The sequence below is a fragment of the Phyllostomus hastatus genome, unplaced genomic scaffold (assembly GCF_019186645.2).
Source record: "Phyllostomus hastatus isolate PE091 unplaced genomic scaffold, TTU_PhHast_1.1 phas_scaffold_28, whole genome shotgun sequence".
Lineage (NCBI taxonomy): Eukaryota > Metazoa > Chordata > Mammalia > Chiroptera > Phyllostomidae > Phyllostomus > Phyllostomus hastatus.
In genome coordinates this window covers 11,209,596-11,281,684 of record NW_025334022.1, presented here as the reverse complement: position 1 = coordinate 11,281,684, position 72,089 = coordinate 11,209,596, and the positions used below count along the sequence as shown (strand labels likewise).

General features: G+C 38.6%; 2 protein-coding genes and 1 pseudogene across 6 annotated transcripts; all 3 read left to right on the top strand.

The window, feature by feature from the left end:
- The first annotated feature begins 4,145 nt into the window (after positions 1-4,145).
- On the top strand, positions 4,146-5,108 carry LOC123805041 (annotated as a pseudogene).
- An 11,776-nt stretch (positions 5,109-16,884) lies between these two features.
- TCEAL9 (transcription elongation factor A like 9) lies at positions 16,885-18,799 on the top strand. Of its 4 annotated transcripts, none has more exons than XM_045817611.1 (3): positions 16,885-17,018; positions 17,483-17,553; positions 17,939-18,799. In XM_045817611.1, exon 3 carries the CDS (start codon positions 18,022-18,024, stop codon positions 18,334-18,336), a length of 315 nt encoding a protein of 104 aa, XP_045673567.1. In that variant the 5' UTR covers positions 16,885-17,018; positions 17,483-17,553; positions 17,939-18,021; the 3' UTR covers positions 18,337-18,799. The 4 variants fall into 4 exon arrangements, with proteins under 4 accessions (XP_045673567.1, XP_045673566.1, XP_045673569.1 ...); XM_045817610.1 differs by having other exon boundaries at positions 17,936-18,799; XM_045817613.1 differs by having other exon boundaries at positions 17,483-17,557.
- Positions 18,800-29,179: 10,380 nt separating this feature from the next.
- Positions 29,180-30,673, top strand: BEX3 (brain expressed X-linked 3). Of its 2 annotated transcripts, none has more exons than XM_045817579.1 (3): positions 29,180-29,307; positions 29,627-29,704; positions 30,063-30,673. In XM_045817579.1, the coding sequence occupies exon 3, from the start codon at positions 30,090-30,092 to the stop codon at positions 30,426-30,428; it is 339 nt and encodes a 112-aa protein (XP_045673535.1). In that variant the 5' UTR covers positions 29,180-29,307; positions 29,627-29,704; positions 30,063-30,089; the 3' UTR covers positions 30,429-30,673. The 2 variants fall into 2 exon arrangements, with proteins under 2 accessions (XP_045673535.1, XP_045673536.1); XM_045817580.1 differs by lacking the exon at positions 29,180-29,307 and adding an exon at positions 29,390-29,516.
- The last annotated feature ends 41,416 nt before the right edge of the window (positions 30,674-72,089 follow it).

Below are 72,089 nucleotides of genomic sequence, written 5' to 3'. Positions count from 1 at the left end.
TCTGTTTTTGTTTGTTTTGGTTGTTTGCTCTTTAGATTCCACATACAAGTGAAACCATAATGTATTTGTCTTTAACTTATTTTACTATTATTATTTATATTGACTTTATTGGGGTGACATTGGTTAATAAAATTATATAGGTTTCAGGGGTACAATTCTATAATACATCATCTGTATATTGTATTGTGTGTTCACCACCCCAAGTCAAGTCTCCTTTCATGACCATTTATTCTCCCTTTACCCCCTCTAACTTCCCCTCACTCCCCTTTACCTCTGTTAATCACCATACTCTTGTCTGTCTGTGAGGTTTTTCTTGCTTAATCCCTTCACCTTTCTACCCAGTGCCCCAACCTCAGACACTCTGACAGCTGTCAGTCTTTTCTCTATATCTATGAGTCTGTTTCTACTTTGTCAGTTTATTTTGTTTATTTGATTCTACATATAAGTGAAATCTTACAGCATTTGTCTTTTTCTGACTGGTTTATTCACTTAGGATGTTGCTCTTCAGGTCCATCCAAGCTGTCACAAAAGGTAAGATTTTCTTCTTTTACAGCTAAGTAGTATTTCATCATATAAATAAATGTACAACAGCTTTTTTTATCCACTCATCTATTGATGAGCACTTCAGCTGCTTCCGAATCTCCACTATTGGAAATAACAAAACAATAAACATAGAGGTACAGATATTATTTCAAATTACTGTTTCGGGTTTCTTTAGATATATTCCCAGAAGTGGATTCTCTGGGTTGTAAGGCAGTTCCGTTTTTAATTTTTTGAGGTAATACCATACTGCTTTCCACAATGGCTGCATCAGTCTGCATGCCCACCAACAGTGCACTAATGTTCTCTTTCTCCACATGCTCATGAACACTTTTGATTTATTGATGATAGCTGCTCTGACAGGTATGATATGAAATCTCATTGTGGTTTTGATTTTAGTTTCTCTGATAATTAGTGATGCTGAGCATATTTTCACATGTCTATTAGTCATCTATTTGTTCTCTTTGGAGAAGTGTCTATAAAAGTTCTTTGCACATTTTTCCATTTTTATAACTTATATCTTATTGCCATTTTTTACGTTTTTAACATTTTTTTCATTGTTGTTCAAAAAATTTTCTGCCTTTTCCCCCCACTCCTCCCCCACACCCCAGCCCTCCCCACCTCCCTTCCCTGTTTTCACTGTCACCCCTTGTTATTGTCCATGTGTCCTTTATAATTGTTCCTGTAAACCCTTCACCCTTTTCCCCCATTATCCCCTCCCCTCTTATCTCTGGTCACTGTCAGACTGTATTCAATTTCAACATCTTCAGGTATACTTTGCTTGCTTGTTCACTTTGTTGATTAGGTCCCACTGCTACATAAGATCATATGATATTTGTCCCTCACTGCCTGGCTTATTTCAGTTAGCATAATGCTTTCCAGTTCCATCCATTCTGTCACAAAGGGTAGGAACTCCTTGTCTCTTTCTGCTATGTAGAATTCCATTGTGTAAACGTACCATAGTTTTTTGATCCATTCATTTACTGATGGGCACTTAGGTTGCCTCAATCACTGGGCTATTGTAAATTGTGCTGCTATGAACATTGGTGTGCTAAGTTTCCCTTGGATTGGTATTTCAGGGTTCTTAGGATATAATCCTAGCAGTGTAATTGTTGGGTCAAAAGGAAGTTCTATTTTTAGTTTTCTGAGCAAAATCCATACTGTTATCCACAGTGGCTACACCAGTCTGCAATCCCACCAACAGTGCACTAGGGTTCCCTTTTCTCCACAGCCTCTCCAACACTTGTTGTTTGTTGCTCTGTTTATGATGGCCATTCTGACCACTGTGAAATGGTATCTCATTGTGGTTTTAATTTGCATCTCTCTGATGCCTAGCAATACTGAGCATCTTTTCATATGTCTCTGGACCTTCTGCATGTCCTCCTTGAAGAAGTGACTGTTCAAGTCCTTTGTCCATTTTTTAAATTGGGTTTCTTGTCTTCTTAGAGTGGAGTCGGGTGAGTTCTTTATATATTTTGGAGATCAAACCCTTGTCTGAATTATCATTGGAAAATATGTTTTCTCATACGGTTGGTTCTCTTTTCATTTTCATGCTGTTTTCTTTAGCCATGCAGAAGCTTTTTAATTTGATGAGGTCCCATTTGTTTATTTTTTCCTTTATATCCCTTGCTCTAGCAGACATATCAGTAAAGATGTTGCTGCATGGAATATCTGAGATTTTCCTGCCTATGTTCTCCTCTAGGACTTTAATGGTGTCACAACTTATATTTAAATCTTTTATGCACCTTGAATTTATTTTTGTGTATTGTGTAAGTTGGTGATGGCGTTTCATTTTTTTGCATGTAGCTGTCCAGCTCTCTCAACACCATTTGTTGAAGAGGCTATTTTTGCTCCATTTTATGCTTCTTTCCCTTTTTTCAAATATTAATTGACCATAGAGACTTGGGTTTATTTCTAGACTCTCTATTCTGTTACACTTTTCCATTTGTCTGTTCATATGCCAGTAGCAGGCTGTTTTGATTACAGTGGCCTTGTAATATAGGCCATATATAGTATGGGCCACTTGTAATACAGTGACACTTGTAATAAAGTGATCATACACTTTCAAGACTATTCTTTATTGTAGAAATTGCATGTATGTACTGAGAAAATGTAGAAAAGTGTATAAAGAAGTATATAAAAGAATACATAAATCACTCATAAGCCCACCAAACATCCAATAATATACATTTCTGATATTTTGGTGTATATTATCCCATAATATTTTCTATGCATGCACACATATAAATTTCCACACATATATATTACTTGAAAAAATTGACTCATCAGCAGTTTAACATTTATAACCTTCTTTTTCCTTCTTTTTAAGATTTTTAAAAGATTTAGTTTATTTTTAGAGAGAGGGGAAGGAAAGGAGAAAGAGAGGGAGAGAAACTACAATGTGTTGTTGCCTCTCATGTGCCCCCTACTGGGGACCTGGCTGGCAACCCAGGCACGTGCCCTAGATTGGGAATCGAACCCGTGACCCTTTGGCTCACAGGCCTGTGCTCAATCCACTGAGCTACACCAGCGAGGGCTGTAACCTGCTCTTTTCATGTGCTGATATATTACAAAAACATTTTTAGTTCAATAAAGATATGATTGTCCTATATTTGTTAAATATTTTATTTTTTCTGCACTTTCAAAGTTTTATCTCAAATTTTTATGATTATTATAAATTAAGACTATTAATTATGATTATTATAAATTAATGAAATTTATAATATATAAATTATATTTGTATATTATAAATATAATTAATAATCTTATTAAGGATGAAATTTAAATATATAAATGCAACACAGAAAAAACCCTTTATATTGGATATTCATTTCAAATATATCATATGGAAACAGTTAAGCATGTGTTCATTCAAATTTCTAGTATGATATAGAAATTCAGGAAAACACAGTAACTTGACATTGGATATAACATGACTGGTGATAGGGCTTGGAGACAGGGAAAAATGGAAGGATGATAATTAAAATCAAATGCTGAATAAAAAATATTACAAAATGGCATTAAAACACAGCTGACACCCTGATGGATTTGGGTTTTGCAGCGAGGTAACTAAATATGCTCACATCAGTTATTTCATTCATATAACAAAAAATTTTACAGAGATAAAGTGTCAACTTCACTTATCCTGTTAGAATTTTACTATATTCTCATATTTTAAATACACAAAAATAAATATATGTATGCTGTGACAGAAATGTTCTGCCACAGGTGTTAACTTTCAATTTGCCTTTTTTCTTAACAATATATATTGAACACTTTTTCATGTGAGTAAATATAACTTCCACATCATTATTTTTTCATCACTGCATAGTATTGCATTGTATGATCAAACTTTTCTTAAACCAACTCCCTTTTAGGAATACTTAGGGATTTTCCTCCTTCTCCTTCCAATCTATTACCACAGTTACTACAATGAATATATTTGGTTTGGGAGTGTTTCTGTATAAGTCACTAAAAGAGGAAATGGGCTGTCGCCTGAGTGCCCAGGCACGTTGGGGGTAGCAGGGACATTTTCTGACTCCTGGTCACTTGTCCCACCTGCTCTCCCCACACTATCACGGGGCCAGTGCAATTCCCACCCCAGGATGCAGAATGTGATAAACACAGTTAAGGAAAAGGCACTGGAAGTGGCTGAGTACCTGACCCTGGACCTCAAGGAATCAAAGTTTAAGGAAACAGGTGTTATCACCCCAGAAGGGTTTGTGGGAGTTGGAAATCACTTAGTTCACCACTGTCCAACATGGCAATGGGCTCCAGGGTAAGAACTGAAAATGAAGGCATACTTTCCCACAGGCAAACAATTTTTGGTCACAAAAAATTTACCATGCTACAAGTGGTGCAAATAGATGGAATATTCAAATGAGTTGGAAGCTATCATTGAAGAAGATGATGATGGAGGATGGGTGGGTAGTTATCATAACACAGGTATTACAAGAAAAACCAAAGCAGTTAAGGATATCATGCTAAAAGCAAGGACAGTATAAAACTCCAAGATCACACAGCATTATGTGAGGAGAAGGAAGAGGAAGATGAAGGAGAAGCTGCAGATATGGAAGAATATGAAGAGAGTGGATTGTTGGAAACAGATGAGGATACCCAAGACACAAGGAAAATAACAGAAGCTTATAAAACTAAAACTGATGCTAGAGGTGAAGATGCTATTTTGCAAACCAAAACTTGTGGCCTTTACATCACTTATAATAAGTATTACAGACACCATGACTATGGTTGTTTGGCTATGATGAGCAATGGCAGTCTTTAAAAGTTGAGCACATATATGAAGCTATCAGTCAAGATCATGAGAAGAAAAGTGACATGGAAAATAACCCTCATCTCCCATCACCTCCTATGTGTTCAGTTCACCCATGCAGGTATGCTCAAGGGATGAAAAAATCACTGAGACTGTTGCAGAAGGAAAGGGAGAACTTGGTATTCATATGTATCTTCTAATTTTCTTGAAATTTGTAAAAGCTGTCATTCCAACAATAGAATATGACTACACAAGACTCCACAATGTAACAAAGAGAGCATACAATCTATCTACCTAATTACTGGTTCTGATTTGTAAAGAATTAATCCATAGATATGACTATTGACCATATTGACCAAGATGTACAATTTGTCTAGTAAAGGAATTTATATGTTTATGCATTAAAAAGGAGGAATTGATGTGTCCAAAATCACATATATTTTAAAGTTCGATATTGCCAAAATGACTTCCAAAAATGTAATATTTTATTCTATTTTTGCATTTTTCTTGACATTTATTTGTTTATTATTATTATTGAGGTATAATTCACACATACTATGTTAGTTTCACATATAAAACAATGATTCATATTTGTATATATTGTGAAATGATCACCAACACTAAGTCTAGTCAACATCTATCAAGTACTTTATGTTCTCAAAGAGCATGTGAATGAATGCTTGTTTATCTATACCCTCACAAACTCTGAGCATAATCAATATTTTTAATCTTTTCTAATTATGTAGGTGAAAAATTAACTCTCACTTCTATCCTCAATAGATATTATTTTAATGTTTTGTGAAAAATCTATGATATGATTGTTACATAATTTATTTAACTTATTCCCTATTGTAAGACTTTAAAGTTTCTTCTTAATTGTTCCTATTATAAAGAATTGTGTTCAATATCCTAGTAGTCATTTTCCATTTGTAAATGATACATATCATTAGTTCAATTCAAATAGCTTTAACAGAATTATAAGTTTGTTTTTTTTATCCTGTAGCAAAATTATCCAGGAGAATCCTCAGTTTATGAGAATGTGTACCCACATGCGTGAAAGTGTATATGTTTATGTACATGCTTGGGTGCATATCTGCGAATACCTAGAACAATTGTTTCTTTCCTTCTCCTTCATTGCTACTTTTCATTTGTGACTTCTCTTTGTATATTCAGGTCCAAGTCAAAGGAGTGATACTAGGAATTCAGGTCTATGAACTTTTTTGTAGTAAATCTTTATGACTGCCATTAAGTATTTTTCTAGCATGTATACCTAAGAATGCATTTACAAACTCAAAAAGAATGCATATTTCAAGTATTTAGCAATTAGCTAGTACTATCCAGAAAGGTTGATTGATTCTTTTTTGTGTGTGTGTTCTTTTTTTTTTGGTATATATTTTTTACTAATGTTAGAATACAATTCTCTCCATTTTCCCATCACCACTTACCACTACCCTACACCACCACCTCCCACCTTTAGTCCTAACCCCCTTCGGCATTGTCAATGGGTCCTTTGTACATGTTCATTTACAACCCGTTCCCTTCTTTTCCACATTATTTCCTTCCGCACCCTCTTCTAGTTTCTGTCAGTTTGTTCTTTATTTCAATGTCTCTGGTTATATTTTGCCTGCTTGTTTGTCTTGTTAATTAGGTTCCACTTATAGGTGAGATCATATGGTATTTGTATTTCACAGCCTGGCTTATGTAACTTAGCATAATGTTCTCCAGTTCCATCCATGGTGTCATGAAAGGTAGGAGCTCTGTGAGTTCTTTATATATTTTAGAGATCAAACCCTTGTCCCAGATATCAGTGGCAAATATATTTTCCCATACAGTTGATTCCCTTTTCGTTTTGCTAATGTTTTCTTTAGCCAAGTAGAAGCATTTTTTTTTTGTTAAAATCTCATTTGACAATTCTTTCCTTTATGTCCCTTGACCTAGGGGACATATTGGTGAAAATATTGCTGCGTGGAATATCTGAGATTTCCTTGCCTATGTTCTCCTCTAAGACTTTTATGGTATCATGACTTATATTTATAAGTCCTTTATCCATCCTGAGTTTATTTTTGTGAATGGTGTAAGTTGGTGATTGAGTTTCATTTTTTTGCATCTAGCAGTCCAGATGTCCAAACACATTTATTTGAAGTGGCTACTTTTACTCCATTTTATGCTGCTGCCCCCTTTGTGGAATATCAATTGACCATAGAGACTTGGGTTTATTTCTGGGCTCTCTATTCTGTTCCATTGATCTATGTGTTTGTTCTTATGCCAATACCAGACTGTTTTGATTACTGTGTCTTGTAATATAGTTTGATGTCAGGTATGGTGATACCACCTACTTTGCTCTTCTTTCTCAAAATTGCTGAGGCTTTTCAGGATCATTTATGGTTCCATATACATTTTTGAATTGTTTGTTCTTTCTCTGTGAATTATGCCATTGGTATTTTAATAGGGCTTTCATTGAATCTGTAAATTGTTTTGGGTAATAGGGACATTTTGATATGTTATTTCTTCCAATCCATGAGTATGGTATATGCTTCCATTTGTTTGTGTCTTCCTTAATTTTTTTCTTCAGTGTTGTGTAGTTTTCTGAGTACAGGTCTCTCACCTCCTTGGATAGGTTTATTCCTAGGCACCTTATTTTTCTTGTTACTATATCAAATTGGATTTTTTTCCTGATTTCTGATTCTTATATTTCCTTGCTGGTGTACAAAAATGCCTTCAATTTCTGAATATTGACTTTGTATCCTGTTGTTTTGCCAAATACACTTATTAGGTCAAGTAGTTTTTTTGGTGGAGTCTGTAGGATTCTCTATGTATGCTACCATGTCATCTGCAAACAATGACAGTGTTACTTCCTCTTTTCCAATTTGTAGGCCATTTATTTCTTCTTCTTGTCTGATTGCTGTGGCTAGGACTTCCAATATTATGTTGAATAGAACCAGTGAAAGCAGGCATTTTTGTCTTTTTCCTGGTCTTAGTGGTAAAGTTTTTAGTTTTTGGCCATTGACTATGATGTTGTGTTTAGATTTGTCATATATGGCCTTTATTATGTTGAGAAATGCTCCCTCTATTCCCAGTTTGCTGAGCATTTTTATCATGAATAAGTGCTGTACATTATCAAATGCTTTCCACATATATTGATACAATTGTGTGATTTTGTTTTTTGTTTGTTTGTTTATGTGATGTATTACATTTATTGATTTGCAAATATTATACCATCCTTGAGATGAATCCCACTTCATCATGGTGTATGATATTTTTAATGTATTCCTGGCTTTGGTTTGCCAGTACTTTGTTGAGGATTTTAGCATCTGTGTTCATCAGCAATATTGGCCTGTAGTTTCCTTTCTTTGTAGTGTCTTTGTCTGGTTTGGGGATTAGGATGATGCTGGCTTCAAAAAAGTTTGGGAGTCTTCCCTATTCTTGAATGTTTTGGAATAGTGTAAGAAGGATAGGGGTTAAATCTTCCTTAAATGTTTTGTAAAATTCTCCTGTGAAACTGTCTGGTCCAGGGCTTTTGTGTGACTGGAGTTTTTTTATTACTGCTTCAATTTCATCAGCTGTTATTGGTCTCTTTAGGTTTTCTGCTTCTTGTTCATTCAGTTTTGAAAATTATATTTTTCTAGGTGTTTGTCTATTTCACCTACATTTTCAAATTTCCAGGCGTACAGTTCTTCATAGTAATTTCTTACAATCCTTTTTATGTGTGTGGTATCAGTTGCAATCTCTCCTCTTTCATTTCTGATTTTGTTTATTTGGGTTCTCTCCCTCTCTCTCTCTCTCTCTCTCTCTCTCTCTCTCTCTCTCTCTCTCTCTCTCTCTCTCTCTTTCTAGAGTCTTTTTAAAGACTTCTCCATTTTGTTTATCTTTTCAAAGAACCAGTTCCTGGATTTATTGATCCTCAGATTTGTTCTTTTAGTCTCTATGTCATTCAATTCTGCTCTAATGTTGGTAATTTCCTTCCTTCTGCTTGCTCTGGGCTGTCTTTTTTGTTTTTCCTCCAGTTCTGTACATGTAAAGTAAGGTTATTTATTTGAAATTTTTCTGTCTTTTCTAGGTAGGCCTGTATTGCTATGAACTTCCCTCTCAGGACTGCCTTCACTGTGTCCCATTATTTTCAGACTGTTGTGTGTTCATAATCATTTGTGTGCAGAATTTTTTTTTTACTTCTTCCTTGATCTCACTCTTGACCCATTCATTGCTTAATAGCATGCTATTCAATCTCCATGAATTTGAGTGTTTTTGAGTTTTTTTCCTTGAGGATGGTTTGTAGTTTCAGGCCCTTGTTGTCCAAGTAGATGCTTGATATGATTTCAATATTCTTTATTTTGTTGAGGCTTGTTTTGTGTCCTATCATGTGCCCTATCTTTGAAAATATTCCATGCACATTAGAAAAGAATGTGCATTTTGCTTCTTTAGGATGAAAGTTTCTACATATACCAGTGAAGTCCATTTGATCTAGGATATTGTTCAATGCCACAATATCTTTGTTGATATTTTCTTTGGAAGATCTATGCATTTTTGACAGTGGGGTGTTAAAATCCCCTAGTATAAGTGTGCTGCTGCCTATTCTTTCTGGAAGTCCTTCAAGAGTTTATTTATATATTTCAGTGCTTCTGTGTTGGGTGAATATATGTTTATAATGTTTATGTCTTCTTGATGGATTCTTCCCTTGAGTATTATGAAATGACCTTCTGGGTCTCTTTTTATGGCTCTTTTTTTGAAGTCTATTTTGTCTGATATCAGTATTGCTACCCTGGCTTTTTTTTTTCCTGTCTGTTTGCTTGGAATATTTTTTCCAACCCTTCAATTTCTATCTGTGTAGGTCTTTTGTTCTGAGGTGTGTCTCTTGTAGGCAACATATGTGTGGGTCATTTTTCTTGTTCATTCAGTTACCCTATATCTTTTGTTTATAGCATTTAATCCATTTATTTTTGAAGTTATTATAAATAGATACTTATCCATTGCCATTTTACTTCCTTTCTACCTGTGTTCCTCTCTCTCTTATGGTTTTTCTTCTTTTTCTTAAAGCAGTCCCTTTAGCATATCTTTTAATGCTGGGTTGGTGGAAGTGCATTCTGTTACCCTTCTTTTGTCTGGAAAACTCCCTATTTTGCCTTCCATTTTAGTTGACAGTCTTAATTGAAATCTGAATAGACTACTCATTGTTGCAGGCCTTTCTTTTTCATTTCTTGGAATATTTCTTGCCATTCCCTTCTGGCTTGTAATGTGCTGTGGAGAAGTCAGCTGCTAAACTTATCGGGGCTCCCTTTTCTGTTACTTCCTGTTTCTCCATTCCTGCCTTTAGCATTCTCTCTTTGTCTTTAAATTTTGCCATTTCGATTATGATGTGTCTTGAAGTGGGCCTCTTTGGGTTCCTCTTGATTGGGACTCTCTGTGTTTCCTCAATTTGTATGACTTTTATTCTCATCAAATTAGGGAAGTTTTCCATCATTACATTTTCATACAGGTTTTCTATTCCTTGCTCCTCTCCTCCTTCTGGTATCCCTATTATATGGATATTATTATGTTTCATGTTGTCCTGCATTTCCCTTAACCCCTCTTCATTCTTTTTCAGTCTTTTTTCCTTTTCTTGCTCTTTTGGGCAATTTTTTTCTACCTTGTCCTCCAACTCACTGATTCAATCTTCTGCTTCATTAATCCTGCTTTCGATTCCTTCCACTGTGTTCTTTAATTCAGAAATTGTATTCATCATTTCCTCTTGGCCCTTGTTCATTGTTTCTATGTTCTTTTTTATGCTGATATAGTTTTCAGTAGTTCCCTGTAGTTTCCCTGTAGGTTTTGGTAATTCACACTGAGTTGACTGAGCTTCCCTATAACAAATGTTTTGAACTCGATATCTGATAGTTGATTTGCCTCTATTTCATTTAGCATTCTTTCTGAGGATTCCTCCTTTCCTTTTGATTTGGGTGTGTTTTATTTTGTTTTGTTTTGTTTTGTTTTTGTCTTCACATTATTTCTGGGACCCTTGCAGTTTGCTTCTGCTTCTTAAATTGATCTGTTTTTACTTTCTGACTTTGTGGTGTGAACTTCTATGGTATGAGACCTGGAGGTTCAGTGGTGTAGTCTCCTTGATCACTTGAACTTGATGCTCTTGGGATGCCCTTCATGACTTTTATGTTGGTTTTATGGATATATTTGGAATTTGATTGTTCTTCGGTCTTTCTTTGGTGGTTATTTACATCCAGCTGTGGGTCACTTCACTGACTACGTTTTGTGCCCTGTTGTGCACATGCTTCTAGAACAAGACTACCAAGCCCAGGAAACAAACCCATACCTGCAAATATAACTCCCCACCACAATCCCACTATCAATATCAAATGCATCAGTATTAATATAAGGGTGTAATGAGACTAAGACTATTATAAGAAAGGAGAGTGGATACGAGATGACTTACTGAAAAAGAAATGATTTTGAGAGGGTAGAGGGAGGAATACTAATAAGAGTTTGGTTTTGTAGCAGTAGAAAGAGAGAAGGTAAAATTTACCTCTTGAATTAAAAAGGGAATGAAGAATGTGGAGTGGAGTATGAGAAGGGAAGTGCATAAATTTTGGTTTAAACAGAAATTTTAATAATATAAAATAAAATAAAGTGAGAAAAAGAAATAAAAGGAGGTAAAATAGCAAATAATTAATAAAAATATAGGAGCCAAATTGAAGAGAAACATCTACCACAGTACTATCTACAACAAATGAGCTAAAATTAATATAGGTGGTATGGGAATAAGAGGGGAAAATGTAAGAAAAGTCTAAGAGATGTTTAGAGGAATGGGAAGTGATTTTGAAATGATATAGGGAAAAGGAATACTAAGAGTGAGGAACAAAAACCAGACTAAGAGAAAGAAAAATTAAAATTTGGGTTGTACAGAAAAAGAAAAAAAAAAGATTAAAAGGAGGATAAAGAAAAAATAAAAGGGAAGGATGAAAGAGAACTAGAAGAAAGACAAAAAAGAAAAAGAAAAAATAGGCAAAGATGGCAAAACTAAAATTTGAAGTGAAAAAAGAGTAGGAGAGGGGACTGGTAAAATTTGATATTCGAAATAGTCTTAGTGAAGCTCTAGATATAATATTGAAAAAATAATGCAATCAGAACTACCCTATCCACAACCAACTAGCAAAGATTGTTAAAGGTATAGAGAGAGTGTGGTTATTTTAAGAGCTGGGCAAATGGATGTGAAATGACCCTTGATAAGAAAATTTATTTTGAGTGTCTGGACAGGAGAGAAATAGTAAGAGTGTGGAATGCAAACAAGTTGTAGCATGAGAGAAAACAAAATTTGAAATGAAATAATGCAAAGAAAAAAGAAAGTAAAATGGGCCAAGAGAAGGGAGGGAAAATATATGAATTGAAATACATTATAGTGTAAAATCTTGTGACTTAGTATGTACAAACTTGCTGATCAAGAAATGAATGTTAAAAAGCTATGCAGGAGGTGAAATATTACAAATCATGGAGAAGACCACAGTGGATTTTGTTTCAGTAGCCTCTTGTATTTACCACTTTTTTTTTTCTTTCTGGATCGGCCTCTGGTGATATCAGATGTTGACCCTGTCTGAACTTAGGCAGCCTTTTGGATACTTCCAGGGATCTGCTTTCCCTGGCTGTCTCCTCCTGTTGTTAATCTACTCACTCTGCACTCAGCAGTCAGGTTTAAGCACCATAGGGTGGGTCAAATCCCTCCTGAGTTAGGGGCTATTATTTCCCCTCAGGCTGCTGCTGCCCAAAGGGGAGTGGTCTGCTTAAGCAGGATGGTTGCTGCCTTATGGGGGTTGGCTCAGCACCAAGATCCAGGCAGCTACTCTCAGTTCTCTTTCCAAGGCCTCTGTCCCCAGTCTCTCCTCAAGTCTCTCTAGTCCACTCTGCCCCTGCCTTTGGCAGTGATCTACTGTCTCTGGTTCTCTCCTTTGGTTTTTATTCTAGTCACTAGCACTCAGCAGTCAGGCTTAAGCACCAAAGGGCCAGGACAGAGACCCTCCTGGTTTCAGGGCTACTGTTTCCCCTCAGGCTGCTACTGCACAGAGGGGAGTGGTCTGCCTGAGCCCAAAGGCTGCTACTGTCTAGGGGATGACTCAGCACCAGGGTCCCAGCAGCTACTCTCTCAATTCTCTCCCCCAAGGCTTCCATCCCTAGTCTCTCCTCAGGCGTCTCCAGCCCACTCTGCCCCTGCCTTTGCCAGAGCCCATAGTAAGTGGCTGAAAATGAAAATTTGTATGTTGGCCCTTTAAACAGCCCTTGCATCTCCAGCAGTCTGTCTCTGGCAGAGAGCAACCTTACCACTTTACACTGCTGGTTGTTATCTGTGTACATTTTGGGACTTTGTCACTCTAGACTGGGTATCCTAGCTTAGGGTTTAGACCCCGTTCTTCTCAGAGAGATCTAACCAGTGCTTAATTATCTCTCTGATATTGATGTCCATGGGCACCCAGGCAGCCCTCTCAAATCTCTAACACAATCCTTGTCAGACAGGTAGTGCCAAAGCTGGTTCTTCAGTCTGTCCAAATTTATATGGCTTCTCTCTGGCTATTGCTTAGTTGTTTGTTCCAGGTGGTTTCGCCACAATTGAGTTGTAATTCCAGATTGGCCCTGGGAGGTGGTCAGTGTGACTTCCATTCACTCCTCTGCCATCTTCCCTCTGTTGGTTGACTGAATCTTGTTTCATGACTTGTAAATAAGTCATGACTTTCTCAAGTCCTTGGGGATAGCACAGGACATGTCCAAAAATGTTTGCATCGAGTCTGCTTTTAGATGGCAGCCATCGTCAATAGACTTAAGCACCCCTAAGAAGGAGCAAGTGGACTTTTACCCAGCAAAGCAGCACAAAACAGGACAGGGTAATGGTAAGGGCACAGGGCCTAGATTCAGTCAAACTGGTCTCCTCTTTTCTTCCCACCCTCCCTCTACATCCTACCCACACTCTGATGTCCAGGTCAAGGTCTTTTTCCTCCTTGAGGTTGTCTCGGGCTAATTAGCTAACTGGCTGTCTTTTCTGAGATCCTACTGGCTTGGAAGTCCACCCTTTCCTCTAGTCATTTCTCCAAATGGTTTCATGTTATGGAGTTCTGCCTTTGAAGTTATATCTTCTATTTCATCCATAGAGCCCATTCTCAGGAGGATAGACCTGGAGAAGAGGCACAAGCAGGCCTTGGATTTGGGTTCCACACCCCTTGCACAGGATATTCTAGGGTACTAGGTATCTAGAGTATGGTTTAGAAGGAAAGAAGTGAAGGCTCCAAGAAGGCACATCCTGCCCCACTGACTCTTCACTATTGAAGGAAGAGAGCCTCGAGAGGAGGGCCAGATACTGACCTTCCAAAAGCGGGGCCTCAGGTGGAGGCCTTTTCTGCTCAGATCTAAGGAGATAATGTCTTTAGACATAGTGCTTAACTTCTCTGTTTAATTTCTTCATATACAAAATGGAAATAAAAATACCTTCTTTTCAGTTGTTATTAGGAGCATAAAATGAGATAATGGCTGTGAAACACCTTTCACTTTTCAGATATTCTAAAGATTTCTGGAACCATTTCCATCAAGCTGGAGAAAAATAGCTTCCATTCAGGATGTTTCAATCTTCTCAAACACAATATATCCAAATGTTTTACCCATTGCATGCTTCTTTCTAAGGTTTTCAGAGCTTGCCAGTGATATATTTTAGAGATGCAAGGACAATAGCTTACTAAGGTCACTCAGTTAGTTTATAACGAGTGAAATGCTCTGCCTCTCTGACTCCATCTTGTTCAAGCCGGGTTTGTTCCCATGATTGATAGCTTCTTGTATATAGATATGCTAAGCATTGGAGACATTCTGCTTGAGTTTTGAGGTTTAAAAAAAAGAGACTATTGCCAGAGGGTGACTCTCCCCAAGGAGATAAAGAAAGTATGTATTGTTCATCAAAGACTTACAGAAACCTTGTGACTTGGACCCACATCAGCTAGGGTCAACAGACTACGCACAATCTTCCTCGGAGCTCTGCTGACACCCAGATTGCTGTGGTCATCAATCACCTTTTGGCCTCTCATCTCCCCTTCCACTGACATAAAAGAAGCCTTAAATCTGTACTTTAGGATGGATTTAAGGATTAGGTCTCCCATTTTCTCAGTTGGAGAGTTTTTGATTAATAAACCTTTCCTTACTCCAAACTCTGATGTTTTGAGTTTGGGCCTTTTGAAGCATTGGACACACAGACCTTGGACCAGTAACACATTCTAGGTCTGGCACTGGGCCTAACATCTCATGCCCCTCCCTCAAAGTGTTCTCTCCAGGAGACCCAATTATATTTTGGGTTTTCTGGTGCTCAAATACACATGCTTATGAGAAGATAGAATAATGTGACAGAAGAGCAAGTGAAATAAAATGAGATGCAGTGAGGGTTTTAATTCTTTCCTCATAATCCAGCGAGGTCTTTATTCTGCCTCACAAAAGGTCATCAAAATTTATAGAAAACAAAAATACATATTCATGTCTCCTTGTTATTTTTCAATTGGTACCTCTGAGAGCTATGCAATTTTTATTGGCAAAGTTACAACTTTTACCAAAGATTGAACTGAGGTTGAAAGATAATCAATATCTGTTGAAGACTTTATGTAAGTGAAGTGCTTCTTGTCAAATGTTATCATTTAGAATTCCCAGTAGTCAATTATATGAAGTGTATGTTATTATTCCCTTCTTACAGATGAAGAAACAATTGAGGAGTCTGCAGCAGTGCAGCTTCTTGGCAAATACCACTAGGAGGGCTCTGGAATCAAACATTATTTTTCCCCATTTTGAATTCTTTTCCCCAAATGAAATCCTAACAATGATAATAATTGCTTGTACTTTTAAAGCCCTTACTATATGCCAGCCAATATTTTCAAGACTGCACATGCATTAACTCATTTTTTAATATTTGAAACCTGTTTATTAGTCTCATTGATTTCTACCAATAAAAGAGCCCAAGCACCCAAAGTAGAAAAATGATTTGGCTAGGCAATACAGGGACATGTGTCTGCTGTCACCAATCCCATCATTTGCAAATGTGATAAAAATATTGAATTCCAAACGATAGAGCTTAAGAGAATGTGTCCTTTGATAAAGTTTACAAGTATGGATTCTTTCCCTTAAATGTCATAAGTTGATTTGTTCCTGAGTATGCTTTAGTGAGCTTTTCTCCAAGTTTCTTGATTCCTGCTAACACCAAGATCAAAACTTCAAGTCCCCACATTATGTGACCCTTTCCAAGTAAGTAGGAATACCCTTCTATTGTTGTTTCTCTGGTAAACCTGATTCTGAAAATGTAGTCTGGGTGGCTTGAGGTTTTATTCTGAGATGACCATAGCGTCTTCTTTTTAAATATATTTTTTATTTTTTCAATTACTGTAGGGATTCAATACTATATTAGTTTAAGGTGTACATCATACTGGTTATATATGTATGTAACTTACAAAGTTAGCCCCCCCCCCATAAGTCTAGTACCCACTTGGCACCACACATGGTTATTACAATATTATTGACTGTATTCCCTTATGTTACACTTTACGTTCCTTGACTATTTTGTAACAGCCAATTTGTACTAGTTAACTAAAGTAATTTTATCTTTGCCTTTTCTGACTAAAAGAGATGTGTATGTGTGTGTGTGTGTGTGTGTGTGTGTGTGTGTTTTAAGAACAAAGTAAAAACTAGAATAAAAAATCTCATTCCTGTCCCAGGATTTTTATTTTTACAACCCAATTCCAAACCTACACACCCCCACAACAGCAACAACCAAGGACCGGATTGCAGATGAAATGGAGGCTGGGGGTGGGGCGACAGCTGTAGGAATTCTTAATGGTAGCAGCAGAAGGCAGGAAGAGAATTCTGGAAAGAAGTAGAAAAGTTTAGTAGCTCCAGAAAAAGATGCAGCCCCTTCTTGTAACCAGAGAAAGACAAATGAAAAATTTCCCCTTGGGATACTCAAAAACAAAAAAGCCTGACAGGACCCACAAGGGGGAGGGACCGAGAGCAGGCTTACTTGTGTCGCGCTTTTGGTGAGAGTGGAAATTAGGGACCTGAGCTCACTGGTGACGTACATCTCACATGACCAAGAGTCGACGTGTACAAAAGTCCTGCTAGTCTGCTTCTTGTTCCTGCCTGGGTACCAGCTTCCTTCTGTAGCTTGATGGCCGATGCCTGAGGCCAGGGAAGGCAAAGAAGTCAATTGGCCAGAATTTTGCAGGTTGGTGTCAAAATATCCAGGATGGGGGTGGCCTAGGGCAGGGACCTGGTCCAATCACCTCTCCACTTCCCACCTCCGCGTCTGCAGGAAATTATGACCTTTTGGAAATGGGGGCACTAAGGGTCTGGGAAGAAAGACAGGGAGATGTGTGGTAATTTTAAAATAATCATCCTCTGACTTCCCAGACCACATACCCAAAACCCACCCTTTCCCCAACCCCTGCTTAAGTCTTAACGATAGTTCAGAAATAACCTGCTTTTCCTACTACCTATCTGATGGGAAATTCAAGCTCACTTACACTGTGGAGAGGGGAATAACTGGGGAGAACAGAGGTGAGAAAGTTTCCATAACCAAAACCTTAATGAGGGAAAAAGTGCGTGTTGCTGGTCACCAAGCATTTGCCCCACCTCCACTCCCTCCTCCCTCTCCCATCCCTTCCCCTCCCGCTTCCCATTTGTCCGCAGATCTGCAGATCTGTTGTCCACTATACTACACAACCAGTAGAAAAGACAAGAAACTGACCGGATCAGTCCTGGTAGGTGAGGGTAATATAAAGAAGCCTAGGGTGGAGGTGGGCAAGGGCGAGACTGAGGTGTGGGCCCCACTCTTCCTCACCCCCCCCAGCCCTGCTTTCAGACTACTCTGTTCTTGGAGGGTCTTGTGTTATGTCCTGTGCAGTAAGTGGTTGAGGAGGGCCTTGGAAATGGCTGGAGGGAGTAGCAACAGAGAGGTGAGGCGATGGGAAATGCAGGTAAGAGGGGTGGGCTCAGGGAAGCCCTGATTGCTAAATGAGTCTCCTGGGTGGAAGATATTGGATGACAGCTCATAAACAAACAGAAAAAGCAAATACTGAGATCTCTGCCCAGAGCACGGGCCCAGTCACCAAGCTTTTGACCTACTATCTCCTTGCTTCCTAGAAGCAATTATATTCAAAGAAAAATAAGCAGGAGAAAAAGAAAGGAAGAGAAAAAAAGAGGAAAGGAAGGAAGAGGACAGACACAAGATGAAACCCTGTCAAAAAACTGAAGGAAAACCAGAAAATGAAAGTGAACCAAAGCCTGAGGAAGAGCCAAAATCTGAGGAAAAGCCAGAGGAGGAGGAAGAGCCAAAGGAGGAGGAAAAAACAGAAGGAACACTTAGAGAAAAGCTGATTCAGTCTCTCCAGGAATTTAAAGAAGATATACACAATAGGCATTTAAGCAAGGATGATATGGTTAGAGAAGTAAATGAATTAGATGAGATAAGGAGAGTAAGAAACAAACTTACAGTGATGCGTTGGAAGATTAATCGAAACCACCCTTACCCCTATTTAATGTAGGTTACTTTGATTTTTATTTTTTCTAATATTAACATTGCCATATAGCTTTCTTTGGATTTGCATTTTCCTGATAAACCTTTGTTCATTTTTCTACTTTTAAGGTGTTGCTATAATAGTGGTTTTTAGATGCATCTCTTGCTTCTACATCTCATTGTTTATCATATTTTGAACAAATCTTTAAGTGTCTGCATTTTAATAGGAGAGAGAGCTTTACTCGTTTGTACAAAAAGAGGTTCCTGACAGGATATAAAATGGAAAAAAAATGTTACTAAGGAATATGTGAATATCATATTTTTAAAAGGAAAGGGTACATTTGTATATGAAATATATGCACAGAAAAACATGTGAAGGATAAAAGACAGAAATGTATGTTAAGTGGCAAGATTATGAGTGTTTTTTAAAATTCTGCTTACTTGTATTTTTCCTTATTCTTAGAATGTATGTGCATTGTTAAAATAATAAAAGTTTTATAACAAAAATAAATAATCACTAGCACTTATCAATTTATTTCTAAAGGCACTGGGATGTTTTATATCTGTTGATAGGATACTTGTGAAATAGAGAAAATAATGATCTCTAAGGGGCCTTGTGAGGACCAAATATGATAATCACTAAGCTTTATCTGACAGGTTTTTTAACCCATCTGCCCATGCAGGATCCCAACTCCCAAAAGATTTGTTTCAACTATTTGGGAAGGTAGAGAAAGTCCTCACCTATGCTTAAGAACAAATCCAGGCCAACTGTTAAAGTTGTACCACTTTTATGTTCCTCTCCTGCTGTACCTGCCTAACTGCCCATCCTCCCCACCTTGATACTACCATATATATTGGCTATTACTGCCCTTTCATCCAGGTTCTGTACTTTTCAGGCCTCTACTGCTGATGATACTATGGGATTCTCAAATAATGAAACACAATACATTTATTCAGTAGGCTGAACCAGACTGACCTCTGCAGATGTGGAAGAATGCCCATCTTTTCAATTTAGACAGACATGCAGGACCACTTGGGTCATGATATAGATACCTTGACACCTGGGATTTTAATCATGGACCCCTTCTTGCCCATCAGTCAGACATAATGGGTCTGTTTGGGGTTTGGACCAGATGAGAAGTCTGAGTAACAGACATTATGCTTTCTCTGAGTCTAAATATTATGGTTTTATCTTCTTGACTCTTATTTCCTTAAGGTGAATGATATCTTCCAGAAAACTGGTGGCAAGCCCACTTCACCAGTTCAACAGGTACCCTTAGATATGTGTAAATTGTAAAGGAATATTAAAGTCAGATTTGGAGATATTCCCATCCTTACCTGGAAACATGAAAGTACTATGTAGAATGGTATAACTATATCTATATCTTAATCTGCATATCTATATATGTATCTGGCTCACAGTTATGTTATTTTCTTTTTCCTCTGTGATGCTTTTTTGAGGGTCAATTTATGTCTCCAGAGTGTTCTTCAAATTTGCAACAGCCTGATGGTTGCTGCTCTGGCTGCATTCCAGCTGGAGTGAAATGAGGGTCCAGGGGCTCACTGTGGCAGTTTTTCAGACAGAATGAACCCATCCTGTCTATAAATGTCTGAAAACATTTTTTCATTGCTTTTAGAGAGAGAGAGAGAAAGAGAGACAGACAAACACTGATTGTTGATCTAACTCACAAACTAGATATGTGCCCTGACCAGGAATTGAACCCATGACCTTTTGGTGTATGGGACAACATTCCAACCAACTAAGCCACACTGGCCAGGGCTACAAATATTAAGTTGTAATATCCTTGTATTTATTTGAATGTGTATTAGCGAACACTCTCTGTGTAAGGCAAATAATGATAGTTTAGAGTTAGGGTAGTATTGTAAATGTTCCTTTTCAAAAAAGTATTTATATTAAATAAGTGAGTGACTTTAAAGACAATAATAAAGTAGAACACAATATTAATAGCATAGGTGGTATACCGATATGGCAAAAATCATCCTGGTTGGAAACATTGCCTTAGCATAATTTATTTAGGGATAATATCTGGAAACACCTGTCAAAAACTGTGCAGTCTAAGATGTTACCCTACGTATACTTTAACAGGTTAACTGCTACCGGTTAATAGATAATGGCAGAAGACACTAGAATCCCAGTCAGAGACAAAGGACATTATTACTCATGGCAAAAGTACTAGCTAGTGTTTCATACTAGTTTGTATCACTTATCCATGGTCTGCAGGTTCCACAGTAACACAGGGCCCATTATAGATGCATGCACATACAGTGCATTATGTTGCAGAAAGAAACCCTGAGTTTGGAGAATTCACCACTTTTTTGGTAAACAGAAGCAAGTTTGTTCTTTGTCCAGTGAAAAACATTACCTCATCCCTCAAGTTGCTTGTTGAAAACAACTGTGAGAAATGGCTTACCTGTATAAAGAGATATCAGGGTTTACCCCTTGGTGCACTTAATTATAACATGCACGGATATTCAGGACCCAAGGCAAATTGCCTCTGGCAATAAGTCTCTCTGTGCAATAAACCTTAATGTGAATGGCAAACCTTTCTTAATATTACAAATTTTGACTTCCAGTTCCAAGTTAAATAAAGTAAATAATTCATTACACTGTAGAGTGTAGGGCATGTGTAACTCTCTCCAGTTTTTACTTAAATACATAGGATTTTGAATGAATCCTAAATAACTGAATGAAAACATCAACCAAAAGTAAATAGTCTATGAAGAACTTTAAAGTTACAGAAACACATAGCTACCCTGATGCATAAAATAAAAGAAGTAGAGGAGCAATACCAATGAATTTACTATGATGCTAAAGACAGGAGTAATCTTATGCAAAATTTTGCACAATAAACTGACAGGAAAGTGTGTGCATTTGAAAGTAAGCCTAGATCCCCTATATCACTGCTCCTTCTACAGAACGAAAAGACAAAAGCTATGAGAAAAGCTGGTCTGTTCCGTCTGCAAGAAAAGTTCAAGGTTAGGGTAAAGTTTGAGGAGGATCACTCACAGGTAACAGTATCCAAAAGCAGATAGATACGTATCTGATATTCTGACAACAGCATTTTGCAAAAGCCTTAGCAAAAACAGTTGCATCATTTGATGGATAATTTGGTTGGATATGGAGCATATTTTTGTGTACTTATTGGCCATTTTTATGTCTTTCTTTGAGAAATGTCTATTTAAATATTTTTCCTGAATCTCCTTTAATATTTTTGGTATAGTGTGAGTTAAGAATCTGCTTAAAGGAATGAGTTAGATCCATATGTACAATATGTTTACCATGTGTCAATAAAGGAAAAATGAAGGACAGGAGGTACAGTGCAATATATACACACCCATGCATACACATACCTACAAATAACATGAAGCCTTTTAGCTCACTAAGAGAAAGAATCACATTTTCTTAAGTGGCATTTTGATATCTTACTTTGATATCCAGGCCTCCTGCTATCTGATTAAGAAATAACTATTTTTTAAAATTTTTATCCTAATGGATAATTGTATTACCCTTGCATTGTAACTGTATGAATAGTTTTTTGACTTCTTACCTTCTATAAACTCAGTTCTTTTTCAGATCTTATGTCACTAACCTACTATTTAATAGAAAAGGAAAGTGAAGCATTGAGAACTTGTCTTGTCTAAGGCCAACAATTTATTAAATGGAATGCTTGCCTAAGGTCAAAGCCCTTGCTCTTAATCTCTACTCTGCAACAGTTGGTGTTTAATAAGTAGTATCAACAACAAAAACACTGTTGTGCTGAATGAATTCCCACCACCTCCTCAAAGCTCATGCTCTTTCAAGTCCTAGTCTTTGTTCCCACATTTATCCACACCTGAAACATTCTCTCAACCACTCTTTGCACACTCAGCCTGAATAACTCCTTATCATACCCATAATAGATGTTAACTCTTTTTAAGAAATTTATTCTATTATTTTTAATATTCTAAGTGTTTATTTTTATTGGATTTATTAGGATGACATTGGTTAATAAAATTATATGGGTTTCAGGTGTACAATTCTATGATACATCATCTATATATTGTATTGTGTGTTCACCACTCCAAGTCAAGTCTCCTTCCATCACCATTTATCCCCCTATACTCTCTTCTGCCCTCCAACCCCCTTTCCCTCTGGTAATCGCCATACTGTTGTCTGTGTCTATGAGGGATTTTTTTTTTTTGCTTAATCCCTTCACATTTTTCACTGAGCCCTGCAATCACTCTCCCCTCTGACTGCTGTCATTCTGTTCTCCATCTATAGTCTGTTTCTATTTCGTTTGTTACTTTGTTTTGTTCATTAGATTCCACATATGAATGAAATCGTATGGTACTTGTCTTCCTCTGATGGGCTTATTTCACTTAGCATAATGCCCTCCAGGTCCATCCATGCTGTCACGAAGTAAGATTTTCTTCTTTTTTTAAGGCCAAGTAGTATTCCATTGTGTAAATGTACCACAACTTTTTTTATCTTCTCATCTACTGATGGACACTTGGGATACTTCCAAATCTTGGTTATTGTAAATAATGCTGCAATGAACATAGGGGTGCATGTATTTTTTGAATTAGTGTTTCAGGTTTCTTTTTTATTGTTTTTCAGGTACAGTTGTCCTGTCTTTTGCCCCATTGCTCTCCACTATCCCACCCCCCCACTCCAAAAGTCAAATCCCCCATTGTCTATGCCCACGAGTCCTCTATTTATATTCCTTAACTTGACACTTACTCTTCTTTCCTCTGTTATCCTCCTTCCCCATCCCCTCTGGTCACTGTCAGTTTGTTCTTTATTTCCAAGTCTCTGGTGCTATTTTGCTCATTTGTTTGTTTTGTTGATTAGGTTTCACTTATAGGTGAGATCATAGAATATTTGTCTTTCACCTCCTGGCTTATTTCACTTAGCATAATGCTCTCCAGTTCCATCCACCAATCTACCTAAAGTTTTGTCAATATTGTTGATTTTTTCAAAGAACCAACTTTGGTTTCACTAATTTTCTCTAATCTCTTTCCATTATGTATTTCACTAATTTCTGCTCTTACTATTATTTCCTTCTTTCCATTTTCTTTATGGTTAGTTTACTTTTCACTCAGTATCTTAGGTGAAAAGTTAGGATATTGAGTTAAGATCTTTCATCTTTTTCAGTACAGGCATTTACAGGTATTAACTTTTCCTCTTAGTGTAAGTTTAGCTTGATCCCATAAGTTGTGCTTCAACCTACCAAAGGTCCATCCCATAAATTTTGGTATGCTATATGTTGTGTTTCATTTTCATTCACTTCAAAGTATATTCTGATTACCATTTTAATTTTTTCTTTGATGCATTGTCTATTTGTTTTACTTAACTTCCCAATATTAGTGAGGTTCTTATTTTTTTTCTATTATTGATATGAATTTTTAGTCCTTTGTTGTCAGAGAACATATATTATTTCTAATCCTTTATTTTTAAAAAGATTGTACTTTATTTATTTTTAGAGAGAGAGGAAGGGAAGGAGAAAGAGAGGGAGAGAAACATCAATGTGTGGTTGCCTCTCAAATACCCCCTACTGGGGACCTGGCCCTCAACGAGGGCATGTGCCCTGACTGGGAATTGAACTGGTGACCCTTTGGTTCACAGGCTGGCACTCAATCCACTGAGCCACACTAGTGAGGGCCATACATTTTCTTGAATAGGTATTTCTTCACTTGATGTATGCCCTTAAGACCATTTCCAGAGGCTTTAAATTTTTTAAAATATAATTTTTACCTGTGTCGCTAGAGATCAGATCCACAAAGCTCTTCCCTCTGTCTACCAGAAATTAATTTCCTAGACATTACTTTTTCCTGGAAGACTTCACTGACAACTGAATTAAGTCTTCTTACTCAGTGCTCCAAGTGCCCCTTGGTACTTACCACACGCTCCTTCTGGTTTCCTTCCATTAAACCATGAGCTCTATAAGAATATGAAGGCTGTATCTGCTTTGTTCTCCTTATATCTCTAGGGCCCTGCCTGGCACATAGTAGATGCTCAATAAATTACCATTGAACTCAAAGTGTATTTCTTATAATTTTATTAAGTGGAAAGAGTTATATCTTAGGAATCAAATCTCCTAAATATGGTACTGAGATTGAGATGTGGGAAGGGCAGGCGAGGCCTAGCACAGAAAAAATGGGCTCAAACAATAAATGGATAAAATAATTAATAAAATATAGATTGGGGCATTTACTAATTGAGTAGATGTTAAGAACATGGACTTAGGAAAAAGAACAAATGTGTCTGAATTCCTAGTCTACCACTTCTTTTTTTTTTTCTCAGCCTCACTGTCCTGAAATTCTCTGGTGTGTAAAATGAGGAATAATCTTAGCATCCACTTCAAAGAATTTGGAGGATAAAATGCAATAATGAATATACATATACAACAATGCCTGTCACATATCTGCATTTATATAACTGCTATTTTACTTTATTTTCATCTCCATTTATGTTTAAGAAAACTAGAATAAGTCTGTACATTCTATCTCATAATCTGAATTTAAAAGAAAAATAATTAATGACTTTTCCTTCTACTTGCAAAAAGAACATTTTCCTTGGATAAGTTGGAAGACAGAGATAATCACCACCTGAGGAACAGCATCAGAAGTGCATCTTTAATTTTAAAGATGAACACAACTAAATGGGAGTGGATGAAGGAGGAACAGGGTCACCAAGTCACCAGGTATAGGTTTCTAAGTGTAAAATGTAGCACAAGATACTGTTATGCTGCAAATGCCTGAGTCTCAGATTCATGATAGCAAATGTAGTTCCTGATTCAGGAGATGTAGTAGGAATGTAAAGGAGGAAGAAGGAAGAGAGAAAGGGAAAAGATGTGTGTGTGTGTTTATTTGTGTGTGTATGAGGGAGAATTTACTCTTTATTAGAGATAAATAAAAACCATCTGTACTATGAACACATAAAAATTGTCAGTTTTACTTTAAAAATAATTTCTTGCATATTCTCATGTCTACATAATTTTTGTAGACTATTTGAAATATGTAAAAAGTGTAAATCAGAAGATTTATGATTTTGGCCTATCACTCATCACCACAAGAGACAAAAGAAATTATAAATAAAATGTTAGTGTATTTACTTTGATGTTACAGGCAACGTGTATAAACATACCCACACAAGGTAGGTAGAGATGGATGGATAGATGGATACACAGACAGACAGACAGACAGACAGGCAAGGTCTTAGTTCACAAAATTATGGAGGCTGGGAATTTTCACAGTGTGCTGCCTGCAAGTTGGACAGCCAGTAAAGCCAGTGGTATAGTTCAAAGGTCTAAGAGCTGGAGAGCGGTATGTAGATGCCAGTCTGAATTAGAAGTCTTGAAAACCAGGAACACCAAAGCAGGAGAAGATCAACAACCCAGCTCAACCGGTCTGGTAGAAAGTGAATACAGTCTTCCTCTACCCTTCTGTTATATTCAGGCCCTCAATGCATTGGATGGTGCCCATCATCTGAGAGCCATTTGCTTTCTCAGTTCACCAATTCAAATGTTAAGCTTTTCCAGAAACACCCTCACAGATACATCCAGAAATGTTTAACTAGATACATGGGCATCCCATGGCCAACTGGACATAAAATTAACCATCACTCCCTCCTTTCCAGTGTTCACTCAGATGGTTTGAGAGTTTGGAGGAGAGGAATAAAAACACACTCTTTACTTGACTACTTAGGGTAATATTGCTATTCCCATGTGATTAATCATCACTGTGGCTCAAGTTTGATTTCTATAGAGCCTTCTGATAAGGATTCACACCCATGCAGCTCCCTTAGATTTCGGCAGCATATTTGAAGATTGAGCCATATTTTACATTTCACTCCCAGCTGATGAACCTCACATAGCATTCATGTGATTCATAGACCTCTTTGCCCTACTCTGTAACAGATTCTGGTGAACCTGTATCTCAATAATTCCCCTATCCCCAGCAATAATTATAGAGCCTGTAGCCATGGTAGGATTTCTTTTTCATGCCTCCAGAGTTGGGAATTTTGATAAGGAGTTAATTCTAGCTCTTTTTTTCACCTGGCCACACCACCACATCATTTCTGCAAAAATGTTCTTTCCAGGTTCCTACACCATCTAGGTAGCTCAGAATCCCAGTGATAAAGCAGATATCTAGCAGAATAGTGAGAAATTACCATCTTGTAGATATCCCTAAACTTTATGTACAACGCTTTTAGGATATCACTCCCTTAGCTTTGGGGAAGGGAACCAATCAAGTACGACTATCTACCATAGTTACAGGAGATGAGGAGAGGGGAATAAGTTCTTTTTACAAACACTGTACTTACCAAAATGTGAGCCCAGTCTCTCCTTCTCACTACTAGACTATTCTTGAATTATTTTTTTTTAAGATTTGTTTATTTATTTGTTTTTAGACAGAGGGGAAAGGAGGGAGAAAGAGAGGGAGAGAAACATCAATGTGTGGTTGTCTCTCACACACCCCTAGTGGGGACCTGGCCCACAAACCAGGCATGTGTCCTGACTGGGAATCAAAATGGCAACCCTTTGGTTCTTAGGCTGACACTCAATCCACTGAGCCACACCAGCCAGGGTATAACAACCAACTTTTTATACAAGGTCTGTCCAGAAGGTCTCCAACCATGTAATATGAAAAATAGAGACATTTATTGATGAAGATACAAGATACAAGAAACATTTTACATATGACAATGATGCCTCAGTCCCCTTCAAAGTAGGTACCTTGAGACCTCACACAGTTCTCCCGATCACCATCACCTGCCCCATCTTATTTTCCTGAATCTCATTGATAGTCCAAAATCTCTTCCCTTTGAAAGGTGACTTTAGTTTTGGGAAAAGCCAGAAGTTGCAGGGTGCCAAATCTGAGCTGCAGGGGGGCTGAGTCATCTGGGTGATTTGATACTTCGCAAAAAACTCTGCATAAGATGTGATACATGAGTGGGTGCATTGTCTTAATGAAGCTGCCAGTCACCAGTTGCCCATAGCTGTGGACTTCTGAATTATCCAAACAGTTTCTGTGGCGGAATGTTCAAGCTTAGGGCAAAATCTGATGCAGATTCATTGCTCTACTCACTCAGTCATTTTGAATGCAACAACCACACAGTACACATGCTCACTCAACATTGTCTACTGCCCCCTCTGACTAGTACAGTGAAGTTGTCATTGTTCACACATGTGCATTCCAGTCCACTCTCCTTGGCTGCCGGGTTACATGATGTCACACAAACCATTCTCATTATATTAACAATGGTTGGGGCCCTGGCTGGCATAGCTCAGTGTATTGAGCACGGGCTGGGAACCAAAGTGTCCCAGGTTTGATTCCCAGCCAGGGTACACTCCTGGGTTGCAGACCATAACCCCCAGCAACCGCACATTGATGTCTCTCTCTCTCTCTCTCTCTCTCTCTCTCTCTCTCTCTCTCTCTCTCCCCCCCACTCTCTAAAAAAAAACAATGGTTGGACTTTTTCTGTGCACACACACACACACACGTATTATATATCTCCAAAATCTCAAACTACAGATACACTAGGCATATACTCTTCTTTCATTTAATGTCCAAGCTAGTTTAGCTGGATAGTAGATTACATAGGAGTTTTGAGCCAAATCTAGAGGCAGTAAGCATTTGTCTGGCTTGTCTTGCTTTAGTGCATATATCTCTTTTGGTTCCTTTATTGCAAGCAACACTTACTAAATATTTTTCAAATAAGAGGCCATTTTGCTAAAGACATCTGTATTTTCTAGCTGTGATAATTTTTTAGCTATCTCAAGTTGGAGAAAGGAATATTTACACTTAAGGTGAGTTTCAGTCTCAAGTTAGTTGCTTCACTTACCCCCTGCTTATTTTTAATATTTTTGAAACTTTCACATCAAAAGGCATATGGCTTTGGCACTGACTTCTGCATATTATGTACTTAACCTCTGACATCATTCTAAGGAGATACTTGTAGGCGTGGTTTGAAAGGTTTAGAAAGAAAAGAAGACAATTAAAAGGCTCATTTTCTCCAAAGACTGTGGTATTAAAAACATCACATAAATTTATATAAAATGCCCAAGATCTAGCAACAGGACTTCTTCCTGAAATATTTACTTTACAGATTATTTTGAAAACACCAGCTGTGTTCAGGAAGGTGCCTCCCTCCTTGCACAATGAAATTTTGAAACAAGCTAGCATATTTCAAAAGTGATTTGATATTGTGTGGAGCCAGAGAAAATATTTTCTGTGTGGTACTGGTGAACCTAATCAAACAATGAGGCTATTTCATTCCGCAGGATGAAGCATATGTTTAAAAAATGAATTCTCATAAATTTTTAAGGTATGCTGAGTTTTTTAAAGGGAAATAAAGAAAAAATTATTGGTAAGGATATATACAGCTCATGTTAACTCTTTGGCTCTGTGACAAGTCCCCTGCTACTTCCCCACCCTCGTCCTCATTCTAAATTTCCTAGAAGGTAATGAATTCAGGGAAGCAGTTGAGAAATGGTGGCTGTGCTTGTGCAGGGTGAGTATACAGTGTGTGCGTGGAGGGAGAGGTTGGGGTCAGGGGTGAGAGGAAGTGGCCAATGAGAAGAGACAGTAGAAAACGCCAAAACCTAGGTCTGGGGCAGGAATGGGAGGGGTGGAGGGTGTTGCAGAACCTCTTAGGTAAACAGAGAAGGGCAAACTCCAACACCAGTAAGGTGATGCCACTTGTGGGCCCTCAGATTAGAGAGGACCAACGTGAGTTACAGGGCTGTGCAAACTGGGCACCATAGCACAATCCCGTGGAGGGGGTTGTATGTGACTGTGGATGAGGTGGGTGAGGGGGCGCACGCTCCACCGGCCAGGGAGTTGGGGGGTGAGCTGGTTGATGACGCGGGGCCTCACGTGACCGGGAGCTGCAGAGCGTCGCAGCATTCGGTGCAGTTGTCACTCCCTTCTGGGTACCAGCTCCCCGCTGTCCTGCGCACTGCGGCCTGGCGTCGGGCCCGTAAAAGCGGAGCAGGTAAGGGCCCTGGCCCCCGCGCGGAGGCCAGGGCGGCAGCTGGCCGGGGATCAGTGCAGCAGTCCCTGCTAGCTTTCTCCACTTCAGGCATTCTTAGGATAGTAAATAGTGACCCCTTGGGGTGCGGGTGCTGGGGCAGCAGGATCCCAGGGAGGGTAGCAGAGCGACTCAGCGATGGGAAATCATCCCCGAGCTCCTGTAGGAAAATGGTGAACCAAGGGAAAGAGGCCGGGGAGGGTCAGGAAGGGGAGGGCGGTGGCGGGTGGGTGCGGAGCCCTCACCGCCAGCGGCTCGGCTTCCACATCTCGGCCCTCTGCAGGTCTGCTGGTCCAAGTATTGCTGCAGCGCACTCGTGGTGGGAATCAGGAAGAGGAGCAGACAGCAAGGATAGGCCCAGGTGGGTGCAGGAGACAGTGGTGGGGGGGGGGGGCATTGTGCAGAGACTAGTCTGAGACGCCCTCCCAAGTCCTCCATTCCCTGTTCCCCGTCCCCAGTCCTCCATTTCGTTTTTATGCTGAGCTCTGGGAAAGAATCCTGGGAAGGGGAAAAAAAAAATGGTGGGCTTTGGCGGAGGGATGGAAAAAGAGAGCTGGAGGGAGGGGCTGGCAATGGAGGCCCCCTAGAGGGCGCACGAATCTCCTAAGGTGGGAAAAAAGTGAAACTTAAAAAACCTTTCATATCGGGAGTCTGAATCCTACTGGTCAGTTCACCCAGCATTCAGTCTGTCCTTGCCTTTGTCTTACTTGTGTTCAAAGGAAAACAAGGAGGAAAAAAATATCATCATGGCAAATATGCACCACGAAAACGAAGAAATGGAGCAGCACATGCAGAATGGAGAGGAAGACCGCCCTTTGGAAAGAGGCGAAGGCCACCATCCCGCAGGAAATAATAGACGGGGACAGGCTCGCCGACTAGCCCCTAACTTCCAGTGGGCCATACCCAATCGGCAGGTCAATGAGGGGTTGGGTGGAGATATAGATGATATGGAAATGTTCATGGAGGAGATGAGAGAAATCAGGAGAAAACTTAGGGAGCTTCAGTTAAGGAATTGTCTGCGTATCCTTATGGGGGAGCTCTCTAATCACCATGACCATCATGATGAATTTTGCCTTATGCCCTGATTCCTGTCATTTTCCATGAGATTAATACTGTGATTTCCGCTGTTTTCTTTTTCCTTGCATTTCCTGGTATGCCTTTACTGATCTATTTGCTGTGAACCGTATGTAATTTCCATGTGTCAAGTGGGTTCTGTGTTACCAACTTCTAGTTGGAGATTGCCTTGGCACACAGTCTTAAGTTTCTGTCAACAGTAGTTTCACCCATTTGCATGGAAAAATGTAAAGTTAATAAAGCAATGAAAAAGCAACCTATACATTTATTGTCTCATTAAAAATATATATACAGGGTGGGGCAAAAGTAGGTATACACTTGTGAGTACATGGAACACAATTTATTCTTATATTATTGATGATTGTATTATTTTCCATATAAACAACTGTAAACCTACTTTTGCCCCACCCTGTATATATGAGTACCATCCCCAAAAAATCTAAAATAAAATTTCCTAATGTGTTAATAGGGGCACATTTCTCTGTGGTTGGATAATATGTGACTTTCTCCCATTTATTGAGTATTAGAAGTAATGAAAACAATTATTAAATGAGCCTGTGAATGTATTGGGTTGGCCAAAAGTCCATTTAAGTTTTTCTGTAAAATAAAAGGCACATATTTCATTTTTTCACCAATAACTTTATTGATTTGGATATTTTGATTATGCCAGCTATCTCCCATGTAGTATAACATTGAGTGTTCTCAATTAATGTCTCAGTTGGATCGCTATCAACTTAACTGGTCTACTGGACTGGAGCATCATTAGTGAGAAATGTCCATGAAACTTTGCAAACCACTTTTGACATGTTTGATCAGTCACAGCACCTTCTCCATACATTGCACAAATCTTTTTGCTCTTTCACTTGTGTTTTTACCTTTCTTGAAATAATAAAGCCTACTGAAAATGTTGCATATTTTCTTCCATCTTCAATATTAAAAGGATACACAAAAATTCACCAATTTTGATAAGTTTTTTAAATGCATGGTAATATGGCATCTGTCACAATACAATCTAACAAACTCGTTCCCAATGAAGTTAAAGACAACTAAGCACTGCTAGAGACATCTTATGGGGAAAAAGCCAAACTCTTTGGCCAACACAATAAAAATAGTACAGGTAACATATGAGTCACTGGTTCAACAAATTTAAAGAATAGACTTTAAATGGTTTCCAGTCTTAGCTGGAAGAATAACCACTTTTATTACAGATACATTCTTTTTAAAGAGTTAGTCTTCTCTAAAATGGGGCATAATGCTCGCCTTACAGGCTGCTGAGTGGAATAGATAAGGTATAGGTCTGTTTTGAGCTACCTCCTATGCAGCTCAACATTTAACAGGACCCTGGCCCCCATCAAGTACAAGGAAAGATGAAAGGAGTTTTCACCAATGTTTGTAAGTCCAGAGAACAAAATAGGTGGGATCCACCTTGTCATTGCTCATTTTTGCAGTACTCCTCCCCTGATTACTGCCATGTCAGTTGGGAATACTTTCTCTTCTGCAGGGTCCTGTTGCTGATGTGCTAGAGTCATCAAGGTAACAAAAAGTCACTGATTTCTCTGGAGTCCTTGGTGAGCTAACTACCCCTTTGACCCTATAGAAGGAGAATGCCTTTATTGTCACTTTAGAGTTATGTTTATCAGCTGAACAACATTCCCATGGTTCTTGGTATCAACACTGGTTCTTAACAAAATAACCTCTTTCAGGTTTTATTTTTATGTCTGTCCTCTTCAAATAACTCAGACATGAAGGCATGGGGACCTAGTTGAGGAGATATATCTATATGTCTCAACCCAGTGTGTCCAGATTGCACTACGTCAATACACCAAAACAAGCAGGCTAAATTGCCCATGTTTCTACTCTTCTAGGGTTTTCTCAAAAGAGCATCTGGGCAGACCTGAACAACACGTTTAATAGAATTGCCCAGGAGACATGTAAATTACATTAGGAGACACATTTTAGAGCTGAAATACTCCTTTCCCATTTTTATCCCTACCACACTTTAAACATGAAACTGCTTTGTAAGTTTTTAAAAACAATACTAAATATTTAGCACTGTTTGTTTGAGTGTGTGCCCTTCTTAAGACAATGATTTTGTCTTAATTATCCTGGAGCTCAGTTTCTAGTATAGTGCCTGACATGATAGACATTAAATGTAGGTATTGAATTATTTTGATTGATAATTTAGTGGAGTACAGGACCCAGCTCAGTGCTGTTCCTAACTGTCCTTTATAATTAAGTGGCCAAAGGCAAGAAAGTACCATATTTTGCCGTGTGTAATGTGCATTTTTTGCCCAAATTTCTTTAGAGATTTTATGTATTTATTTTTATACATAGAGGAAGGGAGGGAGAAAGAGAGGGAGAAAAACATCAGTGTGTGGTTGCCTCGCACATACCCCCCACCGGGGACCTGGCCTGCAACCCAAGCATGTGCCCTGACTGGGAATCAAATCAGCAATCCTTTGGTTCACAGGCCAATGCTCAATCCACTGAGCTACACCAGCCAGAGCTTTGCCCAAATTTTTGAGGGAAAAATAAGGATGTGCATTATACATGAGTACTACTAATTCCATATCTATGTAAATGTTTCTAATTCTTTTACTTATGGTTATGTGTTAAAAGTGTAACTCTAGAAAGCAATAACAATATCCATATGCAAAATAATACCCTGGAATACAGTAATTGGTTTGTTTCTAAATATAAATAAGTAAAGAATTCAATTAACAAATTAAAACAAAATATTTTTTCCTGAAAGTTTGGGCCAAAAACGTGGGTTCACCTTATACATGGGAGCACATTATACACGGCAAAATACTGTACTTATGTGGAAAGTATTGCTCTTCATTTTCAAAGGAGCTTGGTAAGAAAATAACCCAAAATCTAATTTTTAAACGTTTGTATGTGTCAATATTTACGTAAGCACAGACCACTTACTTACCTGGTAATGACCTAGGGCAGGGGTATGAAACTCATTTTCTCTGGGGGGCCACATAGGCTTTGTGGTTGCATTCAAAGGGCTGAATGTAACTTTAGGACTGCGTAAATGTAACTACTCCTTAACTAGGGGCAAGGAGCTCCGCACTGCTGCCGGGTAGAAGCAAGGTGCCAGGCCAGATAAAACAAGGTGGAGGGCCGGATTCAGCCCACGGGTCTTGTGTTTGCCACCTGAGACCTAGGAAAAATGTGTAAAATACTGACAGTTCCTACTCTCAACTCTCAATCTGTTGTCACCCCTGAATCACCTGATGAACTACTGCTTTGACATTTCCTCAGGTGATTCTAATGCATCTGAGTTTTGACAACCAAGGCACTGAGAAACAATGACAATGATTATACACCAAAGATATTGTGGTCTAAATTACCCGATTTGATTCCACAATGAATATACTTTTCCAAAATATAAGATTTCTAAACTTGGATTGCATTGTATAGTCAATGCATATATTTAAACCAGTGCTGCTTTTATTTATCCAACTATCCTATTAATGCATGAATTTATTATTAATATTATTAATCGTGAATCTAGTACTAATAATTATACAATTATTTTAAAATAGGCAGTATCATTTCTATGCAAGCCCGTGTCCTTTTTTTAATTCTAACCTGAGGATATGTTTTTATTGATTTTTTTAGAGTGAGAGAAACATCCCATACATGCCCTAATCAGGGATCAAACCCATAACCTAGGTATGTGGCCTGATTGGGAATCAAACTTGAAATCTTTTGGTGTACAGAATGATGCTCCAACCATCTGAGCCACCAGCCAGGGCAAGCCTGTGCCCTTTTACAACAATCATTTTTGTCTTAATCACCCGGGAGCTCAGTTTTTAGCACAGTACCAGAATAGTAGATATTTACTAACATAATAATACATTTAATTATTTCATTAATTTAATTATGTTAAATTTATAAAATATTGAATGTTTGAGGGTGGTTAATTTTTCACACTCATGTTTTAAAAGTTTCTATGAGGAACATTTTAAAATGAAACACTTTATGTAATACAGGGTCATTATACATATTTGGATTTTGCAGAGAATGTAAAGAATATAAACAATGCCATAATCCAATCAGCCAAAGAAAATACTTGTAAACTTTTTATCATTTTCCTATATTTAGTTAAGATAAAGCCAGGCTCAGAATCTCTTTAGAGGAATATTGCATCTTACTAAGCCCCTGGCAATGAGACACATTTAGCTTGTTAGGTTTATTTTATTGTCTATCTCTCCTTCACTCATTAAAGTTAATTTGGCCATATTTGACCAACTTTCAATTAGCTCCTACTTTTCCATACTGAAAACAATCATTATGTTTCAGCAGGTCCATTCTCACTTGGCAAATTTGGAAACATTAAGTGACTACATTTACTTACAGGACAATAGAGTACTATTTATTTTTGAAACTTAAAAGTTGTGTCATACATCAAAAAAAGACTGGACTACATGAATGAAATGGACAAAATCTCATACCTTCTGTCTTCTCTCCTGACATCATATTTTTCATGTAATAAACATGCTTATTTTATTTAGAAGATCTCATTTCAAATCTTTAAGAAGATAGCATATAATGTAGTTGCTATCTTATATAACCAATAGGAATGCTTTCTAAGTGATATAAAATACATAATCAAATATGGCATTCTTTTAAGTTCAAAAATCTTAAAATTTATTTGTATTTTCATTTTTCCCATAAACATTTTAAAAGTTATGATTGTTCTCTTCAGAAATTTACTCTTTCCCTTGTAGCTGATGGAAAATACAAATCTATTTAGTAAAAATAAACCAATAAATTTCATATTGATAAAGAGAAATCTGATCAGATCACCAGGGAGAAGTAGGGTGGGACCATAGGAGGAGGTTGTCCGAGGAAATGGTAAACAGTCTAGGATGGTATTGGCTGAGAAGCTGAATGCCTCCAGAGCACATAGAATTATGGGCAAGAAGATTTGAAATAATGGAAGGGCTCTTATATGGGGAGGCTTGGGATCTCTCTGGCTATCAGGCTCCCTTCTTCCTCTGGGATGCCTGCATGATCGTGCTGCAGCTGCCTTCATTTACTAACAGATGGTATTTTGTATGGGAAGGAACTCCAGGTGCAGCCTAGGGTCAGGCTGGCCTAGCAGAGGGTGGCAGGATTATTTTTCTTTGGGTATTCTAGAGTGGACAACCTCTGAGGCAGAAGCTTGCCATTCTTCCAAAATTGTGTAGCTTTTGCATCTTCTGTAGTTTTAGAATGTAAGCTAACCCTATAGAAATAAGATTATTAAAAACTAACAAGGTGAAGTGATAGGAGAACTCAGGTATGAAAGAGTTTAGCTTTAATTGATAGGCTTAAGTGAGTAATGCATGTGGAAAGCTGTTATTCCAAAATTGTGAAGCTTTTGAATAAATACTCCTTTCCTTTATCACCAAAACTTTTCCCCTGGAGTTTTGCCTAGAGGGTGGCGGCATGCAGCAGGACCACAACTGCTGTTCAGTAACAATATGAAGAGAGAAATTTTCAGATGTATGCCAATTAAAAATAATCATTTTACCACAAATTAAAAGTTTTATTGGGTGTCTGATTGTAAAGTATGCATTCTAAAGTGGTTCTGTTGCTGGTTTGGAACACAAAAGAAATGTATTAAGAAGAAAATTTTAAAATCTTCAGTGCCCAATTTACTGAGATCATGAGTGTAAATTAATTTTAAGTTTTCATCTATTTCCTTAAATTAATAAGTATTGCTTAATGTCTATATTAAATTTTGATTTTTAAAAGAGGAAACAAACTAAATGTGTCAATCAACTTAAAGACAGTAAAGAACATGATGAAAACTTGTTAAAAAATCAACAAGTAGGAATAATGAATTTCAAATTACTACTGAATCCTTAGCTAGTAATATAAACTTAGTAGTCATTACTATGGCAATGCCCCAGTTCATTTTACTTTGTTCTTTGGTAAAATGGAGATAATAATTTCCAAGGCTGCTCTGAGAACAAAGAAGTAAAGAGCATGCAAACTGTGTTTAATTGCTTCTTGTTCACCTGCACCTTAAACACCCAAGTCCTTCAGATTCTTTTCAGTTTCTGGAAGTAGCATCCAAACTGTATGTCATAAGGAACTCCATTCCTCTACGGTGGTGAGCCAACTACTCCATACCCCCCATCCCACCCTACCTCACCCCACCACAGTCCCACCTTCACTAAAGGTTTCTCTGGACACCTCAATGTGCCAATGTTCCAGTTTGTCTTCCCCACAGGTGTAGGGAAACTGGAGTCAGTCAGGCTCCCTCATCCGGATGTCTAGGCAACTGTGGCTTGACAGTGTTCATGTGGCCTTGAGTGGGGGCCCACATGCATAAAATGAAGCTCTGTTATTTAACCTGAAGTTTATCATTGGCACCCTGCCAGCTTTGTGTGCACTTAGTATATAAGGGAGTCAGGACTCCCCTATGATGCAACACACAGTGTGACACATGGGGTGACTAACAGCTTACCACATGCGTGGATCACCCCACCTCAGAATAAGGGAACATAAGACATGCCAATGGCTCCACATAGATTCTTCCATTTGCTTGAATCCCATGTGAACCTGTCTGTCCTTGAACAGTTGCAACACAACAGGTGTGCATAAGGATGTTCTACCTGACTTAGAGTTGTACTAGCTTAGGTAGATACTATCTTAGTAATGGCTGGACTAGCATGTTGTATATTTTTATCAAAAACACTTTTTCTCATCATATATTTATGGGGTTTTATGTGTGCAACTAGCACTCTCTTCTCCATAACATTTAGATATTAGGGGCTGGATCTTGTTTTTTTAATCCACTCTGATAATCTCATATAATTAGGGGGCTTAGACCACCTCCACTTAAAGTGATTGTCAGTATAGTTGTCCCATAAATTGTTAATGTTCTTTTTATATTTTTCAATCTTCTTTCTCTGTTTCATTTTGAATTATTTCTGTTGCTGTTTGGATTTACTAATCTTTTGTTTTGCAATGATCTAATGTGTTATTAACCCTAACATATTTTTTTTTTAATTCCAGGCATTGTCATTATTATCTCTAGATGTTCAATTTGGGTCTTTTAAAATATTTTTATATACCATATCTCTACTAAACATGTCCAACCTTTCCTCCAGATTCTTGAACATAGGCAATGCAGTTATAACATCTGTTTTAATGTCCTTGTCTAATTCTACCATCTTTGTCTTTCTTGGTCAGTTGTGATTGCTTTTTCTCTTAGTGATGGAATAAATTTTTCCATTTCTTTGCATGCTTGGTAATTGTTGATTGGATGCTAGACATTGTGAGTTTTGCCTACTAATTACTAGATTTTTTTTTTGTATCTCTGTAAATATATTGGCATTTACCCTGGGATACAATTAAATTACTTGTAAACAGTTTGATATTTTTAGGTTCTTGATTTTAACCTTTGTAAGACAGGACCAGAGTAGTGTTTACTTTAGGGTTAATCATACCCCACTAATGAAGAAAAATCCTCTGAATACTCTATATGATGTCCCATGAATTATGAGGTCTTCAATTATGGATAGTAGGAACATGTACTTTTCTCAAACATGTATGAGCTTAAATCATTCTCTTTAATCCTTTTGGGTGGTTCTTTTTCTGCTCTGGGGTAGTTTCCTCACAGGCATCTAATGATCAATAGTCAGGGGGACCCTCTGCAGATATAAATTCTTTCTCTGTGAGCTCTTTCTTTTGTGGTACACTGTTTGGCAAACTCTAGCTGCCTTAGTGTCTCAAGATTCCCAACTTTTTCTCCTAAGCTGTGGAATATCAGTGGGCTCTCCCTAGATTACCACCTTCTGTACTGTGGCCTCAAAACTTTCTAAAACAGGAAGTAGGCTGGGGCAATCATAGAATAGCATTGTTTGTTCCCAGTTACTAAGGGATTGCTTACCTCTGTTGCCTGATGTTCAGTGTCTTGAGAACAGTTGGCACATAGATTTAACATAGTTTTTAGTTGTTTAAGATTGGAAGGGGAGAGAAGATCCAAGATGGAGGCATAAGTGGTCATACTGTACCTCCTCGCACAACCAAAACTAAGGACAACAAGAATTTACAAACAAAAAACAACCAGAACAGAGAGAAATGAACTGAACAGAAGTCTGAATACCATACATCCAGTCGGTAAGGAGGGGCAGAATCGGAGGCCTACAGGGAGGGGTCGAGGGGTACCAGCAGGAAAAATCAGTGGCTGGCAGATGTGAGCATGCAGGGTGCAGACCAAAGTTGGCAGACCACAGAAGTGCTGAGGCAGCTGACAGACTGGTGGCAGACCCTGGGCTCAGGAGGCAACGAGCAGACCCAGTGAGGTGCGTAAGTCAGCTGGCTGTCTGCAGCCGCACATTCTCATGCAGACAAAATAAGCAAAAACGAGCAGCCACACAGACCGCACAACCCAACGACCCAGCGCCAGGAAACAAAGCCTAAAGGCACCGATTGAAAACACCTGTGGAAGGTGAGGCCGGGAGATTCTCTCAGCCTCACAAGAGGCTCCTTGGAGAAACCCACAGAGTCCAAGAGAGTGCACAAGCCCACCCGCCCAGAAGCCAGCACCAGAGGGGCCCAATTTGCTTGTGGGAAGTGGCAAGGGGACTGGAGTCCTGCTGAGAGCAGAGTAGGTGCCATTATTCCCTCTGGGACCCCGCCCCCACATACAATGTCACAACCCAGCGACTGAGGTGCCCCGCCCTGGTGAACACCTAAGGCTCCGCCCCTCCTACATAACAGGTGCAACCAGACCAATGGAAAAAAAATTAAATTTAATTTAAAAGATGGCTCCAACAGTGTTAAAAGCCCCAGAGCCATTTTTTTTTAAGCAACCGAGAAATAGCCAACCTATCAGATGCATAGTTCAAAGCACTGGTGATCAGGATGCTCATAGAATTGGTGGACTTTAGTCATAAATTAGATGAACAAATGCAGACTACAATAAGTGAAATGAAGAAAAATGCACACGGAACCAATAGTGATGGAAAGAAAACTGGGTTTCAAATCAATGGAAGGGACCAGAAGGAGGAAAGGAACAACCAAACAGAAAAGAATGAAGAAACAAGAATTCAAAAAAATGAGGAGAGGCTTAGGGACCTCCAGGACACCTTTAAATGTTCCAATATCCTAATTATAGGGGCACCAGAAGGGGAAGAGGAAACACAACAAGTGGAAAAGTTATTTGAACAAATAATAAAGGAGAACTTCCACAATATGCAAGGGAAATAGACTTCCAGGAAATCCAGGAAGCTCAGAGAGTCCCAAAGAGGTTGGACTCAAGGAGGAACACGCCAAGGCACATCATAATTACATTACCCAAGGTAAAAATGAAGGAGAGAATTCTAGAAGCAGCGAGAGATAAGGGGACAGTTACCTACAAAGGAGCTCCCATCAGAATGTCAGCTGATTTCCAAAAAGAGACCTTGCAAGCAAGAAGGGGCTGGAAAGAAGTATTCCAAGTCATGAAAGGCAAGGACCTACATCCAAGAATACTCTATCCAGAAAAGCTTTCATTTAGAATGGAAGGGGAGATAAAGTGCTTCTCAGTCAAGGCCAAGTTTAAGGAGTTCATTATCACCAAGCCCTAATATGAAATGTTAAAGGGACTTATCTAAGAAAAAGAAAATAAAAAATATGAACAGTAAAAAAGGACATCAAACTCACAGTTAGTTACAACCATACCTAAAACAAAAGCAAACTAAGCAAACGAGAACAGGAGTGGAACCACAGAAATGGAGATCACATGGAGGGTTAGCAATAGGGAAGCGGGAGGAGAAGAGAGGGGGAAAAGATATAGAGAATAAGTAGCATAGACAATAGGTAGAAAATAGACAGGGGGAGGGCAGGAATGGTGTGGGAAATGTAGAAGCAAAAGAACTTATGACACATGGACATGAACTAAAGGGGGGAAATGTGGGTGGGTAGGGGGGAGGGGAGTGAAGGGGGAAAATGGGACAACTGTAATAGCATAATCAATAAAATATATTTTTTAAAAAGATTGGAAGGTAATTCTAGTCTCTGTTACTCTACTAGTTAGGAGCAGAAATCCTGGTATTCTTGAATAAATGCTTAATGTGTCTATTGTGGATCTTTGGGTAATGGATCCTGAAGTCCTTAGCTCAATTCTACCCTTGACTAAAAAACAACAGGCAAGTCACTTTATTTTTCTAGAGGCAAAGACTTGCATTTCCCAAGTAGCCTAGCAGGGGCAGAATGACATAGCAAATTAAAATATGAATAAAAATTTTGCATTGTATTGTAAAAGAAAATAATGCACTGGAATACATGTTAAAAACAATAAGGAAGATTTTACTCAAGACTACTGCAACAGAAATCAAGACTATTTGTTGGGAGCTGCCCTGCCTGGTTTCAGAAGCTGTAGTCCCCAGGTGGCTAAGGCTAAGTAAAGGACCTTGGGACCATAAGCCACTTAGGAGACAAAGCTTATCTTCCTTGTAGAGGCACCATCTCTGTCCCCTTTCTCTTCACCCTGCTTGGCCCCAGGTGGATGACTGGTTAGCCAATAACGGGTAAGATTCCTCAAAAAAGGGACAACCTATGACAGGCACGGTTATGAAGGGGACCTCAAGGAAGGGCTTAAGGGGCTATAGAAAAAGGGGGTGATGGACCCTCGCCCCTCGGTTTTGACATAGCCTGAGTCCTCATTCTGTTTGCAAGAAGTCTCCTAATCTCTTGGCTGCCTTACTTCTCCTGCCTGACTTAAGCCTGAAACAATGCCTTAAGCCTGAAACAATGCTGGAGGTGGGTGCAGCCCTGTGCTGGAAAAGGCAGGTTCCCTAGGGCAATCAGGCCTAAGAAAGAATGCATAAAATCCTATGAAACTTACTTTGCTAATACCCTCAATTTAAATGATAAGGGTCCAAGCAGGAAGTGAGTTTGTTTCCCAAAGTTTTATGGCCCTTTAACTATCTGACCCTGACTCAGAGTAAGCCCTCAGAGTTCTTTGAATGTTATCTATTGTTTAGTAATTTCTGCTTGACAATGACTGATGAGCTTTATGTATACATCCTGTATTCCTATGCAAATTGAATCCAATAAAAGCTTGTCAAAGCAAGGGTTGAGGTGCTCTCCTCTGGAGACAGTGGCCAAGGTGCCCCGAGGCTTACTCTCCCCTTGAGAGAGAAGCTCCACCATCCCTTTTCCTCCACAGTACTCACTCCATATGAATTTGTCTCGTATCTCATCCACAATGCCGCGGACCCCAGGAGCCAAGATCTGCGTCAACTTTTGCAATAGCGGAAAGAGATAGAACTCAAGAAAGTAAGATGTACAACTATATATGGAAATGTGCATGTACAAATTTAAAAAGACATAAAGGAATTCATCACGGATGAAAGTTTGGAATGGATGTGTAATTAAAAGCAACTTTTCTGTTATTTACTTCAATGTCAGTTTTTTATGTTTTAATTTTTGTACAGTTCCAATCTTATTGCCATTAAAACAATTCTGATAATGTATGTCATTATAACCAAACAAAATGGAGGTTCACCTGCCTGCTGCAACAAAAGGCAAACTCATGAGGTAGGTGCTGCTGCAAAAGGAAAGAGGTTATATTCAGGTGCTGCATGATCTGGGAGAATGGTGGACTTCCATCTCAAAGACCATCTCATCTTTCTGCTCAAGCCCACAGTTCTTACTGAAATAGGGAGGGGAGGGCTTTTCTCCTATCAATTAATCTTGCTTGCTTTTGGCATGCCTGGAGACCTATCCATTCATCTTTCTATCTTTCAGCATGCCTATCCATATATCTTTCTAGTTATTGGTATCCTTGGGCCTATCCCTTCATATTTCTAGCTTTCCACCTGCTTGGGTCCTATCCATTCATATTTCTAGTTTTTGGTGGCTCAGTGTAAGAACCTACCCCAGCTGCTATCTTGACCAATGAGGAGACTCCCCAGTGCTCCAACTGACTGTCTACTGCAATGTCATCATACTAATTTGGAATGTGCACCATATTCCAGACAGTGTTCTAAAATATTTACAGGTACTCAAATCTGTGAGAGATAGATATTGATGTTCCAATTTTACATAGGATGAAATTAAGGCCTATAGAAGTTAAGCAAATTACTTAATATTGTACAGTTATTAAATTGAAAAACCTGAATATAGCCAAGACTGTTGGGCTCCAGAATCAGTGATCTTATCCCCTCAAAAAAACAAATAATAAATCCATTAAAGTGCTGATCAGAATAGCTAGAGATAGCTACATATTTTCTAAACTATAATTTCTAAAATTATTAGATATTATTAGATATTTTAGTAATGTCAAATCTCAATCTTATTGTTTCTTCTGCAGGAAACCATGTTTTCCCTCATGTTGAATAAAACTGGGCATAATGGAGACAATCAGACAATAGATGTTGGGAACCAAAAGAGAAAAAAATGGAGTCCCTGACATTGAGGACTTGAGAGGTCATCATAATAAGTCCAAGATAAAATTAGGAGAAAGCAGAAGCTATGAAAAAGCAGAAGCAAGGAAACAGAGAAAAACTATCCAGTAAAAACTTAAAACACTTAGTTAGCAATGGGAAAAAATAGGTATTTGTTGTGTGAATGTATATTTCACAGGACAGAAATGCACCAAGTCCATTTGTTCAGATTTCTTTTATCCATACACATTTCAAAAATGAATAAGTGTTGTGTGGTAAATAATGTCTTCTGACTTTTTTTTAAAATCATGATAAAAGTATTTATCTCCTTTAACAAAACATGAACGTCTATTGGAGAAGCTTAAAAAGTAAAGTAAAGGGCTCTCTGACCACAGCCAGCACTACAGCTTGAACATAGTTTGAACTGAGCAGGAAGCCTGGGGCAGAGAAACAGAGTTAATCTTTATGAGCAGGGGACCAAATGTTAGACTTGTTTAGATTGAGAAACTCTTGGGACATTCAGGAGAGTTCCACTACAGAAGTGGATAAAAAATCTGCAAGGCCAGTAAAAATAACAGTCTAGGCTAGAGGTATGGAACTGGGTACCTTCATCACTATGACTAGTGACAATAGCAAAAAGAGGATGGGACCAGCCAAGGAGAAAATGGATACTGAGAAGAGAGAGGACTCACAATATTTAGGAAAGCAATATAGCTCAGGCTGTAAGAGTCCTGGGATTAGGACCTGTCAGTTCTAGTTGGCTATAAATCTCAACTCTGTCACTATTATAAGTAAAAGTAAAATTATTAATATAAAATAGTTATATAAAATTCACATTGACTATAAGAACAGAGAAAGGGTGAACCTAAGAGAATGTTGAAAGCTGTAGTATGCAAATTGCATGTATAAGAAAGCTGGTATTGTTTCTCAACTATTAAACAAGGTAGAATTCAAGGCAATGAGAAATTATATAAACAGAGACATTTAATAAAAAAAAATCAATGCACCAGATTGCTATCATGATCCTTTATTTATATGTACTAAAGGCATAAAAGAAGGGGATGGAAGATGGTGGAGGAGTGAATGGAAGTCCCACTAATCTCCTCCCAGGACAAATCTGGAATTACAACTCAGTTGTGGAGAAACCACCTGGAACAAACAACTGAGCAATAGTGAGAGAGAAGCCACATAACCTCCGACAGACAGAAGAATCTGCTTCAGCACAACCTATCTGGTAAGGAGTGTGGTAGAGACTCAAAAGGGCTGGCTGGGTGCCCACATACAGCAGCACCAGAGGGGTAAATAAGCAGCCAGTTTGATCCCTCTGAGATGAATGGGAACTAAACCTTAAGCTAGGATTCTGAGCCTACAGCACCAGAGCCCAAGATGTACACAGACAACAACCAGCAGTGAAAAGCAGCAAGGATGCAGAGACAGATGGCTGAAAATGCAAGAGCTGTTTAAAAGGCCACCACACAAATTTTCATTTGCAGCCACTTACCCTGGGCTGTGGCAAAGGTGGGGGCAGAGTGGGCTGGTGACACCTGAGGAGAGACTAAGGACTGAAGCTTTGGAGAGAGACTGAGAGAGTAGCCACCAGGATCCCAGTGCTGAGCCAATCCCCATAGGCAGTACCCATCCTCCTCAGGCAGATCACTCCCCTCTAAGCAGCAGCAGCCTAAGGGGAAAAATAGCCCCAACCCCAGCAGGGATTTGGTGCTAATACCTGACTTCTGAGTGCTGAGTGACTAGATGAACAACAGAAGGAGACACCCAGGGACAGCAGATCCCTGGAAGTATCCAACAGGCTGCCTAAAGTCAGACAAGGTCAACATTTGATATCACCAGAGGCATATCCAGAAAGAAAAAACAGTGGTACATAAAAGAAGCTACAGAGACAAAATCCACTGTGATCTCCATGATTTGCGATATTTTCTTTCCTGCATAGCTTTTTAACATTCATTACTTGTCCAGCAAGTTTCTACATATTAAGTCACTAGATTTTAACCCTAGTGTATTTCAATTCACATATTTTGACCCTCACTACTCTTATCCCATTTATCCTTACTCTTTCCTCACATTATTTTTATTTCAAATTGTGTTTTCTCTCATGCTACAACTCGTTTCCATTCCACACTGTTACTATTTCTCCCCTGTCCAGACACACAAAACAAATGTTCTTGTCCAGGGTCATCTCACATCCTTTTTCCCTGCTCTTAAATTACACATGTTCTCTCTTCACCTTTAACAATATTTGCTAGTTGGTTATGGGTAGGGTAGTTTGTGTTGTATTGCTTTTACAATTTTGTCTCTAGAGCTTCGCTAATTTTGTATTTCAAACATCAAATTTTACTGGACCCTTCTCCTACTCTTTTTTCATCTCAGATTTTATTTTTTATTTATTTTTTAGATTTTATTTATTTATTTTTAGAGAGGGAAGGGAGGGAGATAGAGATAGAGATAGAGATAGAGATAGAGATAGAGATAGAGAGAGAGAGAGAGAGAGAGAGAGAGAGAGAAACATCAGTGTGCAGTTGCTGGGGGTTACGGCCTGCAACCCAGGCATGTACCCTGGCTGGGAATTGAACCTGGGACACTTTGGTTCCCAGCCCACGCTCAATCCACAGAACTATGCCAGCCAGAGCTCACCTCAGATTTTAATTATGCCATCTTAGCCCATTTTTTCCTTTTCTTTTTTGTTTTTCTTCTATTTCCCTTTCATCCTGCCCTTTTATTTTTCTTTATTCTCTTTTGTCCTGTTTTTTCTTTTTCTTTAAATCCCAAATTTTAATTTTTCCCTGTCTTAGCCTGGTTTTTGTTTCTTGGTCTCAGTATTCTCTAACCCTCTATCCTTTCAAAATCACTTCCCATTCCTCTAAACATCTCTTAGACTTTTCTTCATTTCTTTTTTCCCCTCTTATTCCCATATCACCAATACTAATTTTAGCTCACTTGTTACTGATAATACCATGGTGGATCTTTCTCTCCAATTTGGCTCCCATACTTTTATTAATTATTTACTTTTTTCCTTTCTTTTTCTTTCTTTCTCTCTCACTTTATTTTATTTTATATTATTTCAATTTATGTTTAAACTTAATACTATACACTTCCCTTTTCATACTCATTCCACATTCTTCATTCCCTTTTTTATTCACAATGTAATTTTTACCTTCTCTCTTTCCATTGCTCCAAATCCCAACTATTGTTAGTGCTCCTTCCTCAGCCCTCTCAAAATCATTTTTCTTTCAGTAGGTCATCTCTTATTTTCTCTCCTTTCTTATAAAAGTCTTAATCTCTTTATAACTTTATTAATACCGGTTCTTTTTCTGTTGATAGTGGGATTCTGGGGGAGAGTTATTTTTGCAGGTGTGGGTTTCTTTCCTGGCCTTTCTGGTTTTGTTCTGGTAGCACCTGCACAACAGCACACAAGATGTGGTGGGAGGAGAGACCCTCAGTTAACCAGCTGGAGGGAAAGACCCACCAAAGAAAAGCCCAGCAATAATCAAAACCCAATTAAATCCATAGAACAAGCATAAACATTATAAAGGGCATCCCAAGAGCATCAAGTTCAGGTGATGGAGACTGCACCACTGAATCTCACAGGTGTCCTACCATAGAATTTCACACTACAGTCATTAAATAAAAACAGATCAATATAAGAAGCAGAAGCAAACAAGAAGCATCTCACAAATAATGGGAAAACAAGGAAACAAACACCAACTGAAAGAAAAGGAAGAATTCTCAGAGAGAATGCTAAATGAAATAGAGGACAGTCAACTATCAGATATTGAGTTGAAAACAATGGTTATAAGGAAGCTTAATGAACTCAGTGCAAATTACCAAAAACTGCAGGGAAACTGCGAGGAACTTACTGCAAACAATCTCAACATAAAAATGGTAATTGAAACTGAACAAGGGCCAAGAGGATATGAAAAATACAATATCTGAATTGAAGAACACAGTAGAAGGAATCAAAAGCAGGCTAGATGAAGCAGAGAGTCTAATCAGTGAGCTAGAGGATAAAGTAGAAAAAAAAACAGAAAGATCAAGAAAAGGAAAAAAGACTGAAAAAGAATGAAAAGGGGTTCAGGAAACTGCAAGACAATGTGAAACATAATAATATCAGTATAACAGGGATACCAAAAGGAGAAGAAGAGGAGAAAGGAATAGAAAACCTGTTTGGAAAAGCAATAATGGAAAACATTCCCCAATTTTTTAAAATATATATTTTATTGATTATGCTATTACAGTTGCTCCAGTTTTTTCTCCCATTTATTGCCCCCTGCACTGAAACCCTTCCACCATCATTCCCCTACCTTAGTTCATGTCCATGGGTCATACGTATAAGTTCTTTGGCATCTGAATTTCCCATTATATTTTTAACCTGTGCTTGTTTATTTTGTACCTGCCAGTTATGCTTCTTATACCTTGTATCTTTTCTCCATTGTCCTCGCTCTCACTCCCTACTGATAACACTCCATGTGATCTCTATATCTGTGAATCTGTTTCTGCCCTAGTTGTATTCTTAGTTCCTTTTTTGTTTTGTTTTTTATTTATTTTTTGGTTTGGTTGTAGTTAGTTGTGAGTTTGTTTTCATTTTACTGTTTGTATTTTTTATCTTCTTTTTCTTAGATAAGTCCGTTTAACATTTCATATGACAAGGGCTTGATCATGATGAACTCCTTTACTTGACCTTATCTGGGAAGCACTTTATCTGCCCTCCCATTCTAAATGATAGCTTTGCTGGAGAGAGTAATCTTGGATGTAGGTCTTTGCCTTTCATAATTCTGAATACTTTTTTCCCGCCCCTTCTTGCCTGCAAGGTTTCTTTGGAGAAATCAGCTGTTTCTTCAACAAACACTCCTGTGAGGCTATGAGTTTCTCCTGTCACCTCAACCCCACACAGGTTTTTCCAGTCAGAGTTTTGAGGCTTTGTTTGCTGATGCTGGAACCCTGGGTTGCAGAGTCTGTCTTGCTCTCCAGTTGTTTCACCCAGTTTATCCAAATATATATGTGGGACTGCCTGCTCCACCAGCCTCCACCATGTCTCCTCCATCACCACAAGTCTTTCCTGCCCCAGTCCTCCATTCACCACCTTGCAATGAGTACATTCCACCTCGTCTTCCCATCTCCACCACTCCTACTGGTCTGGATGAATGTTTCTTCTCTAAGTACTTTGTTGTTGTATATCCATACAGTTTTATTTTCTGGAAGTTCTGGTTATTTTTTGTTCTTAAATTTGTTGTTCTCCTTCTTTTGGTTGTTTGAAGAGGCAGAGTGTATCTACCTATGCCTCCATATTGGCCAGAAATAAACTTCCCTAATTTGAGGAGAGAAAATGCCATACAAGTACAGAAAGCAGAGTGAGGCCCAATCAAGAGGAACCCAAAGAAGCCCACTACAACACATCATAATTAAAATGGTGATATTCAAAGACAAAGGAAGAATCTTAAAGGCAGCAAGGGAGAAACAAGAATTAACATACAAGGGAGCCCCAATAAGGCTATCAGTTGACTTGTCTACAGAAACATTACAAGCCAGAAGGGAATGGCAAGAAATATTCCACGTTGTGAAAAACAAAGACCTGTAACCAAGACTGATCTATCCATCAAGGCTCTCAATTAAAGTGAAAAGGAAAATAAAGAGCTTCTTGGACAAAAGAAGCCTCAAAGAATACACTTCCTCAAAACCAGCATTGTAAGATATGCTGAAGGGACTGCTTCAAGAAGAGGAGGAAAAACAGTGAGAGAGAGAAAAACACAAGTATAAAGGAAGTAAAATGAGAATGAATAAGTAGCTATCAATAATGACCTTAAATGTAAATGGATTAAATGCTCTGATAAAATAACACAGAGTAGCTGAATGGATAAGAAAACATGACCTGCATATATGCTGCATATATGCAGACTGGGAGACCCACCTCAGAACACAAGACCTACACAGACTGAAAGTGAAGGGTTGGAAAAAAATATTCTAAGCAAAAGGACAGAAACAAAAACTGGAGTTTCAGTACTTATATCTGACAAAATACACTTCAAAACAAAGGCCATAAAAAGAAACCCAGAGGACGCTTCATAATACTCAAGAAAAGAATCTATCTAGAAGACATAAATATTGTAAACATGTATACACTCAACATAGGAGCACTCAAATTTATAAGGAAATTCTTCGAGGACTCCTTCAAGAAAGATATAGACAGTAACACAATCATAGCAGGGGATTTTAACACCCCACTGTCTACAGTGGATAGATCTTCTAAACAAAATATCAACAAGGACATTGTGGAGCTGAACAACACATTAAATCAAATGGACTTAACTTATATCTATAGAACCTTTCATTCCAAAGAAGCAAAATACACCTTCTTTTCAAATGCACATGGAATATTTTCAAAGACAGACCACATGATAGCACACAAAAACTGCCTCACTTAATTCAAGAAAACTGAAATCTTGCCAAGCATTTTCTCAGGCCAAAACGGCTTGAAACTAGAAACCAACCTCAAGGAAAAATTCAAAAATATTCAAACTCAAGGAGACTGAAAAGCATGCTATTGAGCAATGAATGGGTTAATAGTAAGATGAAGGAAGAAAAAAGTTTCTGGAAACAAATGAAAATGAACACACAAGAGAGAGAAGATGGCAGCAAGATAGGTGGAAGCGGAGTCCACTTTCCCCTGTACACAGGTGAAACACCTAGCTGATCTTCTGAAGAAACAGAGCAAACAGCCAATAGTACCCCAGCATATATGAATATTAGAGACCAAAAATTATAGAGGACATTGAAAAATCAGACTGTAAGGAGAATGCTTCAGGACAATAAGGTCCCTGGGTCCAGCGCAGGGACCAGGGTGGTAGTAGCACCAGGCGTGGCACCCACCGGGTCTGCTGAAGGATTCTTGGGAGAGAGCCAGGTCAACGGCTCCCTCTTTTGCCAAACAAGATTTGAGCATCACCAGGGGAGACCTGGTTGCTTGAAGTCGCAGGGAGGGGAATATGGAAGAAGTGGCAAACACATGGGGGCTGTGTATGACTGCTGGGGAGAGTTGAGAGTTGGGCCATGATGGGCCCTGACCCAGATAGTTCCCAGTCTGGTTGGACAATTGAGAGGCCAAGTCCTTGTATGGAGTGGCAGGCTTGAGCAGGAGAAAAATTTTTCAAAAAGAAAAAGTGAAAAAAGAGACACTCAGTGGTTGTTTGGGGAATTCTCCTGCAGTAGCTGACCCAGCCTTCTCCCCATCCAGCCACACCGCACTCCCATGGTGGCACAGAAGGCTCCACGCTCACACCCAAAACCCCAGGGAGAGTGCGCACCACAAGGGGGCCCTGCACCCACACCCAAAGTCCTGGGGGAGTGCGCACCTTGGAAGACCCTGTGCACATGCCTGCGGCCCAAGGGACAGTGTGCACCAGCTGTGGGACAGGCGGCTGATTGTCCCGCCACACCTGGAGGCCTGGGATGGAGCGAGCCTGACCCCTGTGCACCCGGGGATGCAGCAGAGGGGGCATAAACCAGCATCCATAGCGGCAGCCACAGCAGAAGCCCTGCCCTGCAGAGCAAGGAAGGTGGAGATGCCCCGCAGGGCTGAGGGAGTCAACAACCCCCAGAAAGACTTAACACAGTGGGGGAGCTGAACTAGCCTGAAGGGGCGATGAGAGTCCCTAGCATCTAGGACACCAAAGAGCAAGAAGTGGGTGTATGAATTGCCCCTAATTGGTGCACCTTGGGGATAGTGCAACTGGAGGACTAAAGGCCTAGGCTGGGTGCAGAGAAGCAGCAAACTGAGGAACTGGGCCATAGGATGGTCCAGTGCCACTCAGGAAGGGAGAAAAGTGAAACCAATTCCTTCTCAGCCTGCTGCAGCAGGAAGACCAGCAGAACCAGATTGGACAGTTTGAAGACACCAGCAGGCTTTTTTTTTTTTTACATAATTTTTTTTCATTTAACTCCTTCTTCCTCACTTTCCTTCTTTCTTTTTTATTATTTTGTCCTTTCTCTCCCTTTTTATCTCTTCTCCCTTCCTCCTCCTCCTTTTTCTTTTAAATTCCCACAAGAGAGACAATAAAATGTGGATCTGTGAAAAGACCAGAGTTGGTTCCAAAGAGGGGTCACCCTAACAGCTGAGACAGTGAAAAAAATTTCACTTTGCTACTCCAGAGAAATTGCAAGTTATGGTATATTACAATTATTATTTTTTCATTATTCTTACATCTTTCATTTCACTAGTATTTGTGTATTTATCATCTTTCTATTTAGTCTTCTTCACTTGTCTGGTTAAATTGCATTATTTGCTTGGTTTCACTTGTTCTCTCTTTCATAGTGTGTTTGTAGTTTACTGTCTTTCACTTCACTTGTGTGTCATTAGCACACTACTCTAGGTCCTATACTTCATATTCTTATTATCCAGATCACATAGAATCTCTCATATGATTGTTGCTCCAGTATTATTGTAAATAATTGCTGTTCCATTCAATTGTAAATACTAAACAGCACCTCCCCGAGGTCTTAGCCCATTTCACTGTTTCCTGAACTTTATTACTGTTGTAGATAACTCTATTCTTTCACACAGTACAACCATTTTCTGTCCTTTACTCTCACTTTACCTCATAATCTGACCTCCCACAAGTTCACTGCTTTCTAGATCCAACCCACAATCCTTTCCCTCATTTAACAAGTCTTATCTACTTTCTACACTTCCCTAAAAGTGGACAGTTGGGTGAAATATCATGGTAAGCACTATACATATCAAAAGAATCTCCTATCTTTTCACTATGGGATGGTACTTGAAATATCATAGAATACACTCCTTCTGTCCTAAACCATTTTGCATTCCCCCTCCAACTGATCAAAAAAAGACTAGGTGGAAGCTGTGAACACCAGGATACCTGCTGGAAGAGGAAACCTACCTACAAAGGAACCAACAACAGAGAACAACAGAAGAAGGTGAAGGAGGGAGTAGAAGCCACACTAACTCAACACAGTACCTATCTGGAAATACAACTAAATGGTAGGAAAATTATTCAGAACAAAAAAACTGAACAAGAGCAAGAGAGAATCATCAAAACTTTGCATGCACAGAAGAACCAGCTTCATTACAACCTGCCCACACCTGCACAACAGAATACAAGAGATGATGGACAGAATGACCTTCAGTTAAACAGCTAGAGGGAAAGACCCATCAAAGAAAGACCCAACAACAATCAAAACCCAAAGACATCCAGAGACCCAACATAAATGACAGCCCAAGACCAGCGAGCTCAGGGGATCAAGGAGAGTGCACCACTGAATCTCAGAGGTATCCTACCATAGAAGTCCACACCATAAACCCAGGAAGTCAAACAGATAAATTTAAGAAGCAGAGAGAAACAAGAAGAATCTCACAAACAAGGGGAAGCAAAGAAACAATCCACAAATGAAAGAAAAGGAGGAAGCATCAGAAAGAATACTAAATGATATAGAGGCAACTCAGCTATCAGATATTGAGTTTAAAGCAATGGTTATAAGGAAGTTCAGTAAGCTCACAGAGAATTACCAAAATCTACAGGGAAACTACAATGAACTCACTGCAAATGATATCAACATGAAAAAGGAAATAGAAACTATCAACAAGGGCCAAAAGGAAATGAAGAATACAATTTCTGAATTGAAGAACACAGTAGAAGGAATCAAAAGCTGCTCCATGAAGCAGAGGATTGGATGAGCGAGCTGAAGGACAAGGTAGAAAAAAAACATGCCGAATGAGCAAGAAAAGAAAAAGAGGCTTGGAAAGAATGAAGAGGGGTTAAGGGAAATGTGGAACAACACAAAACATAATAATATCCATATACTAGGGATAACAGAAGGAGAAGAAGAGCAAGGGATAGAAAACCTGTGTGAAAAAGTAATGATGGAAAACTTCCCTAATCTGATGAGAGAAAAAGTCACACAAATCTAGGAAACACAGGGAGTCCAAATCAAGAGGAACCCAAAGAGGCCCACTTCAAGACAATCATAATTAAAATGGCAAATTTCCAAGATGAAGAGAGAATCTTAAAGGCACCAAGGGAAAAACAGGAAGTACCATACAAGGGAGCCTCAATAAGACTATCAGCTGACTTCTCAATGGACATGCTCTAAGCCAGAAGGGAATGGCAAGAAATATTACAAGTAATGAGAACCAGAGGCTTGTAACCAAGACTATTTCATCCAGTAAGGCTCTCACTAAAATGACAGGCCAAATAATGACCTTCCCAGACAAAAGGAGCTTCAAAGAATATACCTCCTGTAAACCAGCTCTACAAGAGGTGCTACAGGATTTGCTTTAAGAACAAGAAGAAAAACAGTGAAAGAGAGAGGAACACAAGTACAAAAAAAGTGGCAATGAATAAGTACTTATCAATAATAACCTTAAATGTAAATGCATTAAATGCACCAATGAAAAGACACAGAATAGCGGAGTATAAAAGAAAACATGGACCACACATAAAATAAAAAAGCCGGGGTAGCAATACTCATATTGGACAAAAGAGACTTTAAAAGAAGAACCACAGAAAGAGACCCAGAAGGTCACTTCATAATACTCAAGGAAAGAATCTATCAAGAAGACATAAAAATTGTAAATATATATGCACCTAACATAGGAGCACCCAAACACATTTAAAAAATCTTGGAGGACTTCAAGAAAGATTGACAACAATATAATCATAGTAGGAGATTTTAACACGCCACTGTAAAATATGGACAGATCTTCCAAACAAAATATCAACAAAGATAATGTAGCATTGAGCAATGCCCTAGATCAAATGGACTTAACCGATATATGTATAGAGCCCTTCATCCCAAAAAAGTTAAATACACATTCTTTCAAAATGCACATGGAACATTTTCAAAGATAGATCACATGATAGGACACAAAACAAGCCTGAACAAATTCAAGAAAATTGAAATCATATCAAGCATTTTTTCTGACCACAAGGGACTGAAACTAAAAACCAACCTCAAAGAAAAACCCCAAAACACTCAAAATCATGGAGATTCAATAGCATGCTATTAAACAATGAATGAGTCAAGAATGAGATCAAGAAAGAAATCAAAAAGTTTCTGGAAACAAATGAAAATAAACTCACAACAATCCAAAATTATGGGACACAGCTGAAGCAGTCCTGAGAGGGAAGTTCATAGCGATGCAGGCCTACCTAAAAAAGATAGAAACATTTCAAATAAGAAAAACTAACCCTACACCTACAGGAACACGAGGAGTAACAAAAAAAACAACCCAGAGCAAGTAGAATGAAGAAACTAACCAAGATCAGAGCAGAATTAAATAATATACAGACTAAAAGCACAATTCTAATGATCAATAGATCCAGGAGCTGGTTATTTTAAAAGATAAACAAAAGCGACGAGACTTTAAGCAGACTCATCAAGAAAAAAAGTGAGAAGACACATGTAAACACAATCAGAAATGAAAGAGGAGAGCTTACAACTGACGCCACAGAAGTACAAAGGATTGTAAGAAATTACTATGAAGAACCACATGCCAATAAATTTGAAAACCTAGGTGAAATGGACACATTTCTAGAAAAATATAATCTTCCAAAACTGAATACAGAAGAAACAAAAAGCCTGAAAAGACCAATAACAGCTGATGAAATTGAAAGAGTAATGAAAAAGCTTCCGACACACAAAAGCCCTGGACCAGACAGCTTCATGGGAGAATTTTAGAAAGCATTTAAGGGAGAGCTATCCTACATCCTCCATAGATTATTCCAAAAAATTCAAGAAGATGGAAGACTCCCAAACACTTTTCATGAAGCCAGCATCATCCTAATATCAAAAACAAATAAAGACATAAAAAAAATGAAAACTTCCGGCCAATAATGTTGATGAACATAGATGTCAAAATCCTCAACAAAATATTGGCAAAGAGTATCCAGCAATACATTAAAAAATTCATACACCATGACCAAGTGGGATTCATCCCAGGGATGCAAGGAGGTACAGTATTTGCAAATCAATAAACAAAACACCACAAAAACAAAAAGAAACACAAAAATCACATGATCATATCAATAGATGCAAAAGGAGCATTTGGTAAGGCTCAGCACCCATGTATGATGAAAACACTCAGCAAAGAGTGAATAGAGGGAGCATCCCTCAAAATAATAAAGGCCATATATGAGAGACCTACAGCCAGTATCATACTCAATGGGCAAAAACTTGGAGCTTTCTCACTAAGATCAGGAACAAGACAAGGATGCCCACTTTCACCACTCGTATTCAACATAGTACTGTAAGTTCTAGCCACAGTAATCAGACAAGAAAAAGAAATAAAAGGCATCCAAATTGGAAAAGAGGAAGTAAAACTGTCATTGTTTTCAGATGGCATGATGGTGTACATAGAAAATCCTATATACTCCATCAAAAAATGACTGGACTAAATAAATGAATTTGGCAAATGGCCAGATAGAAAGTCAGTACTCAGAAATCAAAGGCATTTTGGTACACCAACAATGAAATGTCAGAAACAGAAATCAGGAAAAAATCCCATTTGCTATAGCAACAAGAAAAATACAGTACCGGGGATAAACCTAACCAAGGAGGTAAAAGACCTGTACTCAGAAAACTACACAACAGTCAGGAAAGAAATTAAGGAAGACACAAACGAATGGAAGCATGTACCATGCTCATGGATTGGAAGAATTAACATCCTCAAAATGGCCATAGTACCCCAGCAATTTATAGATTCAATGCAATCCCTATTAAAATACCAATAACATATTTCAAAGATATTGAACAAACACTTCAGAAATTTATATGGAACCACAAACAATCTTGAATAGGTCCAGTAATTTTGAGAAAGAAGAACAAAGCAGGAGGGATCACAATACCTGATATCAAACTGTATTACAAGGCTACTGTAATCAAAACAGCCTGGTACTGGCATAAAAACAGGCACATAGACCAATGGAACAGAATAAGGAAATAAACCCAAGTCTGTACACTCCATTAATATTTGACAAAGGGGGATGAAGCATGAAATGGCATAAAAACAGCCTCTCCAACAAATGGTGCTGGGAGATCTGGACAACTACATGGAGAAAAATAAAACTCACCCACCAACTTCTACCACACACAAATATAAATTGAAGGTATATAAAAGACTTAAATATAAGTTGTGACACCATAAAAGTCCCAGAGGAAAACATTGGCAGGAAAATCTCAGACATTCCATGCAGCAACATCTTCACTGATATGTCCCCTAAAGCAAGGGACAAAAAGGAAAGAATAAACAAATGGGACCTCATCAAATTAAAAAGCTTCTGAATGGCTAAAGAAAAGAGCATTAAGGACTTCCGGTCAAGATGGAGGCATAGGTGGATGCACCGTACCTCCACACACAACCAAGATTAGAACAACAATTTAGAGGCAGAATAACACCCAGAACTGACAGAGAATTTATCCAGATGGAAGTCGGACAGCCAAGAAGTTGAAGTAGACTGGTTCATCCAGACCAGTGGGAGGGGTAGAGAGGAGCAGCCGGGCATGGGTTGCAGCAAGGAGAGCAAAGAGAGTTGGGCGTATAAGGCATCTGGGGAGTGCAAAATCACAGTGGGTGGACCCTGAGTATGCAAGCGACAGCTGGCAGAACCAGTGAGGCGGCAATTGTGGAGCAGGGCAGAGCACACAACCCAGGATCCCAGAGAAGGACTGAGGTCCCACGGAGAACGGAGCTACCGCCATTGTTCCCTCCTGCCCCCGCCCCCATATACAAAGTCAAAATCTAGCAACTGGGGTGCCCAGCCCAGGTGAACACCTAATGCTCCACCCCTCACTGTAACAGGAGCGACCAGACCAAAAGAGAGAGAGAGAGAGAGAGAGAGAGAGAGAGAGAGAGAGAGAGAGACATGTCTCAAACAGAAGAACAGATCAATGCCCCAGGACTCATCATTTTAAGCGCCCAAGAGATAGCCAACCTATCAGATGCACAGTTCAAAACACTGGTGATCAGGAAGCTCACAGAATTGATTGATTTTGGGTGCAAATTAGATGAAAAAATGCAGGTTACCATAAAAGAAATGAAGGAAAATATACAGAGAACCAATAGTGATGGGAAGGAAACTGGGACTCAAAACAATAGAGTGGAACAGAAGGAAGAAAGAAACAACCAAACAGGAAAGAATGGAGAAATAAGAATTCAAAAACATGAGGAGAAGCTTAGGAACCTCCAGGACATCTTTAAACATTACAACATCCGAATTATAGGGGTACCAGAAGGGGAAGAGGAAAAGCAACAGATTGAACACGTGTTTGAACAAATAATAAAGGAGATCTTCCCCATTCTGGCAAAGGAAATAGACTTCCAGGAAATCCAGGAAGCTCAGAGAGTCCTAAAGAAGTTGGACCAAAGAAGAAACACACCAAGGCACATCATAATTACATTAGCCAAGGTAAAAATGAAGGAGAGAATCCTAGAAGCAGCAAGAGGTAAAGGGACAGTAACCTACAAAGGAGTTCCCATCAGACTGTCAGCTGATTTCTCAAAAGAGACCTTGCAGGCAAGAAGGGGCTGGAAAGAAGTATTCCAAGTCATGAAAGGCAAGGACCTGTATCCCAGATTGCTCTATCCAGCAAAGCTTTCCTTTACAATGGAAGGGCAGATAAAATGCTTCTCAGATAAGGTCAAGTTTAAGGAGTTCATCATCACCAAGCCCTTATTATCTGAAATGTTAAAGGGAATTATCTAAGAAAAGAAGATAAAAAAACCATGTATAGTAAAAGGACAGCAAACTCACAATTATTAACAACCACACCTAAAGCAAAACCAAAAGAAACTAAGCAAACAACTAGAACAGGAACAGAACCACAGAAATGGAGATCACATGGAGGGTTAGCAACAGGGGAGTGGGAGGAGGAGAGGGGGGATAATGTACAGAGAATAAGTAGCATAGATGGTAGGTAGAAAATAGGGGGAGGGTAAAAATAGTATGGGAGACGTAGAAGCTAAAGAACTTACGACACATGGGCATGAACTAAAGGGGGGAAATGTGGGTGGGTAGGGGGGAGGGGAGTGAAGGGGGAAATGGGACAACTGTAATAGCATAATTAATAAAATATATTTTTATAAAAAGAAAAGAGCATTAAAATGAAAAAAACTGCCAACCATGTGGGAAAACATTTGCCAATGATACCTCAGACAAGGGTTTAATATCCAAAATATATAAAGAACTTACACAACTTCACTTTAAGAAGACAAGCAACCCAATTTAAAAAATGGGCAAAGGGCTTGAACAGATACTTCTCCAAGGAGGACAGAGGATCCAGAGAAACATGAAAAGATGTTCAGTATCACTAGCTATCAGAGAGATGCAAATTAAAACCACAATGGATACCACTTCACACCAGTCAGAATGGCCATCATAAACAAATCAACAAACACGTGTTGGAGAGGATGCAGAGAAAAGGGAAGCCTAGTACACTGTTGGTGGGAATGAAGACTGGTGCAGCCCCTGTGGAAAACAGTATGGAATTTCCTCAAAAAAATAAAAATGGAACTGCCTTTTGACTCAGCAATTCCACCACTGGGATTATACTCTAAGAACCCTGAGACACCAATCCAAAAGAACCTATGCACCCCAGTGTTCATAGCAGCACAATTTACAATAGCCGAATGCTGGAAGCAATGTAGGTGCCCATCAGTAAATGAATGTATAAAAAAACTATGGTACATTTACATGATGGAATTCTACACAGCAGAGAGAAAGAAGGAGTGTCTACCCTTTGTGACAGCATGTATGAAACTGGAGAGCATTATGCTAAGTGAAATAAGCCAGGCAGTGAAAGACAAATACCATATGATCTCACCTTTAACTGGAACATAATCAACAGAAGAAAAAAGCAGACAAAATATAACCAGAGACATTGAAATTAAGAACAATCTAACAATAGCCAGAGGGGAGGGGGGATGGGACAGTGGGGAGAATGATTTTCAGGAACTACTATAAAGGACACATGGACAAAACCAAGGGGGAGGGTGGAAGCAAGGCAGGGAGTTGGGTTTGGCTGGGGTCAGGGGAGGTGGGGGGAGAAATGCAGACAACTGTAATTGAACAACACTAAAGTAATTGGAAAAAAAGAAAAAGAAAAATGCCAACCTGACATCACTTTTATTGGCTGTGATTTCAAAAATTTGGAAGCATAAAAGCATAGGTATGTATGTGTTTGTGAATACATATAAACTCACACATATCCATCTATTCATATATGTGTGTGTATATATACACACATATATATTTATATATATATCATTTCACATGTTACAAATAATAAAAAATATATAATAGAAAAAAAAAGAACACACAACTCCACTGGAGGAAGACAAACAATCCAATTAATAAATGGGCAAAGGAACTGAAAAGATGTTTCTCCAAGGAAGACATACAGAAGGCCCAGAGACATATGAAAGGATGCTCAGGATCTTTAGCCATCAGAGAGATGCAAATTAATACCACAATGAGATACCACTTTACACTGGTCAGAATGGCCATCATAAACAAATCAACAAACAAGTGCTGGCAAGATTGTGGATAAAAGAGAACCCTAGTACTTTGTTGGTGGGAATGCAGACTGGTACAGCCACTGTGGAAAACAGTATGGAATTTCCTCAGAAAACTAAAAATGGAACTGCCTTATGACCCAGCAATTCCACTGCTGGGATTATCCCCTAAGATACCTTAAACACTAATTCTAAAAAACCTATGCACCCCAATGTTTATAGCAGCACAATTTACAATAACCAAGTGCTCAAAGGAGGCTAGGTGCCCATCAGTAAATGAGTGTATCAAAACACTGTGGTACATTTACATGATGGAATACTATACAAGCATAAAGAGAGAAGGAGCTCCTACCTTTTGTGACAGCATGGATGGAACTGGGAAGCAATATGCTAAGTGAAAAAAGCCATGCAGTGAAAGAGAAATACCATATGATCTCATCTATAAGTGGAACCTAATGAACAAAACAGAGAAGCAAGCAAAATATAACCAGAGATATTAAAGTAAAGAACAAAAACTTGTGCACACATTATACATGATAAAATATGGTATAAGCATGTGGTCAAAATTGTTAAATATTAAAAAAATAAATCTTATTTATACAAAAAAAGACACAAAGAAAAAATCAGAATAAAAAGACAGGTAGAAAAATACATAATCATACAGAGAATCAATAATATAAGTTTTGGGTAACTAATAGTATTATTAGGAAAATATAAGCAAGACCCTCAAAGATATTTCTTAATCATTAACATACTTGATCTTGTTCATATATGTAGAAACCAGAAAACAAAAACTATTGAATAAGTAGGGAGAAGTAAGTTGAACAATTTCCAGAGCTTGAACAGGTGGGAAATTGTTTACTTGTTATCAGCCAAATTGAAGAGTCTTCCTTGAACATTGGAGGCATTCAGTAGAATCTTCAAAAGGAAAATATTTTAGTATTGGTAATAAAATAACCACAGAGTAAAACCTACTGTAAATATGCTTGATAAAGTTTAAAGATAAGCCTCAAAAAAGTTAAATGATCTGCCTTCCAGAATGAAATCCAGCACCTTTAATAGAACAAAACATAAACCACATGTTCAATCACATAAAATTTGCAATGTACAACAAGGGTGTTAAACTCATTTTCACTGGGGCCCATATCAGCCTCTCAGTTGCCTTCAAAGAACCAAATGTAATTTCAACTCTTTAACAGTTAAGGTGTAGTTACATTTATATAGTCCTAAAATTATTTTGGCCCTTTGAAGGCAACCACAAGGCTGATATGACCTCTGGTGAAAATGAGTTTGACATCCCTGATTTACAGTATCTAATAAAAAAAATACTAGCAACACAAAAATAGTAGAAATGTGACCAATAGTCATGAGGAAAAAAATAATGAATAGAAACAGATTCAGAGATTACAGCAATGGTGAGATTAGCATTCAAAGATTTAAAACAGCTATTATACATGTGCCCAAGTATTTAAAGGAAATTAATAATATAATGAGGATTAACTGGCTGATAAAAAGGATATAAATGAAGATTTTAGATAGAATTTCTGAATCAAAATTTTATTTGTTGGGAGTAACAGAAGATCAGACACTGCAAAAAAAAAAAAAAAGCTCATTGAGTCAGCTGGCATAGAAACAGGCACTATCAAGAGTTTCCTCAGTGATCTGTAGAACAGTGTCAAGATTTTCAATGTCTGTAATTAAAAAAGAGAAAAAATATTTGAAAAATTATGGCAGAAAGTTTTGCAAATTTAAGAAAAACTAAAAAGTCAAATATTAAAAAAAGTGAATCCAAGCAGAATAAATACAAATAAGGCCACACTAAAGTATATAACAACAAAATACCTGAAAATCAGCAATAGAAAGAAAATGATAAAAGCAGCTACAGAGATGACACAAAACTAAAAGGAAAACATAGCTAAAAATCACCATATATGGATTACTTATGAACAGTGCAAGGCAAAGTAAAATGGGAAGACATATTTGAAGTGCTAAAGAAAATAAAACTTGTCAAATTAGAATTTGATAGTCTGTGTAAATGTTTTTCAAAATAGTTATAAAATGCTTTAGTATTCAACAAAACCTGAAATGATTTGCTGCCAGTAGACCAGAAATACATGAAAAAATTGTAAGTGTACTTGTGACTGAAGAAAAAATGATGTCACATGGAAACTTTAATCCATGCAAATGGGTAAAGAATACCAGATATGGTAAAGATGCAAGTAAACATTTTTCTCAGTTTTCAAAAATTTTAAAATATTATTTTTAAATCTAAAATAAAAAAATACTTTATGGGATTTTCATGATATGTATCTGTAAAATATGCCAAAAACAATGTAACTAAGGGGAAAAATAGAAATGATTGTTATCAGATTCTTCATTTATATGTGAAAAGCTAAATTATTATGTAGAAATAGATAGTAATAAGTTAAAATACAGTATTTAAATTTCAAATAAATTAGTTAAAATATAGTGTACTAACAAGCCAACAGAGAAGATGACATAAGTTAATAAAAATGTTCAAGTAGAGGACTTCTGGTTAAGATGGCAGTGTAGGCAGACATGCCTTCCCTCTTTGCATAACCACATCAAAATTACAACTGAAATATGAAATAACCATCAGTCAGACCCATCAGAAATCAAGTTGAATGCATGTCTGACAACTACAGAATTAAAGAAACCACATGAATCCAGACTGTTAGGTGGGGCACAGTCTGGATACATGGGAGAGTCCCTCACTTATGTGTGGTGGATAAAAATTCAAGAGGGATACCTCAGGAGCGAGGAATCCCAGGCCCACACCAGGCTCCAGGCCCAGGGCTCCACTGCTAAAAAGATAAGTCTCTACACCTTCTGGCTGAAAAAAAAAAAAAACAGAGGGAATTGAGTCAGTGAAAGAAACTGCTAGAGCCCCAAGAAGTTCCTGTTAAAGAACCCACACATGGTATAGGAAACCAATCCGCATGGCATTGGCAAATGTAGCTCAGCCCTGATTCAGAAAACCAACAGGCGTAACATAGCACACAGGAGCCAGGCCCACAGATTGGCTTTCCCATGGGGAACCAGACCTGCATTGTACCTAAGCTGCTTTGAGGCTTGCTTTTGCTAAAATTCCCTCACCCTGAATTGAAGCAGAAAATGCTTACTGCATATCTTTAAAGTAACTTCCTAAAGTCTGTGCTAATCTTCCCAAGGATGGAGTAACTAGTTCAACTGCTTTTCCCCTTGTGTTTGCAACATCCACTTATTTGAAGTAATCAGCAACATCCTTTGCTATCTGTAGAATGTAATCACCTAAAGCAGACCTATGCATAATAAACGAGGACCATCCTCAATGTAATGTGCCCATAAAAGCAAAAAAAAGCCTGTCCAGACAAGGGTCGGAGTGCTCTCTCACTCAGAGAGTTGCCATGCCATCCCTTTTCTCCACAGGACTACTACAGTCTGTGTGAATTTGTTTGCCACAGCCACAACACACGGACCCCACAGGTCGGAGTCCACATGGTCTCACCTACTTAGACTCACTCCCTCTGAGCTCCAGCACCATGGTAGCAGCTTGAAAGGCACCAGTGGCACAATGGGAGAAACCAAAGTGTCTGGCATCAAGGCAAGCAGAGGCCATTGTCCCTTTTCTAAACCCTACCCTCACAGAGCTGGCAAGCTGGTACCATATCAGAGACTCCATCAACCTGGCTAACACTGTTTTACCCACCTTGGAGATCCCCAGAGATTCCACCCCATCCAAATTATGGGCCCACCCAAGCTGATTTTCCATATGAATGGCTGGTCTTGGCTCATGCTTCACAACTTCCTAAATCCTATTGAACAAGCAACAGCTGGTCTCAGTGAGCTCCAGGATTGGCATTTGCAGCAGCCACCTAGATTCACATCTTGGCTTCACCTGGGAATCTCCAAGCCCAGCACAAGTAGCAGCTATGTCATATTGATTTATAGCTCAGGTAGCATGGCCAGAGGCAGAACACTGGTGGGCATTGACCTTGGTCTGCACCACACTGGAAACTCCAGGGCCAGCACACCCAGTGGACAGATAAAGACCACATCAAAGAACAACCACCCTGCCCCTGCACAGCTGATCCTTCCCAGAGGGTGGAGGTTTGTGGTAAGTGGTCACAGCAAATCCTTGTAGCTGACTGGCCTGGGTAAATCCCTCACACTTATCTGCCAACATCAAACAAGGCTCAACTACAAGAGGAGGGTTTACTCATCCCACACAAATTGTACACTTTGGGTAGCAGCCTTGAGTGAAAGAGGAAGCTGTGCCACTGGACCATACATTAATCCAACATTAATCAAACAGGACACCTACTACATTAGGCCACGTTACCAAGACACAGTGTCAAAGCAGCTCTCCATAATACATAGAAACAGCTTTGGGAAGCTGCCAAAATTGGGAGACAAAGAAATACGGCCCAAATGAAAGAACAGATCAGAACTCCAGAAAAAGAGCTAAACAAAACAGAGATAAGCAATCTATCAGATGCAGAGTTCAGAACACTGGTTACCAGAATGCTCAAGGAATTTAGTGAGGATCTCAACAGCATAGAAAAGATCCAGTCAGAAATGAAGGGTACAAATTGAAATAAAAAACAATTTACAGGAAAACAACAATAGAGTGGATGAAGCTGAGAATCAGATCAATGATATGGAACATAAGGAAGCAAAAAAAAAAAAAAACAATCAGAACAACAAGAAGAAAAAAGTACCAAAACAAATGAGGATAGTATAAGCAGCCTGTGGGACAACTTCAAGTGTACCAGCATTCACATCATAGGGGTGCCAGAAGGAGAAGAGAAAGAGCAAGAAATTTGAAATCTATTTGAAAAAATAATGCAAGAAAATTTTCCTAATTTGGTAAATGAAATAGACATGCAAGTTCAGGAAACACAGAGATTCCCAAACAAGGTGAATGCGAACAGGCCCAAACCAAGACACATCATAATTTAAATGCCAAAGATTAAAGATAAAGACAGAATCTTAAAAGCAGCAATTGAAAAAAAGTTAGTTACCTATAAGGGAGTTCCCATAAGAATGTCAGCAGGTTTCTCTAAAGACACTTTGAAGGCTAGAATGTATTGGCAAGAAATATTCAAAACCATGAAAAGCATGGGCCTACAGCCAAGATTTCCCTACCCAGCAAAGGTATTCTTTAGAATTGAAGGGCAGAAAAAGAGCTTTCCCAACAAGAAAAAACTAAAGGAGTTCATCACCACCAAACCATTATTATATGAAATGTTAAAGGTAATTATTTAAGAAACAGAAGATCAAAATTATGATCAATAAAATGTAATAAATACATGCCTATCAACAATTGACTCTAACAAACAAACTAAGCAAACAAGAAGAACAGATACAGAATCATGGATATAGAGAGTGTTTTGATGGTTGCTAGTTGGGAGGGTGGTGTAGGGGAATGGGTGAAGAGGAGATGGGATTAAGGAATACAAACAGGTAGTTACAGAATAGCCATGCAGATGTGAAGTACAGTGTAGGAAATGGAGTAGCCAAAGAATTTATGTGCCTGACCCATGGACATGAACAATGGTAGGGGGAATTGCCTGAGGGAGTGAGGAGTCCTAGGAAGAGGGGGGCAAAGGGGAAAAATTGAGACAACTGTAATAGCATAATCAAGAAATATAATTTAAAATGTTCAAGTAATTCAAATGGATATAGAAAAGAGAAAAATGCAAAAAGAGACACAAATAAAAAAACAAATAGCAAAATGGTAAATTTTAACCAAAGTCTGTTGAAAATTTCTGGAAGTATCAGTGGAACACGTTGTGTAATTATGATTGTCTAGCCACTATGCTCTGTAGCAGAAACTCATACAGAATAATATTGAACATAAACTCTAATCAAAAAATAAAAAAAATTAAAACAATATAATGGACACTCCAATTAAAAGGCTAGATTGTCTGTGTCAAAAAGCAAGAACCAAATATATGCTTTCTGCAAGGTATTGATTTTAAATATAAAGACACAGGTAATCTAAACTCAATGGATAGACAAGCACATACTGAGCAAAACGTTGACTGTAAGAAAGGCAGAGTGGCTATATTAATATTAGACGAAGTGTGCTTAATAATAAATAATATTACTACACAAAACCCAGGACACTTTTGTAATTATAAAAGTATTATCAAGAGATCATAGAAATCCTAAATATGTTGCACCCAATAATATCACATCAAAACACTGGAAGAAAATCCTGACAACACTGGAAAGAGAAATAGACAAATCTGCAGTTGTAGTGTAGACTTCAACCCTCCTCTCTCAATAATTAATGAGGCAAGTAGACAAAAAAAAGGTAATGATGTAAAAACCTGAACATTAACACACAGTAATCTGCTCGCAGGTGTTTAAATCAGTTTATAATTGCCCAAACACTGAAACAACCAAAATACCCTTCAATAGTTGAAAGGGTAAGCAAATTATGGTTCATCCATAAATGGAATATTATTCAGCAATAAAAATGCAAACTGTCAAGACAAAGAAAAAAAAACAGACAAAACTTAAATGCTTATTGCTAAGTAATAGAAGCCAATTTAAAAATGCTCAATAGTGAGTGATTCCAGATGTATGACATTGTGGAAAAGGAAAAATTATGGGGACACTAAAAAGATCAATAATGGTTGCCAGGGGTTCATGGGGAAGAAAGCAAGGAAGGATACATACACTTGGAGCACAGAAGATTTTTAAGACAGTGAAGCTATTCTGCATGATACTACAAGGTTAGATACATGTCATTGTACATTTGTCAAAACCCTTAGAATGTACAATACAAAGAGTGAAACCTAATATAAACTATGGACTTTAGTTAATAATAATGTATCAATACTGGGTCATCAGTCATAACATGTTAATGCAAGATGTTAATTATAGAGGAAACTGTTGGGGAAGAGAGTGTATATGTGAACTCTCATATATTTTATTTACTATTTCTATAAATCTAAAACTGCTCTAAAATTGAAAGCCTATTGCTCAGTTGATTGGAGCATTATCCTGTACACCCAAGGTTACAGGTTCGACCCCCAGTCAGAGTACATATCTAGGTTCTGGGTTTGATACCCCCTGTTGGGGTGCATACAGGAGGCAACCAATAGATGATTCTCTGTCACGTTGATGTTTCTCTCTCTCTCTCCCTTCCACTTTCTCTAAAATCAATTTAAAAAATATCCTTGGGTAAGGGTGAAAAAAAAAAATAAAGCTTATCAGTTAAAAAATAAAACTGAACACAATGAACTAACTTGAACTCATTGAAATTTGTAGAACCATCCAAAAAATAGCAGAATAAATATTATTTTCAAGTGAACATGGAACATTCAATAACATTTGCCCATATTCTTCACAAAAATAAGTCTTAAGAAATATGGGGGTTAAAATCATACAGAGTATTGTCAGTACTAGCAACAGAATTAAGTTAGTAATAGATACCAGGAAGATACAGAAAATTCTCTGATATTTGAAATTTAAACATGATTATAAATTATTTATGGATCAATAAAGACCTCATAGGAACATAGTGTATCAAAATATGTGGGATGTACAGACGATGACTGAGTAAGGTTTATTCCAAGGGTGCAAATCTAATCCAACATTCAAAAATCAACTACTGTAATCCACCAAGTTAAAAAATTATCATATGAATTGATGCAGAAGAAGCATTTGACAACATCGAACACCCTTTCATGACATTGTAAAAACTTCCAGTAAGTTATGAATAAAGGGAAACAAATGACCTACACATATCAATATACATAATGGTGAAAGACTGAATTCTTTCCCTGATGTGGACCCCAGCTTGTGGGGACCACCACAATGTGGATGAGATATGAGACAAATTCACATGGACTACCGAGTCCTGTGGAGGAAAAGGGACAGCATGGCTTTTCTCTCAAGGGAAGAAAAAGTCACGGGCCTTGCTGTGGCTGGCTTTTATTGGGTTTCTCAGCACATTACATGATGGTCCTCATTTACTATGCACAGGTTGGCTTTAGGTGGTTACATTTTACAGAAAACAAAGGAGCCAATGCCGCTAACCACATCACAGAAGAAAGATATTTGCAAATGAAAAGGGAAAACTAGTTGAACCAGTTACACTGGTCCTTGGAAGGTTTAGCATGGATTTTAGGAAGTTACTTTGCAGTAAACATTTGCTGCCTCAATTCAGGGTTAGGGAGTTTTAGCAAAAGCAAGTCTCAAAGTGGCCTAGGTACGTTGCAGGCCTGATTCCCCATGGGAGAAACTATCTGTGGGTGTGGGTCCTGTGCATCTCTGAGTGGGAGCTGGGTCCATGCCACACAGAATGGTCTCCTGCATTTCTCCCTAAAAAGGGAGCAAGACAAAAATGACTGGTCTCTTCACTCTTATTCAAGCAGTTTTAGCCATTGTAGGAAGGCAAGAAAATTGAATGAAAAGCATAAAAATTTTTTAAAAGCAAATAAAGAAATAGGCCCTGGCCAGGTAGCTCAGTTGGTTAGTGTCATCCCAATACACCAAGGTCGAAGGTTCAATTTCTTGTCAGGAAGCACAGATAAGATTCAATCAATGAAGGCATCAATGAGTGGAACAACAAATATCTCTCTCTCTCTCTCTCTCTCTCTCTCTCTCTCTCTCTCTCCCTCCCTCCCTCCCTCCCTTCCTCCTTTCCTTCCTCAGTCTTTAAAAATCAATGAAAAAAATAAATTTAAAGAAATAAAACTATCCCTATTTATAGACAGCATAATTGCCTATGTACAAAATCCCACATGAACTTGCAAAGAACACCTTATAAAATAAAACAAACACATTATTTGCTGATGTGTAAATAATTCCTCTACTCTATATAAGTGTGTCACATTGGGCTGCTTACAAAATGTCAAGAGGCTCAGTTGTTTTGACTCTTCACCAGGCTAGTCTCAAATGAGTTCATGTTAAACTAAGAGAATATTGAGGTAACCAGGAGAAATCATCCCATTTATCAAGATGTACATGCAGGACTACAGAAGATTGTCACACTCTCTGCCCACCAAGGAACATCCTAAAGGTTAAGGGTGCATGTCTCAGGGTCATATGGTCTAAGCTTGAGTCCCAACCTTAACACATATTTAGCTGGTGCTGAGGACAAGCCCCTTACACAGACATGTAATGGTACCGACCTCGTCGACTTGTGGTGAGGATTATATGATGCAAGTACAGCACTTAACACAATCTTTGTTACATAATAAAAGGTATTAAGAATGAAGTTTACTTACAAAACCTGTATGAAATGAGAAGCTTTTAGGTAGATAATGCCAAAAATACACAGAGGCAGAGACAAAGAAATTTGTTGTATCTTTATGGTTTTTTTTTTGTCCTATGCCAAATGGCAAAAGCCAGTGATTCAATACCAAAAAGCAATAGTAATGGACTACATGATGTCTCTTTTACTGTGTTCTTTGTTCTTTTCTTTTTGCGAGGTGCAGAAGTCAACTGTGTTTGAGAATCTCCTTAGAGAAGCTACATCTTCTGGAGTTAAGATGTTCAAAGTTATTTTCAAATTTTAAAGGCCATGTGTAATGCTAAAGTGATGAGGAGAAGAAGACAGAAGATTAGCTGCAACAAGAAACAGTAATAAGGAATCATGTCTGACCAGCCAGCCATTGTGATGAACAGATTTTTCACTTAAGTAAGGCCTTCTCTTCACTCTGCAATAGCATGGAGTTCATTATTTTGAAGCATTGGAAGAGGAGCCTTCCCACAGCCACAAACCCTCCAGGTTTTTGTCTCCTCTTTCACTCAGGTCACAGTGATATATTGGTCCAGAGGTTTAAAGACAGTCTGACCAGAGTTCAGTCTGTTGACCTGGCAACAGGGTAGCTTCATTATTACCTATCTAAGGTGTTCCCTCTGAAACTTCCATTATTACCCCAACACTCAGAGCTGCCTCTAACATGCTTGACATCCAGTTCAGCCTCGGGTAAGGAAGCTACTGTTAGTTTTCCTAGGAACTTGACTCACTGGCTGATTTCTTTGGTGTTCTCCATTTGTATTGAAAATGATTTATGATTCTCTTTTGCCAGCACATTAGGAGGGAAGATAAATGCTGCAGCTTTCATCAGAAGCACCCATCCATTGTCTTACTGCATGTGATTATCTCTTTCTGGACTTCACCACAAATCCTTACTCTTGCTTTGAGTGGATTATGCTGGAAATGGGTTTTCTCTTCCCCCAGGGCCCTTGAGTAGAGGCCTTCTTCAAGGCCCTTCTTGCTATCCTTCTCCCTAGTGAGTCTCAGGGATTGGGGTTCATTTCTCAGATGCCATTTGCCTGGCACACAGTGGAGGCAGCTCCCCTTACTTTTTCAGGAGGCCCAAACTAATTTCTTTAAAAGAATTTACTTCACAAACTACCTTACTCTATGTCTACATCTCTGCATGTCTAACTGTTGGTACTGAACAGAACCTGTGAGTTTCCATTCTTTCCCAGAGACAACCCTCTCCCAAAGAAGGATCCTGCCACCTCCCTACTCTCCTTGACTGAGCCTCCAGGCTCAGAAAGAGGCTAACCAGGAGATAACCAGTGCTGTGGGAATGCAGGACTATATTGTCACTCTCTGACTTAGGGCCATTTCCTTCCACACTCAGTGGGTTTGTAAATACAGAGGCAAAGCATCACATTTAAAGAAAAAGGGAAGGGGAGCTCATACTTTCTGAGGATGATCAGGAACCTGGTGAATCTTTCCCCACTACTATTAGAGGGAGCAGGTGGGTGTGAACTACAGATGTGTATACTTTTGAGGGGCAGCATGATCTGGAGAACATTTGGAGATAATAATGAAAATGCATAAGTTTCTATTTTGACCTCTATGTGATGGAATAAGGGTTCTGATTGGGCTGTTGAAGGGAAGGGCATGATTATACCAGTTCCTTTCAATTAAATCATATACCTCATGAATGGAGTTTGGGGTAAGGGAATAAAGTCACCATCCACCCATTTCTCATGTTTTTCTGTTCCCTTATATTACTCCCTTGTTTTATTGAGAGAACAGTGTTTCCTTTGAGCTCCTGAAGGGTGAGATCAGATCCTAATATTTGTCTGCTACATAAGACACTGGAGCTTTTCCTGGGTGTCAGTTTCAGACCCTGAACAATAACTGATGTTCATGTTTCATGGGTAAGTCACCTCATTCTTCTTAGCCTCCCTTGGAAAATGTGTATTTGTGTTATGTGTGAACTTCATTGCTATGTGGTAGAGTGATGGCACCACAAACAAAAGCAGAAGGAGTCTGAAAGCTTGGTGGATGAATCTATAGCACAGGCATGGGCTCCTGTACCTGTGCTTACTCAGGCACCACTGTGTTATTCAGGCATTTCCCATTTTTCTGTCCCCATCTCAGGACATCCTAGATTTCTGACTTCTGTCTATATTTCTCTACTGTCACAAAGGGCAGGTCAAAGGAATAGGAAAGATGGCAAAGAGAGAGGCCCCTGGAAATGTGCCATTTTCTACTTTCTTCCCCTGGAAGATTTGGAGAAAAGGAAAAAAAATCATTCTGTTTCCACATGTTCCACGTGCTGTCATGTCCCTTTACTTTTCCCTGCAGGTAACTTCCAAAAAACAATTTTCCCTTGCAACCTTGAAATGTGAGGGGCTATACCAGATCAAAAACTATTTTTGTGTATTTTGGACAGGACCCTGCAGTATCAGCCAAGGTATCTCCCTGGATCTTGGTAGCAATCTTCACCTCCTCACTCTGGGATGACCTTGGATTAGTCACCTCACCCCTATGGTCTCACCTGTCAAAGAGGATCACACCAGCCATTTCTCCCTGCCAGCTAGGTTTGGGCCAGAGAATAAAGTCATTTCCATCCAGAAAAACACTCAGTTTCTAGAAAGAAAATACTTTTCCATGTAAGTCCAAGGAATTATTTTAACAATGATGATGCAGGCTCATCAGAATTTTGTATTCAGTGACTACATTCAGTTCAATTCAGTTAAAACTTCACTGACTGTCAGGGCCTACATGAGGTTCTAGATATATTTGCCATTTCATGTTAGTACAATGAGCTTTGATGCCATGGTCCTGGGTAGATTCCTGCCTCTGCCACTTGCTAGCAAATTAACCCTAGACAAGTTTCTTAACCTTTCTGTGCCTTGAATTCCTGCCCCATAAATGATGGTGCTACTTCAAAGGGCTGTTATGAAGATAAAATATGTCAATTAATTACAAAAATGTCACTAAAGTACATGGTATCTGGTGTAGAAATGTAGGTTATAATGGACCTTCACTCTTTTGCCATCTTGATGTTGAAACTACTTCTGGCTCTGGATTTTCCTGGAGGTACTATTACCAATTTCAACATGTTCTATCATTTAAGGGCATTCTTTTATGAAGGGAAACAAAAGCTAAGCAATAAATGTTGGGTTGAAAGTGCAGATTTTGGTAGTTTGTAAGAATGATTCTACTCTAGTTTGTAGCATTAAGGATAGATGAAAAAGGGACTTGATGATTCTGAATTCTATAAGTCATTTGCATTTATTTAACAATTATTTATGGGATGCCTGTTATATACCAGGCCTCACAAAACCACACACCATGCCTTCATCTCATAACTTTCTATGAGACTCCAGAACCATGTATTCAACTACCTATCAGAAATGTATCTAGCCCTGGCTGGTGTGGCTCAGTGGATTGAGCGCTGGTATGTGAACCAAAGGGTCACTGGTTCAATTCCCAGTCAGGGCTCATGCCTAGGTTGCAGGCCATGTCCCCTGTTTGG

Coding starts and splice junctions, on each gene's coding strand:
- TCEAL9 (XM_045817611.1), top strand. CDS start 18,022: ATGAAACCCTGTCAAAAAACTGAAGGAAAACCAGAAAATGAAAGTGAA.
- BEX3 (XM_045817579.1), top strand. CDS start 30,090: ATGGCAAATATGCACCACGAAAACGAAGAAATGGAGCAGCACATGCAG.